The sequence below is a fragment of the Ovis canadensis genome, chromosome 25 (assembly GCF_042477335.2).
Source record: "Ovis canadensis isolate MfBH-ARS-UI-01 breed Bighorn chromosome 25, ARS-UI_OviCan_v2, whole genome shotgun sequence".
NCBI lineage: Eukaryota > Metazoa > Chordata > Mammalia > Artiodactyla > Bovidae > Ovis > Ovis canadensis.
The window spans coordinates 63165534-63236271 of record NC_091269.1 but is presented as its reverse complement, the minus strand read 5'-3'; the positions used below and the strand labels follow the sequence as shown (position 1 = coordinate 63236271).

General features: G+C 49.9%; 2 long non-coding RNA genes across 4 annotated transcripts in view; both read left to right on the top strand.

The window, feature by feature from the left end:
- The first annotated feature begins 30512 nt into the window (after positions 1-30512).
- On the top strand, positions 30513-59913 carry LOC138430365 (uncharacterized). 3 transcript variants are annotated; one of them, XR_011253130.1, is made up of 8 exons: positions 35879-37652; positions 37990-38081; positions 38485-38688; positions 38844-38938; positions 39682-39813; positions 53836-54013; positions 55774-55889; positions 57474-59900. It is a non-coding gene; the product is annotated as an uncharacterized lncRNA (long non-coding RNA). The 3 variants fall into 3 exon arrangements; XR_011253129.1 differs by lacking the exons at positions 35879-37652; positions 37990-38081 and adding an exon at positions 30513-30816 and having other exon boundaries at positions 57474-59913; XR_011253128.1 differs by lacking the exons at positions 35879-37652; positions 37990-38081; positions 57474-59900 and adding exons at positions 30513-30816; positions 56015-57467.
- An 8428-nt stretch (positions 59914-68341) lies between these two features.
- LOC138430364 (uncharacterized) overlaps positions 68342-70738 on the top strand; it is a 3971-nt gene continuing 1574 nt past the window's right edge. The window contains exons 1-2 of the long non-coding RNA XR_011253127.1: positions 68342-68591; positions 68746-69027. This is a non-coding gene — a long non-coding RNA (uncharacterized lncRNA). The remainder of the gene's footprint in view (positions 68592-68745; positions 69028-70738) is intronic.

The following is a 70738-nucleotide window of genomic DNA, read 5'->3' as shown; positions in this document are numbered from 1 at the left end:
TAATGGTAACAACTGAGAGTGTTAGCAGCCTCAGTAGGGAGGCCAGGGGCCCCAAAGCAGCAGGAAGAAATAAGCTGCAAGTGACACCTGGTTCTGTGAACCTAACTTTTCTCAGACCTTGAGCTAAACAATGCGTTTTTCTTAGGAATGTTTTTCTTCAGCTATGCTAATGAAACTATGTATTTGCTTTGGGATCCCATTTTCTTCAGATTGGTTCTGCCTAAGACTAACTTTTGTCTCAAACCTTGGGCTGATAATGGCTCAACAAATCAGTATTCATGTCAATTGTTTTATGGCTGGGGATGACACACCTTGTGCCATTCTATCTCAAAAATGCTTATTGTGGGAGAGGGGCCTGATGAAACTCCCTCAGCCTTGAAGTGTCTCTCTGCCTGAGATGAAGTCTGCCCAAACCCATGTCCATTGAGTCAATGATGCCATCCAACCATCACATCCTCTGTCGTCCCCTCCTGCCCTCAATCTATCTTTCCCAGCATCAGGGTCTTTGCAAATGACTCAGCTCTTTGCATCAGGTGGCCAAAGTATTGCAGTTTCAGCTTCAGCATCAGTCCTTCCAGTGGATATTCAGGACTGATTTCCTTAAGGATGGACTGGTTGGATCTCCTTGCAGTCCAAGGGACTCTCAAGAGTCTTCTCTCTCAGGACTATGTACCTAGTAGCCATGGGGATAAGATGTCTTTGACCGAACTGGCCTCCCAGACTGACAAACATGAGATTCCATATCAAGATTTCCCATTGCCAAAAAGATTGTAATACTCCCCTATACAGTCAGTCACCTTTGTAAGCTTTACGGCACCCACTGGTGTAGGCTGCAGTGTCTCACCAGCTGGCTTCTGGTTATGAATCATGGCTGTAACGTGACTGTATCTCCCTTTAACACTTTCCAGGCTAGGTTTAAGGAATTTGGGGATGAGTACACTTAAGGTATATAAGGTTTCCTCAGAAGTCGGTCAGGGTCCTTGGCTAAGAGGAGACTCTGCCTTGGGCCTGCCAGTGTAATAAACTGCACTCCACTATCTGCATGCCAAAGCCTTTGACTGTGTGGATCACAATAAACTGTGGAAAATTCTGAAGGAGATGGGAATACCAGACCACCTGCCGTGCCCTTGAGAAACCTGTATGCAGGTCAGGAAGCAACAGTTAGAACTGGACATGGAACAACAGACTGGTTCCAAATAGGAAAAGAAGTATGTCAAGGCTGTATATTGTCACCCTGCTTATTTAACTTATATGCAGAGTACATCATGAGAAACGCTGAGCTGGAAGAAGCACAAGCTCGAATCAAGATTGCTGGGAGAAATATCAATCACCTCAGATATGCAGATGACATCACCCTCATGGCAGAAATTGAAGAACTAAAGAGCCTTTTGATGAAACTGAAAGAGGAGAGTGAAAAAAGTTGGCTTAAAGCTCAACATTCAGAAAATGAAGATCATGGCCTCCAGTCCCATCACTTCATGGGAAATAGATGGGGAAACAGTGGAAACAGTGTCAGATTTTATTTTGGGGGGCTCCAAAATCACTGCAGATGGTGACTGCAGCCATGAAATTAAAACATGCTTACTCCTGGAAGGAAAGTTATGACCAACCTAGACAGTATTATTAAAAAGCAGAGACATTACTTTGTCAACAAAGGTCCATCTAATCAAGGCTATGGTTTTTCCAGTGGTCATGTATGGAGGTGAGAGTTGGGCTATAAAGAAAGCTGAGTGCCGAAGAATTGATGCTTTTGAACTGTGGTGTTGTAGAAGGCTCTTGAGAGTCCCTTGGACGGCAAGGAGATCCAACCAGTCCATCCTAAATGAGATCAGTCCTGGGTGCTCATTGGAAGGACTGATGTTCATGCTGAAACGCCAATACTTTGGCCACCTGATGCAAAGAGGTGAGTCATTTGAAAAGACCCTGATGCGGGGAATGATTGAGGGCATCAGAAAAAGGGGACGACAGAGGATGTGATGGTTGGATGGCATCACCAACTCAATGGATATGGGTTTCGGTAGACTCGGGTGCTGGTTATGGACAGGGAGGCCTGATATGCTGCGATTCATGGGGTCACAAAGAGTCAGACACGACTGAGCGACTGAACTGAAATGACTATCTGCATTGTCCTTCTGAGTGAGTTTGTTTCCCAGAACGCGTGGCTACAGCTGATTCGCTAAATGAGGGAAAAGCACAGTTTGATTCCCTACCTGACAAGCTCCAAGGTATGCCGGCTGTATCCCATTGCTTCAGATGGCTATTGATCCCTTGGAATTGACTCTGGCCTCCTACTCTCGAATGGCGGAAAGTCCACAGGTTCTCCACTTCCACCTTCTGTTTCAGTTGCTTGTGACTGTGATCAAGGCTGTAGAGTGGTTTGGAAAAGTCTATTCCAAGCACAGCAGCTGTCCTCTGTGTCTAATGGGTTAAACATCCAGTGGAGAATCTGATGGTGGATGTTGGGGGCTCTTTTCTAGGAATTGAAATGATATGGTCACTGTGGCACAGAATAGAGGCATCTCCCCCCCGCGCCCAGAAGACCTAAAAGCCAGATGACCCTCTTATTCTTCAAGCATGGCTCCAAGGAGTCGAGCACACCCTAGGCATGTGAGCAGGCACGGCTGGATCAGAGCATCACAAGTGCCATCTGCAGATAGGCTGAGCACTGAGATTTTCCATGACTTAGCATTCATGAGCAGTATGAAAAAGCAAAAAGATATGACACTGAAAACCCGCTCAGGTCAGTGGGAGTCCAGTGTGCTGCTGGAGAAGAGTGGAGAAATAGCTCCAGAATGAATGAAGAGGCTGAGCCAAAGTGGAACCGGCTCCCAGTTGTGGAGGTGTCTCGTGGTGAAAGTAAAGTTGGATGCTGTAAAGAACGATATTGCATAGGAACCTGTAATGTTAGGTCTTTGAATCAAGGTACATTGGAAGTGGTCAAACAGGAGACAGCAACGGTGAACATCGACATTTCAATCAGTGAACTAAAATGGATGGGAATGGACGAATTTAATTCAGATGACCATTATGTTTATTACCGTGGGCAAGAATCCCTTAGAAGAAATGGAGTAGTCTCAAGGTCAACAAAAGAGTTTGAAATGCAGTACTTGGGTGCAGTCTCAAAAATGACAGAATGATCTCGTTCATTTCCAAAGCACACCATTCAGCATCAAAATAATTCAAGTCTGTGCCCCAACCACTAATGCCGGAGAAGAACAACACCTTCTAGAATTAACAACAAAAAAATGTTCTTTTCATCATAGGGGTTGTTGTTCAGTTGCTCAGTCATGTCTGACTCTTTTATGACCCGATGGACTGAAGTACAGACTTTCTGTCCTTCAACATTGCCCAGAGTTTGCTCAAACTCATGTCCATTGAGTCAGTGATGCCATCCAACTGTCTCATCCTCCGCCATCCCCTCCTCCTCCTGCCCTCAGTCCGTCCCAGCATCAGGGTCTTTTCTAGTGAGCCAGCTCTCTGCCTCAGGTGCCCTCAGCCTGTCCCAGCATCAGGGCCTTCTCTAGTGAGCCAGCTCTCTGCCTCAGGTGCCCTCAGCCTGTCCCAGCATCAGGGCCTTCTCTAATGAGCCAGCTCTCCACATCAGGTGCCCTCAGTCCTTCCCAGCATCAGGGCCTTCTCTAATGAGCCAGCTCTCCACATCAGGTGCCCTCAGTCCGTCCCAGCATCAGGGTCTTTTCTAGTGAGCCAGCTCTCTGCCTCAGGTGCCCTCAGCCTGTCCCAGCATCAGGGCCTTCTCTAATGAGCCAGCTCTCCACATCAGGTGCCCTCAGTCCTGTCCCAGCATCAGGGCCTTCTCTAATGAGCCAGCTCTCCACATCAGGTGCCCTCAGTCCTTCCCAGCATCAGGGCCTTCTCTAATGAGCCAGCTCTCCACATCAGGTGCCCTCAGTCCTTCCCAGCATCAGGGCCTTCTCTAATGAGCCAGCTCTCCACATCAGGTGCCCTCAGTCCTTCCCAGCATCAGGGCCTTCTCTAGTGAGCCAGCTCTCTGCCTCAGGTGCCCTCAGCCTGTCCCAGCATCAGGGCCTTCTCTAGTGAGCCAGCTCTCCACATCAGGTGCCCTCAGTCCTTCCCAGCATCAGGGCCTTCTCTAGTGAGCCAGCTCTCCACATCAGGTGCCCTCAGTCCTTCCCAGCATCAGGGTCTTCTCTAGTGAGCCAGCTCTCCACATCAGGTGCCCTCAGTCCTTCCCAGCATCAGGGCCTTCTCTAATGAGCCAGCTCTCCACATCAGGTGCCCTCAGTCCTTCCCAGCATCAGGGTCTTCTCTAATGAGCCAGCTCTCCACATCAGGTGCCCTCAGTCCTTCCCAGCATCAGGGTCTTCTCTAATGAGCCAGCTCTCTGCCTCAGGTGCCCTCAGCCTGTCCCAGCATCAGGGCCTTCTCTAATGAGCCAGCTCTCCACATCAGGTGCCCTCAGTCCTTCCCAGCATCAGGGCCTTCTCTAGTGAGCCAGCTCTCCACATCAGGTGCCCTCAGTCCTTCCCAGCATCAGGGTCTTCTCTAATGAGCCAGCTCTCCACATCAGGTGCCCTCAGTCCTTCCCAGCATCAGGGTCTTCTCTAATGAGCCAGCTCTCCACATCAGGTGCCCTCAGTCCTTCCCAGCATCAGGGCCTTCTCTAATGAGCCAGCTCTCCACATCAGGTGCCCTCAGTCCTTCCCAGCATCAGGGCCTTCTCTAATGAGCCAGCTCTCCACATCAGGTGCCCTCAGTCCTTCCCAGCATCAGGGCCTTCTCTAGTGAGCCAGCTCTCCACATCAGGTGCCCTCAGTCCTTCCCAGCATCAGGGCCTTCTCTAATGAGCCAGCTCTCCACATCAGGTGCCCTCAGCCTGTCCCAGCATCAGGGCCTTCTCTAATGAGCCAGCTCTCTGCCTCAGGTGCCCTCAGTCCTTCCCAGCATCAGGGCCTTCTCTAATGAGCCAGCTCTCCACATCAGGTGCCCTCAGTCCTTCCCAGCATCAGGGCCTTCTCTAATGAGCCAGCTCTCCACATCAGGTGCCCTCAGCCTGTCCCAGCATCAGGGCCTTCTCTAATGAGCCAGCTCTCCACATCAGGTGCCCTCAGTCCTTCCCAGCATCAGGGCCTTCTCTAATGAGCCAGCTCTCCACATCAGGTGCCCTCAGTCCTTCCCAGCATCAGGGCCTTCTCTAATGAGCCAGCTCTCTGCCTCAGGTGCCCTCAGCCTGTCCCAGCATCAGGGCCTTCTCTAATGAGCCAGCTCTCCACATCAGGTGCCCTCAGTCCTTCCCAGCATCAGGGCCTTCTCTAATGAGCCAGCTCTCCACATCAGGTGCCCTCAGTCCGTCCCAGCATCAGGGTCTTTTCTAGTGAGCCAGCTCTCTGCCTCAGGTGCCCTCAGCCTGTCCCAGCATCAGGGCCTTCTCTAATGAGCCAGCTCTCCACATCAGGTGCCCTCAGTCCTGTCCCAGCATCAGGGCCTTCTCTAATGAGCCAGCTCTCCACATCAGGTGCCCTCAGTCCTTCCCAGCATCAGGGCCTTCTCTAATGAGCCAGCTCTCCACATCAGGTGCCCTCAGTCCTTCCCAGCATCAGGGCCTTCTCTAATGAGCCAGCTCTCCACATCAGGTGCCCTCAGTCCTTCCCAGCATCAGGGCCTTCTCTAGTGAGCCAGCTCTCTGCCTCAGGTGCCCTCAGCCTGTCCCAGCATCAGGGCCTTCTCTAGTGAGCCAGCTCTCCACATCAGGTGCCCTCAGTCCTTCCCAGCATCAGGGCCTTCTCTAGTGAGCCAGCTCTCCACATCAGGTGCCCTCAGTCCTTCCCAGCATCAGGGTCTTCTCTAGTGAGCCAGCTCTCCACATCAGGTGCCCTCAGTCCTTCCCAGCATCAGGGCCTTCTCTAATGAGCCAGCTCTCCACATCAGGTGCCCTCAGTCCTTCCCAGCATCAGGGTCTTCTCTAATGAGCCAGCTCTCCACATCAGGTGCCCTCAGTCCTTCCCAGCATCAGGGTCTTCTCTAATGAGCCAGCTCTCTGCCTCAGGTGCCCTCAGCCTGTCCCAGCATCAGGGCCTTCTCTAATGAGCCAGCTCTCCACATCAGGTGCCCTCAGTCCTTCCCAGCATCAGGGCCTTCTCTAGTGAGCCAGCTCTCCACATCAGGTGCCCTCAGTCCTTCCCAGCATCAGGGTCTTCTCTAATGAGCCAGCTCTCCACATCAGGTGCCCTCAGTCCTTCCCAGCATCAGGGTCTTCTCTAATGAGCCAGCTCTCCACATCAGGTGCCCTCAGTCCTTCCCAGCATCAGGGCCTTCTCTAATGAGCCAGCTCTCCACATCAGGTGCCCTCAGTCCTTCCCAGCATCAGGGCCTTCTCTAATGAGCCAGCTCTCCACATCAGGTGCCCTCAGTCCTTCCCAGCATCAGGGCCTTCTCTAGTGAGCCAGCTCTCCACATCAGGTGCCCTCAGTCCTTCCCAGCATCAGGGCCTTCTCTAATGAGCCAGCTCTCCACATCAGGTGCCCTCAGCCTGTCCCAGCATCAGGGCCTTCTCTAATGAGCCAGCTCTCTGCCTCAGGTGCCCTCAGTCCTTCCCAGCATCAGGGCCTTCTCTAATGAGCCAGCTCTCCACATCAGGTGCCCTCAGTCCTTCCCAGCATCAGGGCCTTCTCTAATGAGCCAGCTCTCCACATCAGGTGCCCTCAGCCTGTCCCAGCATCAGGGCCTTCTCTAATGAGCCAGCTCTCCACATCAGGTGCCCTCAGTCCTTCCCAGCATCAGGGCCTTCTCTAATGAGCCAGCTCTCCACATCAGGTGCCCTCAGTCCTTCCCAGCATCAGGGCCTTCTCTAATGAGCCAGCTCTCCACATCAGGTGCCCTCAGTCCTTCCCAGCATCAGGGCCTTCTCTAATGAGCCAGCTCTCCACATCAGGTGCCCTCAGTCCTTCCCAGCATCAGGGTCTTCTCTAATGAGCCAGCTCTCCACATCAGGTGCCCTCAGCCTGTCCCAGCATCAGGGCCTTCTCTAGTGAGCCAGCTCTCCACATCAGGTGCCCTCAGTCCTTCCCAGCATCAGGGTCTTCTCTAATGAGCCAGCTCTCCACATCAGGTGCCCTCAGCCTGTCCCAGCATCAGGGCCTTCTCTAGTGAGCCAGCTCTCCACATCAGGTGCCCTCAGTCCTTCCCAGCATCAGGGTCTTCTCTAATGAGCCAGCTCTCCACATCAGGTGCCCTCAGTCCTTCCCAGCATCAGGGCCTTCTCTAATGAGCCAGCTCTCCACATCAGGTGCCCTCAGTCCTTCCCAGCATCAGGGCCTTCTCTAATGAGCCAGCTCTCCACATCAGGTGCCCTCAGCCTGTCCCAGCATCAGGGCCTTCTCTAATGAGCCAGCTCTCCACATCAGGTGCCCTCAGCCTGTCCCAGCATCAGGGCCTTCTCTAATGAGCCAGCTCTCCACATCAGGTGCCCTCAGTCCTTCCCAGCATCAGGGCCTTCTCTAATGAGCCAGCTCTCCACATCAGGTGCCCTCAGTCCTTCCCAGCATCAGGGCCTTCTCTAATGAGCCAGCTCTCCACATCAGGTGCCCTCAGTCCTTCCCAGCATCAGGGTCTTCTCTAATGAGCCAGCTCTCCACATCAGGTGCCCTCAGCCTGTCCCAGCATCAGGGCCTTCTCTAGTGAGCCAGCTCTCCACATCAGGTGCCCTCAGTCCTTCCCAGCATCAGGGTCTTCTCTAATGAGCCAGCTCTCCACATCAGGTGCCCTCAGCCTGTCCCAGCATCAGGGCCTTCTCTAGTGAGCCAGCTCTCCACATCAGGTGCCCTCAGTCCTTCCCAGCATCAGGGTCTTCTCTAATGAGCCAGCTCTCCACATCAGGTGCCCTCAGTCCTTCCCAGCATCAGGGCCTTCTCTAATGAGCCAGCTCTCCACATCAGGTGCCCTCAGTCCTTCCCAGCATCAGGGCCTTCTCTAATGAGCCAGCTCTCCACATCAGGTGCCCTCAGCCTGTCCCAGCATCAGGGCCTTCTCTAATGAGCCAGCTCTCCACATCAGGTGCCCTCAGCCTGTCCCAGCATCAGGGCCTTCTCTAATGAGCCAGCTCTCCACATCAGGTGCCCTCAGTCCTTCCCAGCATCAGGGTCTTCTCTAATGAGCCAGCTCTCCACATCAGGGCCAGAGCACTGGAGGTTCAGTTTTAGCACCAGTCCTTCCCATGAACATTCCGGGTTGACTTCCTGTCAGGTTGACTGGTTTCATGTCCTTGCTGTCCAGGGGACTCTCGAAAGTCTCCTCCAGCACAACAGTTCCAAGGCATCAGTTCTTTTGTGCTCAGTCTTTTTCATTGTCCAACTCTCACGTCCATACAGGACTCCTGGAAAACCCACAGATTTGACTCTATGGACCTTTGTAGGCGAAGTCTCTCTGCTTTTTAATATGCTGTCTAGGGTCACCCTAGCTTTTCTTCTGAGGAGCAAGCATCTTTTAGCTTCATGGCTGCCGTCAACAAGCTACAGTGATTTGGGAAACCGAGAAAATAAAGTCTGTTACCGTGTCTGTTTTCCATTCTATTTGCCATGAAGTGATGGGACCGGATGCCATGAGCTTCATGTTTATTTTTACGCTGAGCTTTAAGCCAGCTTTTCACTCTCCTCTTTCACCTTCATCAGGAGACTCTTCTGTTCCTCTTTGCTTTCTGCCATAAGGGTGGTGTCATCTGCATATCTGAGGTGATTGATATTTCTCCCAGAAATCTTGATTCCAGCTTGTGATTCATCCAGCCTGGCATTTCGCATGATGTATTCTGCATATAAGTTAAATAAGCAGGGTGACAATATACAGCCTTGACATACTCCTTTCCCAAGTTTGAACCAGTCAGTTGGTTCCATTTCATGTTCTAACTGTTGCTTCTTGACCTGCATACAGGTTTCTCAGGAGGCAGGTAACGTGATCTGGTATTCCCATCTCTCGAAGAATTTCCACAGTTTGTTGTGATCCACACAGTCGAAGCCTTTAGCATAGTCAAGGAAGCAGAAGTAGATGTCTTTCTGGAACTCTCTTGCTTTCTCTATGATCCAACGGATGTTGGAAATTTGATCTCTGGTTTCTCTGCCTTTTCCAATTCCAGCTTGAACATCTGGAAGTTCTTGGTTCACATACTGTTGAGCCTGGCTTGGAGAATTTTGAGCATTACTTTGCTAGCATGTGAAATAAGTGCCATTGTGCAGTAGTTTGAACATTCTTTGGCATTGCCCTTCTTTGGGATTGGAATGAAAACTGACTTTTTCTAGTCCTGTGGCCACTGCAGAGTTTTCCAAATTTGGGGCGCATATTGAGTGCAGCACTTTCACAGCATCATCTTTTAGGATTTGAAATAGCTCAGTTGGAATTCCATCACCTCCACTAGCTTTGTGTGTAGTGACTGGAATGCAAAAGTAGGAAGTCAAGAGATACCTGGAGTAACAGGCACGTTTGGTCTTGGAATACAAAATGAAGCAAGGCAAAAACTAACAGAGTTTTGCCAAGAGAACATGCTGGTCATAGCAAACACCCTCTTCCAACAACACAAGAGATGGCTACACATGGACATCACCAGATTGTCAGTACCAAAATCAGATTGAAGGGGACGACCGAGGATGAGATGCCTGGATGGCATCACGGACTTGATGGAGGTGAGTCTGAGTGAACTCCGGGAGATGGTAACGGACAGGGAGTGATTCATGGGGTCGCAAAGAGTCGGACACGACTGAGCGACTGAAATGAACTGAACTGAACTGATATTCTTTGCATCCAAAGATGGAAAAGCTCTGTACAGTCAGCAAAAACAAGACCAGGAGTTATCTATGGCTCAGATAATGAGCTCATTATTGCAAAATTCAAACTTAAAGAAAGTAGGGAAAACCATTAGGCCATTCAAGTATGATGTAATCAAATCCCTATGGTTATACAATGGAGGTGACAAATAAATTCAAGGGATTTAGGTCTGATAGATTGTCTGAAGAACTACGGATGGAAGTTCATAAAATTTTACAGGAGGCAGTGACCAAAACCATCCCCCAAAGAAATGGTTGTCAGAGGAGGCCTTACAAAGAGCTGAGAAAAGAAGAGACGTGAAAGGCAAAAGAGAAATGGAAAGATATACCCATCTGAATGCAGAGTTCCAAAGAATATAAAGGAGAGATAAGAAAATCTTCTTAACTGAACAACGCAAAGAAATAGAGAAAAGCAATAGAATGAGAAAGACTAGAGAGCTCATTGAGAAAACTGGAGATATGCACAATGTGATAGTTGCCAAGCTAAATTTTATTCTGGGCAAAATGAGGACTGCAGCCCAGGAGACAGTGCCTCAGATAACTCTGAGAGTCTGCTCCAAAGAGGCAGTGGGGGAAGGTCAATATATAAGGTTTTGGTGAATGGGGAGTTCAGTGCAATCAGGCGCTTATTGTACAAAAGGTTTTCTGCTGGTCACGATGTCACCATGAAGGGATTTAGTGATTTTCTAGATATGAAGAAATGTGAGAATTGGGATCAAGAAATCAGTTCCTGAAAATATTTGACTATCTAACAGGCCTGTTCCACCAGTTTCCCTGGAGCAGGGTGCCTGCTTCTCCACCCTGAATCCCCCTCAGCAGATGCTGAAGGTCGGCAGCCTCAGCAGCACAGGGTTCCGTCTCCGCTGAGGCAGCTGGCAAATCCCCTGCTGCGGGTCAGTCGCTGGCGAGTGCTCTTTACAAGTGCCGATTTGTAGCTGACAGTGATATCATGTGAAAGTAGTTGAGAAAATATTGAAAAGGTAGAACTGAGCTGTATTAAAACGCACTCGGTTAGGTTTGTCAACCGCAAATTGGCACTTGCAATGGCCACGTGCCTTCTGTCTCTACAAGGATTAAATAATGTGCTGCTGCAGCTGCTGATTTTCAACACCCCCTGAAAGGAGTTCAGGGTGGAGAGCAGAAATGAAGCCCTCTCTGCTGTGGGAGAAGCTGGTGGAACAAGTCTTCAGATAGATATTTTCAGGAGTCAAGTTTATAAGACCAATTCTTGTACCTCCTGGTATCTAGGAAAGTGCTAAAATCCTTCATGGTGGTTGAATCAGCAGGTTTTATATTTTAAGGAATCAGAATTTATTATACTTTTGCTTTCCCATTGAGAAATGGAATATTTCCTGCCATAATGAAGAAGGAATTCATAGGGCCTGGACTCCATCTTAGGCCTGTTCATGCTGGTCATGCTTGGCCACCTTTCCAATGGACTCTGAACTCTGGGTTTAGTGCCTATTAAAACAACAGAAGGATAAGACGCCCTCCAGACAGGGGAACCGTGAAGATCGTATCTAGGTTCCTCATCGCCTAAGAGAAAACATACACTATCCCCTTCCTCCAGACAGGCCATAAAATCTTCTGTATTGGAGTGTAACCTCGGGCTTATTGATATTTGGCTTATTGTTTGACTCTTTGAGGACATGAGCACATAGCACGTGAATGATGGGGTTATTGGGATTATATTTTCCTTGGTTTATGTACGTCTCAAGGAATTTGGAGTGGTGGTTCAGACACGTACACATGGGGTATAAAAGATTTTCACAAATGCTGGCCGGGGTCCTTGGCTAAGAGGAGACTGCCTTGGGCCCGCCGGTGTAGTAAACTGCACTCCAGTATCTGCATTGTCCTGAGTGAGTTTGTTTCCCGGAATGAGTGGCTACAACAATATCAGTAACAAATGATTTCACAGTCATCAGTGCTGCAGCCGCCAGCCAAAGCTGAGCTGGTGACGCCCTGAGGGGACTCGGGAGGGAAAGGCTATCTGCCCTTTGGCAGCCTTCAGACTGCAGCTGTGCCCCATGGCGAGCCCCGAGGGAACTCAAGATGGGAAAATGCGGTAGGATAGAGATGGGTCCCAGGCTGGACACCTGGTGATTGTTAAGGGGAGTAAAGTTGAAGCTTTGCTCCCACCCAGACACTCCAAGGACAAAGCTAGTGGCAAACACTGAGCTCTGCTGAAGTAAAGAGATACAGTGCTCACTCCTTAAGAGGACATCTCTGTCCACACATGTGCAGGAAGGCTTGTTGAGGGTCAGAAAGGGAAGGGAGTCCCGCACCATAAGTGTGGACATACACCTACTGGCCTGTGTGGTGGAATCCATATTAGCAAAAATTTGCACAAGCATCTTAGGGTCAAAGGACCAGCCAGGTGTGAGAAAAGAAACAAAATAATTGGCCAAATGTGAACAAAGACCCCATATAAGGGCACTCCTATATAAGTGCTTTAAACCACTCCTGACTGCGCTCCACGTTCAGCACACGCGTGCTCCTCTCCCAGTCTGCGTTACTGTCGTGCTTCTGACATAATTAATTAGTTCTCTGCGTGCTCTCCTGTATGTTGTGCTGCGTTTCTATATAAAAATCTTTGCACCTGTTCTGCAGTTTTTGCTTCCTTGAAACATTTTTGCTTTCAAATGGAGTCAGAATCAAGGAGCTTAGCCTGTAGCCTCTAGCCACTGGTGGACTGGCAGCTAGGTTCATTTCCTAGATGGGGAAATAAGATCCTACTTCAAGACCAAGACTGTGCCCCCCAGTGCAGGGGGCCGGGGTCCCATCCCTGGTCAGGGAATTAGGTCCCACATGCCACAACTAAAATGTCCCACGTGCCACAGCCAAGTCCTGGCACAGCCAAATAAATAAGTAAATAAAGACTGCTATTCCTTCCAGAACAAAACCACAGGATCCTGTCCCCAAACAGCTGAGATGCATATCAAAGGAGTGATTTCAGTGAGCCCAGACTCTTGCATCTTCCCACACATAGAAAAGTGCTAAATTCATTCACTTGAGATATCTGGCTTTCTTTTAATTAACAATAATCGCTGATGTTCTGACTACTTGCCCTTTGTGCGAAACTTCTACATAACCTGGCTCCCCCCTCACCTCAGAGCAGTTCCCTCGGGTTTTCTTGAGGTGCTCTCTCCCTGTTTTGAAATCCTAAAAATTCCTGCTGAATAAAACATAACTCTAAACTTTTAGGTTGTGCATAATTTTTAAGCCAGCACTTTACTGTCTTTAAGGGAATAAAATTATTTGTAACACATGTAGTATACACTTCTTGGGGGCTTCTGTGGGGGTTCAGATGGTAAAAAATCCACCCGCCAATGCAAGAGACTTGGGTTTGATCCCCGGGTCAGGAAGATCCCCTGGAGAAGGAAATGGCAACCCACTCCAGGATTCTTGCCCGGGAAATCTCACGGACAGAGGTCTCAAGGGTCAGACACAGCTGAGTGACGTTGCAACACCTGCAACAACCGCGACGTCTGCTTAGACTTGCTTATGTCCTGTCTGCCACGCTGTCTGTCCTTGGAGAAGGTTTTCTGTAGACCTGAGGAGATGTGTATTCTGGTTCCGTTGGGTGGAATGTTCTCTATATGTCTCTCAGTTTAACTTGGTCTAAAGTTTGGTTTAATCCCAACATGTCATCCCTGATTTTCTGTTTGCATGATCTATGCATTGCTAAGAGCGAGATGTTGAAACCCCCTATATTTTTGCAATGTTGTCTGTTTTTTTTCCTATGGATCTGTTGTTATTTGCTTAAAATGCTTGGGTGATCCAACGTTGTTTTATATGTTTGCATATGTATGAGTGTGTGTATGTGTACTTTTCGATGTATTAACCCTTTGTCATACAATGGCCTCCTTGGTGTTTCTATCGTTTTTTCTTAAAGTCTATTTTGTCTGCTATAAGAATTACCATGCCCCCTTTCTTTCTGATTTCAGTTCTGTGAAGTACCTTTATCTATCCCCTCGCTTTGAGCCTTTGTGTATCCCTAAAGCTGAAGTGAGTTTCTTGTAGACAGCACACAGTCGGGTCTTATTTTTCATAAGCGTCTGTGGCCTTTTGTTGGTGCGCCCACTCTGGTTGCATTTAGACTGGGTGTGGACGTGTGAGCACCGACTCCTGCCGTCTGGGTGATGCTTTCTGGTTGCTGTTTGTCTCCATTGATTCCTCTTCCCTTCGTTTCTGACTTTTGTAAACTGGTGGCTCTTCATTGGGGTATTGTTTCCCCTTTCTATATTTCCGGCATCTACTCTAGATTTTTACTGTGGTTACCGTGAAGCTTACATTAAAATGTATACCTAAGGCCGTTTCTCCTGTGCTGATTGCAGCCGGTCTTTATTCGCCAATTAAGTGGCCCCCATTCACCTCTCCCTCGGTAAGGCTTTGATGGTCCCGTTCTCTCTTTTATGCTGTGTTTGGTAATAAGGCGGATTAGCTGTAGTTACTCTTAGTCATCCTTTCCTTGAGCCTTTATGCTTGAAGCTGTTCATATAGCCCTCTTCTAAGGAATCGGAAGGAACTAAATCTGACTGTATGTTTTCACCTTGCCTAGTGTGTTAGATACTTTTGTGTGTGTTCGTGTGTTACCTTGCATCTTTTTTGTTCTGCTTGAACTTATTCAGCTTCTTTGCAAGGCCGGTCTGGTGGTGATGAACTCCAGCAATAAAGCCTTTATCTCCCTTCATATTTGAAGGATAAGTTTGGTGAATGGAGTTTTCCTGGTTGGCAGTTTTATTGCTCTGCCCTCTGAATACTGCATTTCGCCCTCTCCTGGCCTGTAGGTTTCTCCTGAGACATCCCCTGACAGCCTCGCGGGGCTCCCTGTGCCAGTTACAGTCATCCTGGTAAGCACATCAGACATTCCTATTTTAGACAGGAGAATTTCATCAGTATTTTGTAACAGCAGTAAGGAAAGTTGTCATGCTCTGGACGCTGGTTGGAAAATAATTTCCTGACATGAGACAGCGTGAGAGGGAAATAAAGTTTATTCGAGTGGGAGACGCTATTAGAGGGCCAGCTCAAGAGAGAGCCGTCTGTGAACAGGGGCCCGTAGTCCAATTTTATGCCCAGGGTACAGGGAGCAGGATAGGGGTCTTGCGGGTCATTTGCTGATTGGATGAGAAGGGGAGGGTGGGGAGTAAGGCAAAGACCTTCTCCCTAAGGGCCAGGAGGGGAGACAGGTTATACTGCTCAGGAGGACCTGAAATCCATCAGTAGGCACACCATGGGGGAGGGAAGGACGGTCAGGGCGGGTCCTCCATTCCTGCGTTCCCTTTCCCTTGGTCTTCTCTGCTCTTCCGTCCTTGGGTCTCCACCTTCCTCCCTCTCTCTATTTTTAGGGCCCATTCTTTGGCCCCATCTGATACCCTGTTCACGTCTAACTATCTGCCTATTTCCCTTCTCAGGCATTTGGGGATCTGGCCTCAGGGGGAAAGGGGACGGTGACCGCTCTGGCTTCTTCAGGCTGTAGGGGCGTCTGGGGCTCTAGGTTCCCTTTGCCTGCTCTCTGCCAGGGTGCCTTTACGGAAGGAGATGAGAGTCCATGGAATGATAAGGCGGCTTGTTTCAGCGTTGTCTGGGTGTTGGCCAGGGAATAGTCTTGTCAGACTATCAGTTGGAGATTTGTTGTATTCTAGAAGAAGCAAACTTAACAAGAAAGTTAAAGATACATGGCCCAAAGATTGAGAGAAGCAGAAAAGCTCCCGAGGAGCTGGGGGAGAACCAGGATCAGACATTGGGCTGCGACGTTAGTGTCTTTCTAGGTGCAAGAAGAGGCGAGAAGCTGGGCTCATAATAACCTTTACCTGAAAACACCCGACTCTCTGCAGGCTGGTTCTTCTGGGTTTTTCCCAGAGCACAGAGTGCCTCATTTCTGATCTCCACCTTGAACTCCTTTCAAGGTCAGCAGCTTGCAGTGGTCATGATGTAATCTTTGTTGAGACAGCTGGCAAGTGCCAACTTCCAGTCAGCAGGGTCCCTTCATAGCCACAGATCTGACCATGCTTTGGGGGCATTTCACGGCCCTTGTGTCCCGGGTCTGATGAAGATTCCATTGACAGGCCACTGTGTGCTGTTACTAGACCAGACCTTGCAAGTAGCAAAAGTCTCAGGGCCATACCTGTCTTACTAGCCTCTTGGCCCAGGAGAATACTCCCTCTTGTTGCTTCTTTCCATATCTAGAGTTACATTATTACAGTAATTGATCTCATCAGTTCAGTTCAGTTCAGTCGCTCAGTCGTGTCCGACTCTTTGCGACCCCATGAATTGCAGTTCGCCGGGCCTCCCTATCCATCACCAACTCCCGGAGTTCACCCAGACTCACGTCCATCGAGTTAGTGATGCCATCCAGCAATCTCATCCTCTGTCATCCCTTTCTCCTCCTGCCTCCAATCCCTCCCAGCATCAGAGTCTTTTCCAATGGTCAGCTCTTCACATGAGGTGGCCAAAGTACTGGAGTTTCAGCTTTAGCATCATTCCTTCCAAAGAACACCCAGGACTGATCTCCTTTAGAATGGACTGGTTGGATCTCCTTGCAGCCCAAGGGACTCTCCAGAGTCTTCTCCAACACCACAGTTCAAAAGCATTAGGAACTGCATATCAGCAAGTTATCACGTCAGTCATTCATTTAGTAATGTAAGAAAAAATCTTCTGAAACAAGCAACATGGAAAATAATATAGCTAGCAGGTATTAGTAAGGTCACAATCAAGAATTTAAGTCGAGAACTTTCATTAGGTAGAGCCCAGTATACCCCAGGTCATCTGACACAGTTAAGTGATTATAGCCAGATATAATCTCCTGGTTGTACACCATAGAGGATCTGACCTTTATCCAAAGATGGTTACGAGATAAGCTTTAGAAACAAACTTAGAGTGTCCTTTTCAATAACTTAATTAATTAAACCTTTTAGCAATATAACAAGGAACTACCTCAGAAGTGAGTCGTGGTAAACACAGACCTTAACTAACAAAACTAGAACTTAATGTTAAGTGAAATGTGTATTTTTTGTCATTGTGAGGGCATTAACTCTGTAGCCAGGGAAGGCTTTAACCCATCAGCTGAAAATGAGGTTTGTCAGGGAGCCGGGAAAAGCCAAGCGGCCGCCTTGGACTTCCCATAGCCCCGACGCTTTGATTTACAGCTACTGTTCGTGCATTTTTAATTCTCCATTTTAGGAGTAGACTGTTGCCATGTTTTAAGGACATCAGAATAGCAAAAGTCTAACAGTGAGGGGTTATTAAACAGAATGAGCTTTTACATATTCCATAATCTTAAATAATGCTTATTTACTTTACGAGAGTAACAAAAGATTTTAAAAACAAATGTAAATCACTTAAAGACAAATTCATAATCTGTTTTTGAAAGCTTCATTCTGAGAAAACTTTGTTCCCTTAACATAGAGAGTAGACTAAATCCCAGCCTGGTACCAGCTTACCAGATAACAAACAAATAAAATGTGTTTATTGGTGAATCTTAGAAGTCTTTTCCATACATCTTGAAGTATCAGTATTCTTGCAAAGGCATCAGTATGAGACCATAGAAGGCATGCTTAAAATCTGATTAAATTGCAATCGACAAAGTAGCCTGGTCATTGCTGTAATATGTAACACTTTAATATGATAACTAGAATTGTAACTGACAACATTTTACCAGGACATATCAGATTTTCATGAATTTCACATACCTTCTAGGATATCTATATTAGTAACATCAACCATACAATATAACCTGACAAGATTCATTACTTCTCCAACAACGCTTCCCATGTAATTTAACATGTCAGATGAACTCAGGTAGTTTAATATCTCTCTTTGGGATGTCTCAGGGACCCTGTGAAGCACCCCAAAGTTAGCTAGAAGTTAATGATTTAGGAAATGTTTTCAATAAATATCAAACGGGTTTATAACACTCAGTCGGATTGGATCATATAGGTCACTATGAAACAATAGTTACTCACTTAGCCAAAGTTAACAAAAGATTTCAAAGGTAAACATAGATCACTTCAGAGATAAAGAAACTTAAAATCCATTATCAAAGGCAGTTAAACGTCTCAAGAAAACTTGTAATTATGCACAAAACATCTGATGCCCAGGGTCTCTCCTAAGCCCACCGTCTCCTCCTCCAGGTCAGAGGAGAACACGGGGGACCACGGCAGGCCTCTCAGGGTCTGTTACCCTCGTGAGGCATGTCTGAGGGTCTGGGTGTCAGACAGAGCCTGTATCAGAGGGGCTGAGGGGCCGGCTCCTCTCCTGCCGCCCAGCTGTGAATTCTGCGGGCTCACTTTCTACTCCTCGCGGTGACCAAGAATCTATAGCTTCCCAGGGAGGACCTTCCATATTTTAACAAGTGTAGTAAAGGGTCCTTCCTGTCGTTGTATATTTTATTTGCCATCAGAGATTTGAACAAGCAGTGACACACTCCGTTAAGCCCTCATGTAATGTAGACACTTCTAAGAAGGGTTCAAGATAAAACTTAAAAAAAAAAAAAAGGTCCTAGGCAATTGAACCACTTGAGCTGTGACATAAAATCATGTCCTTTAATCTAGTTTATTCTTTGTGGATAGCACTCCAAAATAATACTTTAAAAGTCATAGTGGTCTTTTTGCCCTTATTTCTGAAGGTCTTTGCTGGTGGGCCCCATTTTTCTGAGGAGATCCGTATGTGAACATGAAACAGCATCATTTCCAGTCTGGTGAAAGTTGCCATTCTCCTCTTCTCTGCAAGGGAAACACCACCTCGGCTCACCCCCAGCTATTTTACACTGTCAGGAATAGAGACCAAAAAAGCCCCTGTGCTGTACTCATAAGTGTAACTGGATCCCTTAGAAACCAGCCCAGCTAATCTCCACCCTCAGGAGCTTTGACACCTTGCTACTCAAAGTGCAGCCAGGGATCCGCAGGAACTGGCATTTCCTGGGAGCGTGTGAAAAATGCAGAGCCCCGGGCCTGTCCCATCCGCTGCCTCCAAGGCCGTAAGTATCCTTTACTTTACTGAGAGGAAGGGGAGCCTGCAGACCCTGATGCAAAGCTTAAAGCTTTATCTTTCTCAGCAATTGTGAGAGCACATGTCATCCTTCCACCATTTTCTTTTTTTTTAAATTGATGCATAGCTGACATATCCCTTCATGTTCATTTTGGGTGTGCAACATAATGATTCACTATTTGTATATATTGTGACACTATCACCATGGTAAGTCCATCTCACGTCCATCATATTACACTGTGACATCTTTTGTGTGTGGTGTGATGAGGACTTTTTAGATCCACTCTTTTAGCAACTTTCAAATACACAAAATAATTTTTTAATAGTATTATTGGCTATAGTTGCCATGCTGCGCATGATGACCCCAGGAGTCACTTTCCTGTAACTGGAAGTTTGTGCCTTTTGAGCACCTTCACCTCTTCTCACACCCACGGCCCACCTTCTGCAGACACCGATCTGTGCCCTGGATTGAGGACCTTGGTGCTTTGCTTTTCATTTATTTATTTTTTAAGATGCCACATGTAAGTGAGCTCACCCTTTTCCTGTGCACCTGTAAGACTAGTGCAGGTCTTAGTAGGTCCTGGATCTGTTACCCTCTCAACATTCCATGCAGAGTCTTGGCTGCTGTGTGAGAATGATCATTCAGTGGATGGTGAACTCGGTAGGATGGGAATGTGATCTCCTCCCACCGCCTGTCATGGTGCAGATTCTCCCAGGCCTGGTGTGTGGCTCTGGGGCGCTTCCCCTCCACATCAGTAAAGTGTGTGGTCATTCAGTAATGACTCTTTCCAACAATCGTGATAATGGACATCACCCTTGATAAACATTTCATTAATTAGAGCAACTGTTGTTTGGAAACACAAGTCCAGACTAGAATCTCTCCCTTTGAAATGTCAGACATCTGGCAGGAAAACAACTCCCTAGGAGACTTTCCCCTAGTTTTTAGTCACAGAGTCAGCAAACCCTGAAAACTTCACATGCCCTATAGGCCTTTACAGAAGGTTGCTTTTACATTAATCAAACCACAGGAGCGGGTTTGAACCTGCCCTAAACTTAGGTGATGCAGAACTGACTTCTGTAACTCCGGGAACATTAATTGTGCTCTTGGAATCTATGGACAGATAGGAATGAGAATTCACTCATATGAAAAGCCACAAGCAAAGATCTTAACCCTTTCTCAAAGTTTAATTGCAGGTATGGCTGGGAGAGTTTTGCCCTGTATAGTTCCCATTTCAGAGATTGTTGAAAGCTTTGAATAAAGTGAGATTCCCGTGGGGAGGACCCCTTGTGTTTCTAGAGTACACGTTTCAACCTGATTGATTAGTCCCTCCAGAGGGCCCTGGGGTGAGGGAATTAAAGCCAGGTGATCATCAGTCACTTTCCAGTGTCAGCATTTACCGGAAGATAAAGGCTGCCGTAAGTCAGCTTCTCCATTGTGCAAGCATGGCTAGTTCTAGACCTTCAGAGACAACACTTGGTTCTTTGGCTACAGTGCTTTAGTGCCCGGGAAACTATGTGGCCAAGTGCATGACTATGTGGTTTTGGTGGCTATTCTCTGAGCTCTGTAGCTGGAGAAAGATCTCAAAAATTATGCAGATTATTTTATGTGTGTACCAAGCAGCTGTCACTTTTAACTCTTTTATCCACAGCCTAATCTTGAATCTCAAGTTCAGTACAAGGAATATTCAACCAAACATCTTGGAGCAAATGGAACAGGCTGGGGGTAAGCCTAAAGCTTAATAGATGTCTGAGCTGATGAACGTTAGCAATTACCTCGTCCAGTCTCCAAATCCTCCGAAGATGTGTGGCATCTCCAGATCATCGCAGAGCCAGGCCCCTCCCAGCACACCCCCGTCACTCATCCTTCAACCATCCATTCAACAGTGACCGAGAATCAATGTGTCAGGAGCCAGGAAAGAACCACGAGCAAGACACAGCCCTGCTCTCCCAGAGTTTTCCGTCCAGCAGGAGATTACATAAGAACTGGCAATCTGATGAATGTGACAGAAGGGGAATGCAGGTGCTCGGGGAGCTGGTGGAAAGGTTAGGGAAGACGCCCCTGAACAAGGAGTACTGAACATGAAGATGAAATGGTGGGGAGCTGGTGGAACAAGGGGTAGGGAGAAGAGCTCCCCAGGCAGGAGGAGCGGCATATATAAAGCCTTGACTCAGGGGGAAACGTACGGTGCCGGGCACTCAAAGAAGCCCAGGATGGCAGGGAGATTAGCATGAGGAGAAACACAGGGGTCATTCATGGAAGGTCTGGAATCGTGGGTCTGGTGGTAGTGAGAAATTACTGAAATTTTTAAGGAGGATTTGGGTGTTTTTTTTTTGTTTGTTTTTTTAAGTTACATTTTCTACTGTAGGAAGGATAGGTTGGAAGGAATGCAGAGAGACCCTTTGGGGGCAGGGGGGCAGGCAGAGATGGAAAATTTGACAAATCAAGGCAGAAAAGGGTGGGAGATTCAACTAAGGGGTGGCATTTGAGACAGAAAGTAGAGTAAACATCACTCTGAGAACTCGATTCAGCTTGACCATTCTCCTGAGAGGTTTTCCTGGTGGCTCAGATGGTAAAGAATCCACCTGCAATGAGGGAGACCCAGGTTCGATCCCTGGGTTGGGAAGATCTCCTGGAGGAGGGCCTGGCAACCCACTCCAGTATTATTCTTGCCAGGAGAATCCCCAGGAACAGAAGAGCCTGCAGGGCTGCAGTCCATGGGGTCACAAAGAGACACAACTTAGCAGCTGAGTAGCAACTGAGTACACAGGCGCAGTGTTCATGCTGGTGAGATTTCTGAGAGCGATGTGACCAGCTGGACATCTACCCACAGGAGGTTTGTTCCAAAGGATAAAATGCACAATGTAATGTGAACTAAATTCACAGTAATTTGTAATGTGAACAAAATTCACAATGTTTCTAAGTATAGTTCTCAGCAAATGTGTTAAAACAAACAATCAAACAAAAAGCCTTAACATATTTCTACAGTGGAGATGGGAAAACTTCTATAAAGATCCAGAGAGTAGATATTTTAGCTTTTCCACATGACATCTGTTGGATCCACTCAGTTCACTCCTTGTATCCAAGAAGCACCACAGATAAGAAGTACATGAAGAGCCCGTTTCAAGAAGACACTCCTTATAGGCAATGAAATCTGGATGAATGTGAGTATAATGAATAGAATTTTCATGCTGCAAATACTATCTGTAACAATTATTTTCAACCATTTAAAGATATAAAAACCATTTTTAGCTTTCAGGCCCTACCAGCACAATCTGGGAGTGGAATTTGGTCCATGGGATGTAAGATGCAATGGCCTATTCTATCCATTTATAGTGGACGCTCCCACCCATAGGGACCACCATTCCAAAACAGAGTGATTGAGCTATGGGCTGTAACTATGAAACCCTATTCAAAAAACAAAATCCAAATTACCAAAAGCTGCCTGAGGTGTGAGGGGTTCAAGTCCTCCCTTGCCCCAGGATACTCCACCCCCCGCCCCGCCTCCCACTCATCCATGGCCGCCTTGTTACTGCCAAAATCTCGCCTTTCTCTGCCCACCAATGCTCAATGAAAAAATACGGAGACGGAATTTTGGAGGAAGTAGACGGCTTTACTCCTCAGCTGGCCAAGGGGAGCACAGAGCAGGCTAGCCCCCCAGGAACAGGGCCCTGTCCCCTCCTGGGGGACCCGAGAGACTGTGTACAGCCTGGGTCTCCTGGGTCCGCCAGCCTGCCACCTGCCTCCCGAAATGCAAACGGCTCTAAGGGGTGACTTGCTACAAGAGGGTGCAGGGAGAGCACAAACGTGGTGCAGGATGGAAAGTACGCAGGATCAGGGACTCCTGGTTACAGACACACAGGTTAGAAACACCTCAAGTAAAACTAGGAGTGATTAACTCTTTGGCGACCGGCCACGTTTCTTGTCTAGTCTTCGCTGTTTACTTTCCTTGCTCTCAGGAGAGGAAACACTGCATTTCTCTTTTTGCTGCAACAAGCTCATCTGTGCATCCCAGCCTCCAGCAGGAGGGAAGCTGTCCTGTTCGGTACCCCTTTCCTGCTGCGCGCTGGCGCCCATCGAGTTTTGAGCAGCAGTTACTTGCTGGGCACAGTTCCTCACCCATCAAGCCGTCAGTACCTACTGAGGCTCCCAGCGGGACAGAAGCCGCCTTTCCAGCCCCAGCCCTGGAGCTGGAGTCCAGCCCTGAGGGTCTGACTCTCCGATTGCTGAGGAACAGCCGAGGCGGGCACTGCTCTGTGCTCCGCGCACCCACAGCGGGTCGGGCTCAGACCTGCCCTTCAGGCGCACCGCCAACAGCGTGGGTGACGGTGGCGTTTCAAGTCACCAACCGTCTTATTTTGGCCGGGGAAAGAACGCCTTCTACAAAACCTTTATAGAGAACCTTTCTTCCGCCCAGGGTGGGAACTCTGGGTTCTTTCACACCGGAGACGTGGATCAAAGAAGCGGCGCGCGTGCAGTTGACCCCAAGTCGTAGTTTAGGGCCGCCCCTGCGCTCGGCGGGCAGACGGCGAAGCTGCCTGGCTTGGTGTCCCCCGGCCCTCGGGCTGCAGCCGGGGCGGCCGGCGGAGCCAGAAGCCCAGGCGGCCCCGTGTTCCGGTCCGACGGCGCCTCCAGCGGCCGCATCTCCCTGGCTGGGGCTGCCGCTCGGTCGGCCTCTCCGGGAAGCAGCGCCCGCGGGGCAGGCGACGCGCACGGAGGGCCCGGGGCCGGGCGGGATCTGCGGTCCCGTCTCCGCAGGAGCTCCGGGCCCCTGGCCGCCGCTGGAACCCGGGAGCCCGGTGCGCCTCGAGAAGCCGGGAGGCGGCGAGGAGAGAGCGGGGCGGTCTCCGGGCCCCGGAGATGGTTCCGATCCCCCGCGGGCAGGAGATGCGGAGGACCCGGGGATCCCGCCGGCGGCACAGCGGCCCCTTCGCCGGGCTAAGGGCTTCCGACCGGCCGGGCTCGACCCGCGGGGAGAAACTGCACCCACTCCCCGCACGCGGCCACCGACGGAGCCGCACGTCCCCGCCCGCTCGCCTCCCCGGGCCCGACCCCGGGCCTCCGGCCGCTGAAGGAACCGGGAGCGAAGGACCGGGAGAAGGGGCGCGCGGCACACCCGAGCTCGGTCGCGAGGCCCAGGGCTCAGACGTGCGGGCGCCCGGGCCCCTCTCCGGCAGAGGACCCGAGCGGGAAGCTCCGGGGCTGGGGATCGCCGACGGGCCGGGGCGGAAGGAGTCTCCCGGGGCTCCGGGCTCAGCATCGGTGCTGCTTCCCAAGTGCTTCTTGATCTCGGCGGGCCGAACCGCCCTCTGCAGTCCTGCCACGCTGCTGTTAATACGCTGCGCTTTTGTGTTGAATGGACGCTGTAGACCAGGACATCACGGGGTAACTAGGAGTTAAAGAGGGTGGGGCCTTTGCACAAATCGGTGGTGAGAAGACTCGGCGTCTCAGGGACCCCTACACCCGCAGCCACATCCTGCCCACCCAGCTCCCACCCTGACGTCCGGGGCTCCTCCTGCCTGAGCCTGCAGAGGCCTCACTGTCCCTTGGATTCCGTACCTGTGTTCACCGGGACCTCTCCCGCCTCAGCCCTGTCTCTGCAGACCGCACCCACCCTCCCCGACCTCATGCTTCCGGAAACCACGGCGACAGGTGTCACCCAAATGCAACCTGATCGTCGTTTCTCGCTGGTGAAAAATTAGGAAAGCATTCTTCTAGGCCTGTTTATTGAGACCCACATTATGGTCCAACTGTTGTGTTATCTGTATGTCATATTTTAGCAGGTGATGCTACTCTGAAGCTGTTGCTACTCTGATGCTGTTGTGAAAGTACCTTGCAATTGTTTAAAGTAATTTTCTCTCAAGTTGTGCAGAAAGAGTAGTGTGATCAACAGTTTCCCTCCCCCTAAAGATGTCCGGGTCCTAATCCCCAGAACCTGTGACTGTTAACTCACAGGGCAAAAGGGACGTGTGTGGGTGTGTTTAAAGAAAAGCTCTACACCCGGAGGCCCTCGGGTCACTGGTGAGGGTGCACTGTGGTCCCAAGCGTCCTCAGAAGGCAGAGAGGGAGTCAGGAGGGTCACAGCTGGTGCAGGAGCCGTGAGGACGTGAGCCACCGCGGGGCTGAAGTGGCTGCTGCGCCCGCAGGCGAGCAGTGCGGCGACCCCTAGGAAGAACACCCCCAGTCCTCCAGAAGGAAAAGAGCCCGCCGACACCTCGACCCCTAGGAAGAGCACCCCCAGGTCCTCCAGAAGGAACGCAGCCCGCCGACACCTCGACCCCTAGGAAGAGCACCCCCAGGTCCTCCAGAAGGAACGCAGCCCGCCGACACCTCGACCCCTAAGAAGAGAACCCCTAGGTCCTCCAGAAGGAATGCAGCCTGCCGACACCTCGACCCTTAGGAAGAGCACCCCTAGGTCCTCCAGAAGGAGCACAGCCCACTGACACCTCGATGTCCACACAGCAAGATCCACATCGGACTTCTCCAGACGGATGAGAAAGTGAACTTGTGCTCATTTGTTATACCAGCAGTAAGAAATGAATACAGATAGGGAAATGTATCTTTTTTAAAGATACATGGGTCCTTACTGGTGGGAAGAATTTCTTTAAAATTTAAAATGTTTCCTTGAAAAAATGTATCTTTTTAAAAGATACATGGCCCCCCTACTAGTAGGAAGAATTTCTTTGTATCAGGGAGTTAGAATGAGGAGAGGTAATTCGATAATATGTATCCTCTGAAAAGCAATTCAGAAGGCACTCTCTGAGAAAGAGGGAAGGGAAGATGTGAGTAGATAAGAAAGGCCCTCCCTGGGGGCAGGAAGGGACTGCAGGCAGAGGAGCCTCAGGGAAACAGCTGGGAGGGCTGTGTGCTCGTGATCTTACTTAGATCTGGAGATGCTTTGGAGACAGCTGAGCTGAGAGAGGGTGATGCACAAGGGGGGTCCTGGGGCCTTGCGCCTGCATCTTCACCACCAGATGAGCTCCAGCCCTCAAAAATGAGCATCCAGAACCAGGGGGGGTCACCACTGGAGGAAAAGTAACCAGGAAAAAAAAGTGACCTTATATCACAATGCGCCCCATGTAGACTTGGCTCTGCATCTTTCTCTTTCTTCTGATGCCTAGCTGAGTGTGACAGCAATGTGTCATCAGATGCGGAGGTAAGAAGCCAGTCGTTCTCAGTGCACAAGCCTGAAGCAAACTGTGCTTGTGTGAGCAGGGTGAACACGAGCTGGCTCTGAGTCACACAAACATCCACATCCTATCGCTACCCCTGTCTACTTGTGTGATTTTGGACAGGACACCTAATGTCTTTAATCATCTGTTTCTTTACTTCCAGAGTAGAAATGACAATCCTATTGCTCATAGAGCTGCGTGGGAAATCACATTAGATAAGACATGTGTTGGCACTTCTATGAGGGGAGCTCAGTTCAGTTCAGTCATGCAGTCAGGTCCAACTCTCTGTGACCCCACGGACACCAGGCCTCCCTCTCCATCACCCACTCCCGGAGTTCACGTAAACTCATGTCCATCCAGTCGGTGATGCCATCCAGCCATCGCATCCTCTGTCGTCCCCTTCTCCTTCTGCCTTCAATCTTTCCCAGCATCGGGGTCTTTTCCAGTGAGTCAGTTCTTCACATCTGTGAGGGCAGCTAGTATAGTGAGGGTAGCTAGCAATCCCCCCAAACCCCAGGGAATGACTCGTGATACTGAGCACAGGGTGACCATGCTTAGCGTCCTCTGGATTCTGGTCCTGCTTTGGATTCTTTCCAGCCGTCTGGCCTGTTTCTGCTTTGCATCCCCCTTGGTTCAAAAAGACCTCATTACTCTCAACTTTAAAAATCTACTTTTCACTGTACAAGGTTGGAGGATTTGGTGAGCAGCAGCCTTTCTCTGTGCCCACTCTGAGCCCTTTGAGTTCAGGAAACAAGGTTCTGAGGCAGCTGACAAAGCTCAGACTTTGCTACTTTTAGAAACCCAGCCAAGATTACAGAGCAAGTGAGAGTGACCAAGACTCAAATGCAGATGAGTCCTGTCCCTGGGTCTCAGGCCCACGGGGGCCGCTTCCCACTCTGCTCAGGTCGCCTAGGCGGTCCGCTTCCCACTCTGCTCAGACCCATGGGGGTCCACTTCCCACTCCGCACAGGTCACCTCTGGGGTCTGCTTCCCACTCTGCTCAGATCCCTCAGCAGTTGCTTTCATGTCTCTTTGAAGTGACTTTATAGATTTCCTGCGCTTCCCTGGAGGCTCAGCTGTAATAAATCTGCCTGCAGTGCTGGAAATATGGGTTCCATCCCTGAGTCGGAAAGATCCCCTGGAGAAGGAAATGGCAGCCCACTCCACTATTCTTGCCTGGGAAACTCATGGACAGAGGAGCCTGGTGCGCTATAGTCCATGGGTTCACAAAGAGTCAGACACAACTGAGTGATGAAACCACCACCACAGTATTATCAAAGCCATCTGTATTTTATCTTAGCAAACTTTGAAAAATATTGATAACTAGGAAAGAAGACATTTAAATTTACTTGTATACAATTCAGAAAGTCTACCTATCAGAGACGATCTCGCTTCATATTTTGGTTTATTTCCTTTCCAATTTAAACATTTCCATGGTGTGAAAGTTGCTATACTTTCTTAACCAAATCTTTATGCTGAGAGTAAAGATTATTTCTCATTTTAGAGTACATATTCTAATGTCAAAATATTTACCTAATTACTTGGTATAAATTCCCAGGAGTGAGACTTAAAATTTCCATGCCAAGCATAAATCATTTTTACTGCTCTTTGATCTGTATGTACCGTCGAAGGACAAACAAGAAGGAATGCTGAATACTTAGCTCTGCCAAGGATGATGGCTACAATCTTTGTTAAATGTGTATGGTATTGTTTTATGAGGCACTTGTCTCTTAATAGAAGACAAAATAATATCTCAGCCTTAATTTGTTGAGGGAAGTTGACTTTTTCTTCTGTCTTCTAATAAGCATTTGTATTTCTTTATATGAACATTTCAGTTTACGGATCTTGCCAAACTTTCTGCTAGATTGCTTGTTTTATTACACACTTCTAGGAGCTATGTGTTGGCAATGTCAGACTTTTGTCAAGTGTATTATAGTTTTGAGTTTGTAACTTTCCGCTTCCTCTTTGACATGTAAGTGTTTGGCGATGTTGTAGTAAAGCCCACGAAGCCTTTCCTGTGTGCTCTGGCTTTCAATGGAACGCGTATTTATTAGTGTGCTGGGGCTGCCATGACAAAATAGCGCATCCCCAGAAGCTTGAAGGGCAGACATCTGTTTTCTTGCAGCTCCAGAGGCTGGACATCCAAGGCCACAGTGTGCTTGGGGTGGATTCTCCCAAGGACTTGCTCACTTGCAGACAATGCCTTTCTCTGGGTCTCACTTGCCCCTCCTCTGTGTGCACCCATTCCTGGGGTTTCTTTCTGTGTTCAGTTTCCTTTTCCTACATGGACAAGAGTCATACTCGATTAGGGCACAACTCAAAGGCCTCCATTTATTTATCTCTTTAGAAACTCTGTCTGCAGATACAGTCACATTCTGAGTCCCTGCAGGTTAGAAAGTCAACACATCTACCTGGGGGGACACAACCCAGTCCATCAGAGTTTATCAAGGTCTTCCCCATCTCAAGATTGCATACATATTTACACGTTATTCTTAAGGTTTATGGTACCAAATTTTATATTAAATGCCACTTGGAATTTATTTTGATATGTGACACAAATCTTACTGAGAAGTAGATTATACCAAGAAAAGCTTGTAGGTAATATAAGGGCATAATTTTCAGAACATTAAAAGCAAATTCTCAGGTTCTCAGCACCCACTCTCATTTTAACAGATTCTAATTTTTCTGTATATCTCAATTCCATGTCATTCCCTGCCTTTTATTTGAGATTCGCACATGCATATGAGTTCCTAAAGAGTACACAGGCTTTCCCTCTTTTGTCCCTTTATGTAAGCAGAATCACAGTGATTATCCTTTTGTGACAAAGTATTTATTTTGTGTGTGGTATCGGTTTCTGAGGTTCATTCATTCGTATGCATCCATTGAATTACTTTTCTGCTATATAGTAGTCCATACTTTAAACGTACCAAATCCATCCAGTCTATTGTTGCTGGATGCTGAAGCTGTTTGCAGCTCTTTGCTGTTAAGAATGTCATTCACATGTATCTACTTCATGAGCTGGATGGGAATTAATGAAACCTAGGCTGTGCACTCGTCCAGCTGTGCTATGTTACAACAGTTGCCATTCCGATTAACAAGGAATGACAGCTTCTTCTGCTCCACATCTGGGCCAGCCTTTCATAGTCACTCACGAATGTTTGCTCAACCGTGAGCTGTGAGATGGTCTTTTGTTGCCATTTTAACTAGTATTTAATTTATCACAAGTGAAATTGATCACATTTTAAATGTTCATTGGACTTCCATGTTTCACCATCCATGCAATGCCTGTTAACGTGTTTTTGACATCTACTTAAAAAAATACTGATTGGTGAGACACCTTCACACTTGTTGAACATTCACTCCCACTCCCCGGCTTCTGCTTTCCTCAATTTGTGATGTCCTTTGATGAGCAGCAGTTGTTCCTTGTAACATGATCATATTTATCCATCTTTTGCTTACCCATCTGTTTGGCTTTTTAAAGTTCTTCATCCCCCCAGACATCATAATAGCATTCTGTTAGGTATGCTCCAAAAGGTTTCATGTCTTTCACAGTTAATGTTCAATTTATTAACACCTTCAATTTAAGTTTCAATTTCCCTGCAATTTATATTCATGCCTTGTCTGAAGAAAAACAGTTACTTTTCCAGCAAAGCCTGTGGAGAGAAGATACCACCCTACCCTCTCCTCGCTTCTCACTTCACCCACAGCCCCATCCCTAGAGGCTGTCAGAGATGCAAGAAATAAGAGAGAGCGAGAGGGCAGGACAAGTGGAAGAGAAGGATGGAGCTGATGCCTTCCATGTGTGGTGTGGGATCTCTCCCCCAGGAGGGAGCATTTCAGTAAAGGCCTGAAGCCAGTGGAGCAATGAGCTGTCTGTTGCTGGAAGAGAAGTGTGTTTCAGGGAAATCAGAGAGAAGGGAAATGCTCTGTGACTGGGGAGCGGGGGATGGGGGGAGGGCATGGGGATTTCAAAGAACAGCCCAGGGTGCCATGTGGTCTGAGCACCTGAGAGGAGAAGGGGGGAATGAGGTTCATTTTCACAAACGTTCCTGTTCTTCACACTAGCTGCCTCCACCTCCAGGTTAAAAAAAGTCTCACTTTTAAAGACTCACCTGAACCTCCTCTCCCCATGGGACTGTCAGGACTTCTAGACTCCTGGGCGGAGTGAGTGGACTCTCCACTGCCCTGTGATTTGGGTTGCTTTCTGTATTACCAGCAGAGAATGAGCTTTTCAAAGAGAGATTTTGTTCTTTATCATAGTGATAAAAATGTCTGGTAAATATTGGATGAATTTACAACTGAATCCAAGAAGGAAGGATGCTAACGTTTTCCTCCATCTTCACCTTGGCCCGTTAGAAACTGGGTACAGTAGGAACCCTGGGCTTCTGTTAAAAAGAATCTAGCAATGGTCAGGTCAGTCTTTACCCTTGTAGGTAGGTCCCAGGAATGAGACTCAGGCCAAAGCTTCCCGCCCTCCCCCTCACTGAGAGTTGGTGACCGGTGAGCCCTTCTCTCTGTGCTCCGCCCAGTAGGTGTCAAGGTCCGCAGGCTCCGTGGGCTGATCTTGCACCTGACTTGGCTCTCCTTGGCCATCCCAGATTCACAAGTGCCCGCCTGGTTCAGGGACCGAGGAGCTGGTGTGATTACCTGCTGTGAGTCACAGCCCTGGGACCCCGGCTGAACCGCGTTTGCTTCTGGTGACAAGGGCGCCCGCCTGTCCCTGAGCAGAGGGGCTGGCCGTGCTGCCCTGGGCAGCTTCCCGCACGGACAGCCTCCTGTAGTTTCTCCTTGACTCGGCCTGTGCCTTTGCCTTATCGGGACGCCCTGCCTGTCACAGCCACTGCTGTTCCTCACCTGAATGGGGAAATAGGTAAGTCCTTACAACCCTGAGAATCCCCGGGTGGTGAGTTATGTGGCCAGCCCTGGCCTTAGCACCCCAGGACGATCAGCGGCCTAGCCCACACTGCATTCATGCTGCCTGAGAGAGAGGAGGAGAGGGTGGACTTGGGGTGGGTCCTGAAGGTATTTACTGAGTCAGAGATGCTGAGATCTGGCCTGGTTTTCCTGATGGGGAGCCTGAATCATCACTGAAAGATGGCAGCCTTCCCCAGCAGTCTGGGGGATCAGGAAGCACAGCCACCCTCTGGGTCCTCTGCTGCCCCGAGTGAGCCCAGCAGACAACAGCTCCGGGATGCATGGGCTGCTCTCCTCCTGGGGTTTTCTGGTGGTTTTGGTTCATTGTTACACTCACATCTCCTTGGACTATTCAGCAGAAGTGATGTGTGCCTGTTCCCTGAGACGCTGAACACACTGGGAATTCCTCCTTTTCTGTGACCTGGAGTTTTGTAAGCATCCTAAGTATCTAACAGAATCAGGTGCAAAGTGTCAGAAGAAACATGAAAATAAAGAGAAGTGAAATGTCATTGGTTTTTTTTTTTTTTTTTCTGGACTCAGTCTTTTAAAAATTCAACTAGCCAATTAATTTCTTCTGGCTGCACTGGGCTGTCGCTGCTGCACGCCCGCTTTCTGTGGTTCTGGCCTTCATGGCCTGAGAGGCTGCTCTTCACCGCGGTACTTGGGCTTCTCACTGTGGCGGCTTCCCTTGCTGTGGAGCACCTGCTCCGGCTGTGCACGCTTCAGGAGTCAGGTGCACAGGCTTCCTTGCTGTGGAGCGCCTGCTTCCAGCTGTGTGGGCTTCAGGAGTCGGAGCGCACAGCTTCCTTGCTCTGTGGCATGTGGGATCTTCCTAGACCAGAGGTCAAACCTGTGTCCCCTCCACTGCACCTCCAGGGAAGTCGCTGGACTCAATCTTTTTGAAAGAACTGAATTTCGTTTCAGAAGGGAAGTACAGAAGTGGCAGATGGGGCCAATGGTGGTTGGGGAATCTTTCAGGAACTGCTCTAAAGGAAGCCCTAGGATGGCTGAAAAGAGCACTCGTGCTAAAAGACACAAACAAAAAAAGAAGCCAGACCCAGAATTAGGGCTGCTGGGGAGAGGGTGGGGCGGTGCTGGGCCTCTGGAGACCCTCTTCTCTCTCACATCAGCTGCTGCCCACAGACATCTTTAGGATAATAACCCAGAGGGGAGGGAGGCTTGGCAGAAGATTAGTTGGGAGGAAACCCAAGGTTTCTTACCACATTAGGGACAGCTTCTCATTCTCCTGAGGCCACTAGGTCATCTGAGGTATTTATGTCAAAGTCTGAATTTATGGTTGAAGCCTGAGCTCTCTTCTGAAGGTAAGAGAGTAGGTGGGACTTGTACTCAGAGGAAGCACACCCTTCTGGGTAAATGGGACACCTGGAGATGAGCAGGCTGAAAGGAAACAAATGACTATATTTCTTATCTTTTTGGAAGATGGGGAGCATCAACTAATGTCAGAATATGCTTTGAGTGGGCACACAAATTTGTTCAATGAAGAATATAATTAGTTTAATTTTTCTTCCTTAAAGACAAATACTTTCCTAAACAAAAATTATGAAATGATGACTGTTTCTGCCAATAATATTTAGAAGGGCAGAAATCCATGGAGCATTTCACCATGTCTCTGAAGGTGTCAACTAGATTTCACCCCAAAGTGAACTTCCTCTGCATTTGATGAGCGTGTCTGCCCTGTGGGGCTGTGACACCCGCCGGGGGACTCATGATGTGCCTGCTCCTGCTTCTTTCCTGTGCAGGGGGGTTTAAGAGCTTATCTGTGCGACCAGAGTGCCTGACCTTCCACCAAGACATGACCCCTTAGGTTGTTTCACCCACCATTGAGAAGATTCAGGGTCTCTTGGCCACATACCTGAGGCCATGGATGATGGAACTAAGGTTAAGGCTCCAAAGCTGCCTGATTCCTACATGGGGGGCAATCAAGAAGACAGAAGGCAGTTGCATCCAGAGGGTCAGGGGAGGGCACAGCAGGAAGGATGGGAAACTGTAAACCACTTCGGTGGGTATTGGAGAACAAAGCCTGAGGCATTTGATCAAGAATTGGTTATTGAAATGTTTGAGAGTGGTGTTTGTTCTGTGGAGTCAAGATTCCCCACGTGATCATTGTGAGGGTTTCTTGGGATTTGATGTAAATCATAGGAATGGAATATTAATTAAGTAACTGAACAAGTAGGTCTAATCCGAGTATAACAGCTCATGACTTTTGTTTTTTTCTGTGTAAAGTGGGGATATTACTACCTTGTTTATGTGGGGAGTAGCCCATAGTGTTTTCAGAGAAGGCAATGGCAACCCACTCCAGTACTCTTGCCTGGAAAATCCCATGGACGGAGAAGCCTGGTAGGCTGCAGTCCATGGGGTTGCACAGAGTTGGACATGACTGAAGTGACTTACCAGCAGCAGCAGCAGCAGCAGCCCATAGTGTTTTCCCCTTGACCCCAGAGAGAGCAGGGTTCCCCTTATCTCTGCATGCCTGTGGTTTGGTGGGAGGGGTCACCCCCAGGTGAGTGTTGGGGACTCAGTCTGGAGTATCCAGCAGGGCTTTAGAGGCTTGGCTCTCATGACGGCTCTCCGTCTCCTCAGCTTTATCTGGTCAGTTTCAACTGTCCTGCGTGAGGATGCAGAGGAGGACAGTGGGGGCTGAGTTCTTGACCTTGAAACAATGAGAGGGACTTGCTCTCATTCCTGGTTTGATCTGTGTCTTGCCAAATTGTCCGGTTTCTCCTTTCGGCCTGGATCTTCTAACACCGCCCAGGAAATATTGATGCCAGTGACACCCACCACTCTGTTAGGCACATGGCAGCTCAGGGACTGATATGGAAACAGCCTCTTTCTGTCACTCACACCCGCTCGCTACAGCATCTGTAAAGGTTGTGAGTTTACAGGACAGATGGGAGAGGTTTCTATTAAAAGAAAACACCAGCACCCCTCAGGCTCACTGGAGAAAACCCCCTGATTCACCATGGGAATGGCCCCCATGGCCGCAGGTGTGCAGCGGGCACAGATGACAGTGATGGGTGTGAAAAAGGTCCCCAACCAGGAGAACAGGTGTGTTGTCAGGCGAGCCCAGTGTGATGGACGCTGGGGCAGAGGTGGTGATGGGCAAGGAGGAGTAATGAGGGCTTATTTAATTTTCCTAATTTTGAAAAACATTAAGCTTTTATAGACTATATTTGAACATTTTGGCAGCTACAGAACGGATAAATACAATTTTCTCACTACCTTCTTCACAAGAACTCAGTTTCTCTCTGCTCTTAAACTTTGTTCGGATTTGAAGCCTGAACGCAATGTGTGTCGATTCTCATTTCTTAGTGCTGACTGTGCATTGAGGAGAAAGGGTAGAGTGGACCCAATAGAGCGCAGGGCGCTGGAGAGCAAACTACAGACCAGGGCGCTAAAGCCCGCACTCTCCACAGTGAAATCAGTAAAGCCACCAGGGTCTGTCAGCGCAGGGGACCCGAGAAGTAGCAACAGTGATCTCTTTTCTTCTCCCACCATTGCCAGCCCTAGCAGGGGTCCAGAGTGGCTCCTGGGGTATGTGTGTGCTTCTATGTTTGTGCATGTGTGTGTGTGCTCGTGTGCATATGTGTGTGTGTGCGTGCGTGTGTGTGTGCGTGTGTGTGTGTGCGCGCGCCTCGTATTTCTCCCTGCCACAGACGTGAGTCTGGATGCTTCAACTAAGCAGTGGCCATGCCACGCAAACAGCGCGGTGAACAGGGTAGTGTCTTTGGGAGCTGAGTGTGCACAGAGTTTGTATAATGGGTCCAGGGGCAAACTTCCGGTTTTTCCCATGGTCCACACCTGTTTCGTGAGGGGAATGGTCTTCCCCTGGGATATCAGCTCAAAGCTTATGGAGGGAAGGACTACACAGGTGTGTGTTAGAGCCAGCAGCTCTGGGCACGCATGATTGGGCAAGCCAAGGGAATGGCTCGAGGCTCCTGACCTGGAGGAAGAGACTGTGGACATAGGGATCCCAGGCCTGCAGAGTCAGAGCTCTGATTGCCCGCAGGGGCTCTGGGTGTTAGTGGAGCAGAGAGGTGGAGGGGCTGAGATGCCAGCTGCCTGTCCCAAGACCAGAGTAGGAGGGAGCAGAAAAGCATGTCGTGTGGCCCATCTTTGTTTCTGCACGTCTTTCTGTCCAGGCACCAGGCTATAGGGAAGACTTGATTCTTGCTTTTTAAAACCTCTTTAGCTACTCTCTCTACTTTTCCACTGCATTTTTAAAAGATGGTAAATGCATGTATATATATGCACCGCTGGAAGTGCTAGAACTTTCTGTTTTCATTTAACAGTTTGCCATAGATATCTTTCCAATGCTTATAGATCTAACTCATTTAAATAACAGCAATAAACCAAAAAGCAAATTGATAGTTGTGTTATGTAAAAGCACTGGTCCCTTGCCACGTTTTCTAAACATTCTGATTAAGTAATGCTGACGTCAACATCGCTGTTATACGTGTAGTTGCACACGTGTTCCGGTACACCCGTTTCTTGTCATCTGACTCTGCTTGCTAAAGACTCAAAGACCAATCACGTAGTCGAATTTTCAGTCCTTTCCTTTATGGCTTTCGAGCCTTGGGTTTTATTCTTCAGCAGCATCTGGACTCTGAAATTACAGAATGCAGTGTCTCCCGCGCTCTCTCTTTGTGTTGCCGTCACTGTTTCAGCCTGCAGTGCACACAGCCCAGCCCCCTGCAGAATCTCCCTTGCTCAGGTTCGCCTGGGCCTTGCAATCTCGCGGGGAGGGCCTCTCCGCCGCGGCCTCCCGCTCTCCGCCCGCCCTGGGCCGCTCCGCGCCGTGCTGTCCCGAGCGGGGAGCCCCCTCCGAGGCAGAGGCCCCCGGCGAGCTCGGGCTTTCGGGCGGTAGGCGCCACTGCGGCCTGCCGGCGACGGCGCCTCGTCCCGGGGACGCTCGAACCGGTTGTCGTGCGCCCCCGGCGGCCGCTTGCAGAGCGTTTCTTTCCTTCGGCGACCTTCACAAGGGCTGCGATTCAGCCGGCATACGCGGGAGGGAGCTCCAGAGGCCGGCAGCACTGGCGGCGATATCCCCGGTGCTGCGGAGGCCTGGGCAGGCCTGCTCCTGCTGAAGATTGGATCTGAAGGGTGTTGGTAGGCTGCCTGGGGCCGGCATAGGTGGGAAGGTTTGGCTGCTCGCTCGGGTCGACCAGCATCTCCCCGCGCCCAGCCATCCGCGGGGCCTCGGAACGGGGAGAGAGAGGATCTTCCCCGCCGGAGCGCTGGTGGCTCGCCGTCCAGACTCGTGGGTCACCTTTTAGTGCGTTTGTTTCCCTTCCCCGGTACTCCCGCTCCAGACTCCGAGGTTTGGCCAGCCCGCGCGAATCCTGCTCGTAGAGTTCGTTGGCGGGCTTCGACGCGTCCTGCTCCCGCTTGACTGGAACGGGCAGGCTTGCGTGACGAGGCGGGCCAGTGTCTCTAGGAGCTGGAGAGCGGTCGAGACGTTTTTTCGAGCCCCGGGTACGGCCTGGGTTATAGTTCGCGGCTGAGACTGAGCATGCCCCACGCGGTGTTCTGGGCCACATTAGTCAGTTTTTCTGTCTCAGCTGAGCGTTGCCGTGTCTCCGTCGGCCGTCCCTGGATCAAGGACCCCCCGGAGTGGAACAGGTCGAAAGCGCGGAACAAGGCTGCGCGTACGGCTCTCCCCGCAGCACCGCGGGTTCTCGCCGCCTGGGGCTCAGGCCCGCAGCAGAGATGGGAGGCGGGGAAGCTGCTCCCCGGCGCCCACTGTCGTTTCTCCAGACTGCGGTCGTACGAGGCCGGGCTGTGTCTACACGGGGACCGCCTATTATCCTTTTTCCCCTTGCGGCCCTCGACCCCACACTCACGAGTCCCTCACCGCGAGTGTTAACAGGGAACATAGCGAATAAGAAAGGAGCCCCATGCGCGGCTCCAGTCCTGCCTGGGTTCGGCGGTCAGAAGTGCCAAACATTTGAGACAGAAAGCGTCCGCGGCCGTCTCGTGGATGGTTCTAAGGAAACGCGAGCCTGGCGCCCCTTTAGTCTCAGAAGAGCCTCTGAACACGCGTGAACGGGAGGATGCGGGAGAGAGAAATGCAACCTCCGGCGCACTCGGAGGAAACGCGTGCGGAGTGGTGATGCTGTGCCTTCTGCGCCCTACGATCCGGATTTGTCCCGGTGGCGTTCATGCTGGGTGATCACCGACGACAGGTCGACGAGATAGCCAGACCACTTTGGTGCTTTGAAATTTGCTACAATGTAGGTTAGTAGGGAGAAGGTAAGGGCAACCCACTCCAATACTCTTTCCTGGAAAAATCCCAGGGGCGGAGGAGCCTGGTAGGCTGCAGTCCATACGGTCGGACAGGACTGACTTCACTTTCACTTTCATGCATTGAAGAAGGAAATGGCAACCCATTCCACTGTCCTTGCCTGGAGAATCCCACGGACGGGGAAGCCTGGTGGGATGCCGTCTATCGGGTCACGCAGAGTCGGACACGACTGAAGCGACTTAGGAGCAGCAGTAGCAGGTTTTAGTAGATGAAAGAAATCTATAATGAAAATTACTATTATCGTTGTTACTTGACGATACTGTAATTACTGTTGTCTGTAATTATGAAGTTTATCTACAGAACAGCTGCTCAGTTAAAGATGACCGAAGAGGAGTTTCAGTATGTCTAAGTACTTTAAAACCACAGAAAACTACAACCCGGGAGGCCTGGCCCCATTCCCCGCAGCAGCCATTCGGGAAATCCAGACCCCCCCCCAAAAAAGCTGCAATAGGCCTCATGGTCCAGTTTCGGTTAGTGACTTTGCTTCTGTATCCTTTCCAATTAGAAACATCGGGGGGAACATGATCCTCTAAGCAATCCCATGGGCGCCTCTCTTCCCCGCAGCCGCCCTCCAGCTTCCCTAGTCACTAGCTCTGAGCAGGACGTGCCTTCCTGGTTTGCTATCACTCCTATGCGTACCTCTAGTCTCAGCCTAATGCAAGTGGTGCCGGCTGACCCCTTGCAACCCAAATAGTAGCTGGGAAATGCACTTACTGATGTGTATTCTAAGGTCTTTTATAAACATGACAATGGAAGCGTAATATTGAGTGAGGAACACGTGTAACATTGTTGATTTCCTGTTTATAGGGCTCTTTGTAACTTTTCCATGCTAAAACTAAAGCTATTCAAGGAGGGGAGAGGCTCAAGAAGCAAGTGATACACAAATATAAAATACATATGTAAGTAATTACGGCTAATGGGGATTGTTGTATGGCAGAAACCAACAGAAAATGGGAAAACAATTTTTCACCGATGAAAAAATTTTTGAAAGAAATACTAAAGCTATTCGAATGCCTTTTTGTATGCAAAGACCTAGTTCCACATTACTCTTTTCACTTTTTCAGCAGAATTCGAAGGCTGGCATGACAAGAGGTTTTGACATCTTTTAAAAACTGCTTTCTAGAAACATATCCATTTACGTATGTGTGTACTGCTCACTAGTCTTCATTTGTCATACTTAGAAAAAAATTTAATGTGGAAGGAATTGTTTTATTTTTTGCTTTGAGACCAATATTTTATGTTTTTGTTTTTTATTCATTACGGAATCTGACCTCTGTGTCCGCCGATTGATATTCGATAAAGACTCAAAGGGACCATTCAGCAGCTGTGGAACTTTCTCTGAGTAGCTCCCTCATTTGTGAAGCCCTGCCACACAGATCAGAGCCTCGGTGGCCTCCCAGCTCAGCCGTGTTCTCAGTTCTGATTCTGCCAGAATGTTCATGGGCTCCTCTGCCTGCAGTTGCAGCGTGAAAACCGCCTGAAGGCAGAGAGCGGCGGAGTCATCAGGTTGGTGTGTGTGCTCACCTTCACGCGAGGAACCTAGCCCCGGAACCCCCACACTGCCTGTGGTTCAGGGTCTGAGAACAGTTTCCTGTTTTGTTCAGCTTTCTAATTCCCAATGGTAGGTGAGCAAGTAGACACTGTTCCTCTTACCGTTGCAGGAAGGGGAACCCTCTGCAGGGCCCTAGAGTGGGCTCACACGTGCTGACAAAGCAAGAGACTTGGCTGGAGGGGCGCCCAGGAGGACAGCAGCAGGGTGAGGAAGCCCAGGGGCCCTCTCCAACACGTGACCTGCGGTCTCAGGTTTTATGGTGATGGGGTTGGTTTCCAGGCTGTCTCTGGCCAAGCATTCTGACTCAGGGTTCGTTTCATGCATTTTGTTCAGCTTTCTAATTACCAGTTACTACTGGTGAGGAAGTCCAGACACTCTTTGTATTTATTTGGAAGCAGAAATCCCATTTTATTTTAGGAGAAAATTATACTTTTGATCAATAATTTAAAATCACCTAACCACACGTGCTTGAAGGTGTCTTTTGTTTCATATTCTTTGTTTTGCTCATGAACATGTTAAAACGAAATATCAGGAGACACACTTAGATGGCTTTCCTTACCCCCTAGAAGAACATTATGCCAATAAATTGGGGGTAAGGTCTTAGGAGTCTCTGAATTTGAGTCCTTCAGGTACTATCAAGTCACTAAGGCAGTTTTTGCTCCTGTTTTCATAAGATCTGTTGGTGTAATAAGTCACACTAAATTTTCCCACAGCTTATACTGTGGAGAAATTTTTTTTCCTGAATCCCAGTGTCCGTCTTCTTGCATATCAGTGTTCATCCCAATGTGGATGGGCAAAAAGCATTATAATACTACATCATCCACCCAGTGGCCTGCTGTGTAGGAAAGTATGTCCTGAGGGAAGACAGTTCCCCCGGCATTGTCAAATAAAATCAACATGTAACAAAACAGCATGCTTAATAGACCACTATTTGTGTTTTTAATTAGGGCATGGAGGAGAAATATACTTCCATGTTTTCTTACAAGGAACTCTAGAAGGATCTGTAAAAACAAAATACTACCTGTGGAGGGCAGATGGCCCTGGACACACAGGCTAAACGATAGGAGGCACAAATTAAGGCAAGTATATAATATATCTCTCTACTATAACCTCTTTGGAATTTTCAGTAAGTTGAATTTTTTTAAACCTCCAAAGAATACAATGCATTTTACTGTTTTTATTTTACGATATTATTTTACTGTTTTTACCAACTGAATGAATTTCTGGTTTGTTTTACCATGGCTGCTGTTGGGCTTCTCTAAAATGTCTATTCATGAGATTTTTCTGGTGGTTTTGATGTTTTTAACTTTGATAAGAAACAAAGATTTTTCTCAACACCCTAGGTAGTTCATCCTTTTCTTTTTTCCTCCTTTCGGATACTTTGTATACTTTGTGGGTTTGGGCACTGTTTTCATAACTTTTGTTTGCAAGAAAGAGGATAAAGCTTCGCTAGTTTGCTAGGGTCGCCAGAATAAAACACCGCAGCCTGAGGCTTAAATAACAGCACTGCATCCAGGTTATCCAGCCTCATAGCATCCGGCTGTGCAGAGTTCTCCTGCAGTGCTCTGCTTTGTCAAATCAGCAGTTATGTTTCCCCTTTGTTACTGATTTTACTTGTCTTTTTCTTAGTCAATATAGCTAAAGATTTGTTACTTATGTCAACCTGGTTGAAGTAACTTTTGTCTACAATTGATTTCTTTGGTTTTCCTCTTCTGTGTATGTATCTGAGAGCTAATCTTTACTATTTTCCTTCCTCCTTCTAGCTTTGAGTTTGGTTTGGTCTCCCTTTTCTGCCTAGGTGTAAAGATAGGTTGCTTATTTGAGCTTTCTTTTAAACGTATGCATTACCAGCTTTACATTTCATTGTTGGTGATGTTTTTGCAGAATCTCATACTGCTGGGGTCCAGCCCCCGTAGGATCCAGGGGAACCTGAAGGAAAAACGGTGTCGGTGATTGATTTAGAGAGAGATAAGGAAAGAATATTATAGATGAGAAAATAGAGGAGAGAAAGAGGCTGATATTTTTTGGTTTACATAGAAAGCCCATAAAACTTCGTACAAGAAGTTTGCCCCGTTCACGGAGGCCACAGGTGCCTTCCTGGTCTCCCAAGGGAATGAAGATGCAGAACGTCTTCCCGTTCAGGTCTTAGAAACCCGGGCAGATAAGTGAACGCAGGGAGCCTCTTTGCTCCAGGGATCAGCTGAAAAAGAGTGTAAGAGAGAAAAAAAGAGAAAAAAAGAAAAACACGGGGTGACCAAGCTTCTTCAAGCGAGGCCCATTGTTTTTATTTTTTAAAGGGCCTTTTATACCTTTACTTGTACATAGAGGGAAATGAAAGATGCAAAGTCATACAGAGTCAGCCCAAACATTACATCTGTTTTGTCTTTATCAAAACCAGGATTTTTTCTGCAAACCTTTCCCATAAACAATATTGTGTACATTATCTTCTGGCCTTGGAGGCCTGTGAACATTTTATGACCCTCTTTTGATAAAGGCTGTTCAACCAGAAAACTTATTTTCCCTTGAAATGTTTTTTCTTATATTTCTAATCTATGTCAGCCTCAAAAAGTATTAAACAGAGTTACATTCTCACGAAGCAAAGGTGCAGTGAGTTACAAGAAAGAACCAATTAGCTCAAAAGTCCCATGTGGTTAATTTCAGGCTACACTTGTTTTTCTTACTTTCCAACTCTGTTAACTAATGCACTCCCAGGTGCACAGTGGATTAGAGACATGGGAACTCAGCAGCAAGCACTGGCCCAATAATGACATCCTACATTAGCACTAGTCTAATAACTTTTAACTCTTAGAAAGGCTCTATGTTTTAGGCTTTCCATGCCTCTCACAGTTTGGAAGATGTAAATAATCATATGCATAGCTGCAAGAGTCTGGATATATCTGCCAAGCAAGCTAAAATGCTAACAGAGGGGGTTTGATTTGAAATATTTCTCTCATGTCCAGGAGACTGATTAGCTATAGCCCTGAGTTGATTTTCTCCAGTGAAAGGTGATCAGGGTTAGCCCCCTGTTAATGTCAGAGGAGTTGGTGAAAGTCATGAAGTAGTAAAATAGACAGATTCTGTTTTGGGGTAGATGCTCGAGAAAGCCTAGGGAGCCCGTTGAGTTCTGAAGCCTTGCTTAACAGTTCTCTTCCACATGACCTTGTCGTGGGTGGGATCTCCCGCGGTGGCTCCCGGCACTATACATTTTGGTATGTTTATATTTCGGTTTGTCTCCAGGTATTCTCTAAGCTCCTTTCTTATTGCTCTTGCTTTTAGCCTGCTGGTTACGCAAGAGTCTGTTTAATCTTCACATGTTGTGGATCTTCCCACCTTTCCTTCTGCTATTAACTTTCCGCTTCGTTGCATTGTGACAGGAAACAGTGCCTTTGCAGGATTTGAGTCTATTTATAGTGGACTTATTTTCTGACCTAACATATGGTCAATTTTGGAGAATGTTCCCCGTGCACTTGTGAAAAGTATGGCGTTGTGACAGGAAACAGTTCCTTTGCAGGATTTGAGTCTATTTATAGTAGACTTATTTTCTGGCCTAACATATGGTCAATTTTGGAGAATGTTCCCCGTGCACTTGTGAAAAGTATGGAATATGTCTCTGCCCAGGTCACATGGTGCCCTAGCTGCACGGTTCTCAGGGGTCACCTCTCACTGTCGGGCGTGGCTGTTGGGTCGGGCGGCCATTTTCATGCATTACTCACAGGGGGAGATCACTGGGACAAAAGGGACGCCTTTCTGTCAGCCGGTGACTCTGAGTACCCCATTCTATGGCAGATAGGCCAAGAGTGCGCTCTGGTACGTCCCGGGAGTCTCTCTCAGACTCACCCCTTGGCTACATTCTCAGAAACTGGAAAATTTAGCCCTGCAAAAGGTCTGGCCCAGATACAAACTCAGTTCAGTTCAGTCGTTCAGTCGTCTCCAACTCTCTGTGACCCCATGGACTGCAGCACGCCAGGCCTCCCTGTCCATCACCAACTCCGGAGCTCACTCAAACTCATGTCCATCCAGTTGGTGATGCCATCCAACCATCTCATCCTCTGTCGTCCCCTTCTCCTCCTGCTCTCAATCTCTCCCAGCATCAGTGTCTTTTCCAATGAGTCAGCTCTTCGCATCAGGTGCCCAAAATATTGGAATTTCAGTTTCAACATCAGTCCTTCCAATGAACACGCAGGACTGATCTCCTTTAGAATGAACTGGTTGGATCTCCTTGCAGTCCAAGGGACTCTCAGGAGTCTTCTCCAACACCACAGTTCAAAAGCATCAATTCTTCTGCGCTCAGCCTTCTTCACAGTCCAACTCTCACATCCATACATGACCACTGGAAAAACCATAGCCTTGACTAGACGGACCTTAGTCGGCAAATTAATGTCTCTGCTTTTGAGTATGCTATCTAGGTTGGTCATAACTTTTCTTCCAAGGAGTAAGTGTCTTTTAATTTCATAACTACAGTCACCATCTGCAGTGATTTTGGAGCCCCCCAAAAATAAAGGCTAACAGTTTCCACTGTTTCCCCATCTATTTCCCATGAAGTGATGGGACTGGATGCCATGATCTTAGTATTCTGAATGTTGAGCTTTAAGCCAACTTTTTCACTCTCCACTTTCACTTTCATCAAAAGGCTTTTTAGTTCCTCTTCACTTTCTGCCATAAGGGTGGTGTCATCTGCATATCTGAGGTGATTGATATTTCTCCCGGCAATCTTGATTCCAGCTTGTTTCTTCCAGTCCAGCGTTTCTCATGATGTACTCTGCATAGAAGTTAAATAAGCAGGGTGACAATATACACCCTTGACGTACTCCTTTCTTATTTGAAACCAGTCTGTTGTTCCATGTCCAGTTCTAACTGTTGCTTCCTGACCTGCATACAGATTGCTCAAGAGGCAGGTTAGGTGGTCTGGGATTCCCATCTCTCGCAGAATTTTCCACAGTTTATTGTGATCCACACAGTCAAAGGCTTTGACATAGTCAATAAAGCAGAAATAGATGTTTTTCTGGAACTCTCTTGCTTTTTCGATGATCCATCGGATGTTGGCAATTTGATCTCTGGTTCCTCTGCCTTTTCTAAAACCAGCTTGAACATCAGGAAGTTCACGGTTCATGTATTGCTGAAGCCTGGCTTGGAGAATTTTGAGCATTACTAGCATGTGAGATGAGTGCAGCTGTGTGGTAGTTTGAGCATTCTTTGGCATTGCCTTTCTTTGGGATTGGAGTGAAGACTGACCTTTTCCAGTCCTGTGGCCACTGCTGAGTTTTCCACATTTGCTGGCATATTGAGTGCAGCACTTTCACAGCATCATCTTTCAGGATTTGAAATAGCTCAACTGGAATTCCATCACCTCCACTAGCTTTGTTCATAGTCATGCTTTCTAAGGCCCACTTGACTTCACATTCCAGGATGTCTGGCTCTAGATGAGTGATCACACCATCGTGATTATCCGGGTCGTGAAGATCTTTTTTGTACAGTTCTTCTGTGTATTCTTGCCACCTCTTCTTAATATCTTCTGCTTCTGTTAGGTCCATAACATTTCTGTCCTTTATCGAGCCCATCTTTGCATGAAATGTTCCCTTGGTATCTCTAATTTTCTTGAAGAGATCTCTCGTCTTCCCCCATTCTGTTCCTTTTCTCTATTTCTTTGCATTGATCACTGAAGAAGTCTTTCTTATCTCTTCTTGCTATTCTTTGGAATCCTGCATTCAAATGGAAATATCTTTCCTTTTCTCCTGTGCTTTTCGCCTCTCTTCTTTTCACAGCTACTTGTAAGGCCTCCCCAGACAGCCATTTTGCTTTTTTGCATTTCTTTTCCCATGGGGATGGTCTTGATCCCTGTCTCGTGTACAATGTCACGAACCTCATTCCATAGTTCATCAGACACTCTATCTATCAGATCTAGGCCCTTAAATCTATTTCTCGCTTCCACTGTATAATCATAAGGGATTTGATTTAGGTCATACCTGAATGGTCTAGCAGTTTTCCCTACTTTCTTCAACTTAAGTCTGAATTTGGTAATAAAGAGTTCATGATCTGAGCCACAGTCAGCTCCTGGTCTTGTTTTTGTTGCCTGTGTAGAGCTTCTCCATCTTTGGCTGCAAAGAATATAATCAATCTGATTTTGGTGTTGACCATCTGGTGATGTTCATGTGTAGAGTCTTCTCTTGTGTCGTTGGAAGAGGATGTTTGCTATATCCAGTGCATTCTCTTGGCAAAACTCTATTACTCTTTGCCCTGCTTCAGTCCACATTCCAAGGCCAAATTTGCCTGTTACTCCAGGTGTTTCATGACTTCCTACTTTTGCATTCCAATCCCCTATAATGAAAAGGACATCTTTCTTGGGTGTTAGTTCTAAAAGGTCTTGTAAGTCTTCATAGAAACATTCAACTTCAGCTTCTTCAGCATTACTGGTTGGGGCATAGACTTGGATTACGGTGATATTGAATGGTTTGCCTTGGAAACAAACAGATCATTCTGTCGTTTTTGAGATTGCATCCAAGTACTGCATTTCGGACTCTTTTGTTGACCATGATGGCTACCCCATTTCTTCTGAGGGATTCCTGCCCGCAGTAGTAGATATAATGGTCATCTGAGTTAAATTCACCCATTCCAGCCCATTTTAGTTCGCTGATTCCTAGAATGTTGACGTTCACTCTTGCCATCTCCTGTTTGACCACTTCCAATTTGCCTTGATTCATGGACCTGACATTCCAGGTTCCTGTGCAATATTGCTTTTTACAGCATCACACCTTGCTTCTATCACCAGTCACATCCACAACTGGGTATTGTTTTTGCTTTGGCTCCATCCCTTCATTCTTTCTGGAGTTATTTCTCCACTGGTATCCAGTAATGTGTTGGGCACCTACTGACCTGGGGAGTTCCTCTTTCAGTATCCTATCATTTTGCCTTTTCATACTGTTCATGGGGTTCAGGTATGACCTAAATCAAATCCCTTATGATTATACAGTGGAAGTGAGAAATAGATTTAAGGGCCTAGATCTGATAGATAGAGTGCCTGATGAACTATGGACGGAGGTTCATGACACTGTACAGGAGACTGGGATCAAGACCATCCCCATGGGAAAAGAAATGCAAAAAAGCAAAATGGCTGTCTGGGGAGGCCTTACAAATAGCTGTGAAAAGAAAAGAAATGAAAAGCAAAGGTAAGTGCTTAGTACAGAACAAAACTCAAATAAAAACTACATATTATATGTCACTAGTTATCCAGGAATGTTGTCATTAAAAACTGGGGTCTTGATGCAATATCCACAACTCTGCACTACTGAAGGTTTATACTAAACTTGGGGTCAGGAGGCGGTGCCTGCATCATCTCCACTGTGATCAGGTGTCTTCATCAGATGTGAGGAGAGAGTGCATACCCTGTGTCCAGGAGCCAAGTTCTGTTGTCCCCTTGGTTGGCACCTGCTGTGGGAAAGAATGTCCTTCCACTGGGAAAACTGCTCAAGTCTCACGGAGAGAAGGCTGCACCCACGTGGGGTGGGGCCGGCAGCCCCTGGGGGGAACGATCTGTGGCGGGGGGCGGGGGGACTGATTGAATGGCTGGGGTGGGGACACCCAGGACGAGGAAGCAGGCCCTGGGGGGAATGATGGGGGGTGGGGGACTGAGTGAATGGTTGCAGGGGGAGCACCCGGGACGAGGAACGAGGCCTGAGCCGAGGTCTGTAGGGTCCGGGTTGCCTCCCACCCCACTTGGCTCTGGGTGTGGAGCACAGACACTGAGGGGCTGGGATGCCAGTTGCCAGCCTGGAGGCTGTAGTTGGAGGGGGCAGAAAAGCAGGAGGTGTGGCCCATCTTTATTTCTAGAGACGTTCACCTTTCTGACTCCAGAGACTAGGTTACAAGGAAGACTTGATTTCTGTGGTTTTTTAAAATTGGTTAAGCAATTCTAATTCCTTGGCCTTTCCATCCAGATTTCCTTAAATGATGGATGTTCTACTTTTTGAACGATAACACCACGGGGAGTTCTACAGCTTATTTGCGTTGAATAGTTCATCTCCAGCTTCCTTCCAAGTACCTGCAGATTTATCTCATTTCAAAAACATCAATAACCAAAACACAAGTTGCCGATTGCCTTGTGTGATTGTACTAGAATTTACCTACCTACTTCCTCTTAATGGCTATAATTCCAAATGCCCTGCTTTTATATTAAGCAATACTGTTCTCAATTTTTTTTTATTACACATGAATTTGCACACGTGTTCCCCAGATACCCGTTTGTTATCATGGGTCTTTGTGAAATATGTAAAGATCAGTTTGTAGTCAACTTTATGGTTCATTTCTTTGATGATTTCTAGACTTAAAAAGTGCTTTACAAGGACTCCGTTCTGAAGTCAGAGTATGAATGATTCATAGACTTCTCCGATTACTCTCATGGTTGCAGTTTTACAGTCCACGCAGTTCAAGTCCGCCTTGTTGCACCCGCCGCAACGGGAGTCTCGGGGGGCGGGGGGGGGGCCCGTCTCCGCAGAAGCGCCCAGGGAGCTCTTTCCCACTCCCCGGCGTCCCCTCCTGCTCCAGGGTTCCGGGGCGTCCCCGAGGCGCCTTGTGCGGAGCCGGGAGCCGCTCCAGGGCAGACGGCCCGGGACGAGCTAGGGCGTTTGCCGGCTCAGCTGCGTCCTCCGCGTCCTGCCGGTGACAGGGATCCACCCTGGGGCCTTCCAGCAGGCTGTCCGGAGCCACCCGACTGCCGCTCTGAGATCGTCCGTTCCCTCTGGTGGCGCTCGTGGGAAACAGCCTGCCTGCCAGTGCAGGAGATGGAAGAGACGCGAGTTCGATCCCTGGGTTGGGCAGATCCCCAGGAGGAGGGCATGGCAACCCGCTCCAGGATTCTTGCCTGGAGAATCCCACGGACAGAGGAGCCTGGTGGGCTACAGTCCGTGCGGTCGCAAAGAGTCTGATGCGTCTGAGCACTCAAGCGTCTCACACTTCCCTTTGGAGCGTCTGCGACCTCTGCAAGGGCTATGACTTGGCAGGCAGGCACTAGGAAGCGTTCCAGGAGCCGGCAACACTGGCGGCGAAAGTGCCAGCATCCCTGAGGCCTAGGCGTCTCCTGCTATCGCGGAACATTGGGCTTCCAGAGTTTTTAGAGAGGGCCCGTTGCGGCGCCGTGAGTCGTGGCTGGGTGCTCGGCTGGGTCGACCAGCACTCCTGGGTGCTCTTCTGCCGACCTGCCTGTGGCTATTGGCCCCTGATACTGTCTCCAGTGTGTCGTTTACCAGTGGCCTGGAGATGAAACAACCACGCCGGGTGTCCGCATCGCTGACCCGTGGATCCCGTTCACCCTAATCCCAGTCGCTGACATCTCTCCCGGCATAGGGACGGGCACGAATGCGCAACTAGGACTCGGAAATGGAGCCCGGACCTCCCTGTTCTCCATCCCGTGGGACCGCGACAGCCCTGCCCGCGGCCGCCCAGGGTGCGGCCTCCCGCCTTGGGGCCTCCCGCCCTGGGGCGCGGCTGCTCACTGGCGCCCACGTTCGCTTCTCAGGTCCGGCGGGAACCGGGCTCCGGACCCTGCCGCCGGGGACCCCTACGCAGGTCGTGTGGGCCCTGACTCGGGAAGCGCCCGCGCCCCTTGTCCGGGGGGCTCCGCGGGCACGTCAGTCACAGCCCGCAGTCCCCTCCCTGCGGTGGCCGCGGGGACCCCGCAGGCTGGCGGGGGGCGCTCACGTCCGATCCCGCTCGGGGGTCGGAGGCGCCTAACCTGCCTCCGCCACACACTGACGGTGCAGAGAACCCGGAGCCCGACCGAGCTGCTGCGGGGCCGATCGTCAGCGGCTTCTCACAGTCTGGCCTCCGTGCGCGCGGACACTGAGTGCTCTGGGCCGGGCCACGCGATGCCTAGAGGCCGGGTTTGAAGCTGGGTGCTCCCCGGCACCTTCGCCCGTGTGCGACCCAGGTGCCCCCGGTGAAGAGTGTAAACATTGGCACCTCACTTGGTGGGTTTTGCGGCGAGGTCGACCAGAAGACCGCAGGATGGTGTTTCGGGTAACAAAAATGAGTGAAGAGTTTGTTTTTTTCTATTGAGATCGAGATTCACTACGATATAATCGAATTCTAAAATTTATAGCGAAAATCGCCATTGTTCCCACTCTGATCACTTTGCAGTTAATTTTTATTTTATTTATGTATTTATTTTTTTTGCAGTTAATTTTTAAAACATTGAATACAGTTTCTTTGTCCACACTATTTGAAGAGGAAAGACGTGGTCCACGATGCAGAATTTTCTAAATCCTCCTTGGGAGCCGATGATCCTTTCCCTCCAAACAGGCCCACGCCTTAGAGCAACCAACCCAGGAAGCCAGACCCCAGCCTCTACAGCAACACGCCCCAACATCAGCGCTGGATCAGTGACTCACACCTTCCTCCTTTCCAGCCTTTCCATTTACAGCGGGAATGTGACGCCAAATCTGTTCCCCTAGGCAATCACATGGGACACCCCTCTTTGTGTCAGCCTGCCTCCAGCTCCTCATCACAATTTCAGAGCTGGAAAGCCTGCCTGTTTTTTTCACCAGAAATCGTCCCCACTCCCACATGAGCCCAGTGTTTCAGCCTCAGGTGAGTGGCGACTGACTCCTCTGCTGTGCAGACGAGTTCTGGATAAACTTGCCTGTTCTCATTTGGAAACTCTGGGGGTGGCCTCAGTGGTGAAGAATTCACCTGTCAGTGTGGATGTGAGTTCAATCCCGGGGTTGGGAAGAGTGCCAGGGGAAGAAAACGGCAACTGAATCCAGGATCCTTGCCTGGAGAATTCTGTGGACAAAGGAGTCTGCAGGTTTACAGTCCATAGGTCGCAGAGTCTAACATGACCCCCTCGATCGCAGAGTCTAACATGACTGAGCGCCCGCCCACACACATTCTCCTTTGAGGAGGCGGTCTTTGCTCATGCCTACAGAAATGATTAGCGTGAGAACCAAGTTTAGGATGTCACGCATTCATGTTCTGAAAAGTTGCATGCTAATATTTAAAGTGAAATACACATCATGAAATCCACCCTTCCAGGAGACGGCAGTGCAGTGATTCAGTTCACACAGAAATTTGCTCAACTGTCACCACCGTGACTTCAGAACACTTCGTTACCTCAGAAAGAAATCAAAAACTCGTTAGACAGCCAGTCTCCCTTCCCCTTTCCCCAGCCCTCAGCCATCCCCTGGGCGCTGTCTGCCTGTGGGCTGGCCTGTTCTGTGTGTTTCAGATAACTGGAGTTGTGCAACTGTGGACATTTCCGGCTGGCTTCTCACACTTGGGGTCATCTTTTGAGGCTCATCCATGTTAGCCAAGGGTTGGTTCCTCTCTTTTGCTGAAGAATTGCCTATTCTAAGTCAGTTAAGATGGTTAGAGGCACAATCTTTTTTACTGTGAACGATGCTCAGAACATAACAATCACCATCATTTTGTACATTCCGGTCCAGGCCGCCGCGTCTTGCTATCCTGCAGATCCCCAACTCGCCCCACCAGCCCGGAGCCACCATCAAGCTCAGTGGACAGAAGCCCAGCCCTGCTGTCTTTTCTCAAAACCCCACACGCCACCCCCCCCCCCCCCACCCTGAGCAGGACTCCACCAATGGACGCCTCAGGACGGTGGCTAAAGGAAAGGGCTCCTGTGCCAGGCGTTGAGGGTAGTGGTGGCAAATGAGAGAGCAGAAGAGGAAGGGGGCAAAATCCTGACCCTCCAGAATATGAAGTCTCCCAACCGAGTACTGACCAGGCTCCTCAGGGAGGTGTGGCCACTGATGCCCCTAGGCTGGGCACCCTGCCAGCCAGGCTCCAGTCCCAAGCACACTCTGAGCCCTGGGCTCCCCAGGTTCCTGTGTGTGGGCTGCTCCTGACACACCCTTCAGCCCTCTTGGGGCCGTCCCCTCAAGCTGAGACGTTTTACATGGGAGCTTGTGTTGCTGACTTAAAATGCATAATGTTGTGAGTTGTCTTATTTGGGGCAAAACGCCAGCCTGGGGGGCGGTGTCTCAGACCACATTGAGAAACTGCTGCAGAGGTTGGGGGAAGGTCTGTGAATGTGTGACTTTGCTGGAGATGTAATCAAGCCCATAATTTTTTCCAGAAAGTTTGCTAGTCTCGTGAAGATTCCTGCTTAGTCAAAGAGCAGAAGTCACCATGAAGGATTTTAGCGCTTTTCTAAATAAGGGGCGACACAAGGCTGGGCTCATGAAACCGTCCTCTGAGAATGTCGATCTGAAGACTTGTCCTGCAGTCTTCCCCGCAGCACAGGCGGCTCCTCTCTGCTCTCCACCCTGAGCTCCTGTGGGGGGCTGGAAGGCAGCCAGGGCAGCAGCTCTTTCTGTAATGCTGCAGAGGCAGATGGCAAGCGCCGGTTGGTGTGCTGCGCTCGGGGAGTGGGGCCCGTGGCGTTACCGCGGGACCAGCGGGCAGGGGCCACAGGCCGCTCACCTCTGTTTTGGTGCCATCCTGACCGTGTCCGCCCTGCCCCTGCTCGCTCCCGCATTCCCCCATATTCCTCCAGGAGACTTCCGCCCCCACGCTGCAGGCTGGGGCTTTAGGGACAGCAAGGGCGCTAGCATCTCACAGTCGGCAGGAACCCAGCCAGGCCTGACCTATGGAAGGCTGTCTGGCAGAGGAAAGCAAATTTGCTTGGCGTTAGGAACAGAAAATCCAAGGGGAAGAGTGACTTGTCCTAGGTCATAGAGAGAGCTTAGAACTGAGGTCTGCTGCTGCTGCTGCTGCTAAGTTGCTTCAGTCGTGTCCAACTCTGTGAGACCCCATAGATGGCAGCCCACCAGGCTCCCCTGTTCCCGGGATTCTTCAGGCAAGAACACTGGAGTGGGCTGCCATTTCCTTCAATGCCTAAAAGTGAAAAGTGAAAGTGAAGTCGCTCAGTTGTTTCCGACTCTTAGCGACACCATGGACTGCAGCCTACCAGGGTCCTCCGCCTATGTGATTTCCCAGGCAAGAGTACTGCAGTGGGGTGCCATTGCCTTCTCCGACAGGTGAGGTCTGGCAGCCTCTAAATCTGTCTCCAAAAGACAGACCATCCAAGGAGAGACCTTGAATTACAGCTGTAATCAGCTAATTATAATGAGGTATGTTGGTTAAGTCCAAAGAGGGAGCAAGTGTGTCCCGGTGGCAGAGGGTGAAGACTGCCCCCATCTGTTTCCCCACTTCCTGCTGCCCAGGGGCCCAGACAACTTATGTTCCCAGAATGTCTTCTTTTGGCTCGGGTATCTGGAAGGAGTTCTGCCATTTGTTTCTCAATGAGGTTTCTCAAGGAGGGTACAGTCATGAAATTTCTTTATTCAATTGAAAATAAAAATCCTGCCAACTACTGAAGTGGCAGATGAGGTGAGGGTGAGACAAGGCCCCTCAGCTCCTGGTCCCAGAAAGAGGGGAGAGGAGAAGACAGAGACCTGTGATGAGCTCGCGTGCACGGTGTTCCTTTCTCTGCTCACTGAGGCATCATCACAGTTTGAGTTCCTTCCTCAGTCTGGTCCAGTGTCCTCACAGATCTCACAGGCTGGAGAGGTAATCAAGCATGGTCAGAGCCCTGGGGAGTTTCAGATGAGCCCAGATGCACCACGAAGCAGCGGTGGCCATCAGCAGGTCTTCATGGAGTGGGCAACTTCTGAGCTGGGCCTAAGGGTGAGTTAGTTATCTAGGCAAAGATTGGCATGGGTGCCAAAACAAAACACAAGGTGAGTGAATGAACAGGGGGCCCTGTAACACAAGGAGGCAGCAAACCAGGACGGGAGCCTGAGGTCACAGGCCCCCCTGGGAGACCTGTGGGCAGGGGCTGCAGTGTGCAGCCTGCCTCACCTGCCGTGTGAATGAACGGGGCGTCCCTCTAACACAGGGAGGCAGCCCACCAGGATGGGAGCCTGAGGTCACAGGCCCCCCTGGGAGACCTGCGGGCAGGGGCTGCAGTGTGCCGCCTGCCTCACCTGCCGTGTGAACTTTGCTGCCCCACTGGCCTGTGCTCCACCCGCTCAGCGAGGCCTCTCTGCCCTCTGCTCGGGCATAGGTCCTCTTTACTGGCAATCCGCACGTGGTGTTCTGTGTGCGATTGCCCTCCGCTTGAGGGGAGTGGCTTGGTGCAGAGGTGAGTCAGTGTGCAGTCTGAGGCTGGAGAGGACGCTGGGGAGTTCTGCAGTGGTGGGATCACGGTGGGAGGTGTTGGGTGCGATGAGGCAGACGCCACTCCTGAGACTTGAGGGCGGGGAGATTAGTGGCTGCCCTTAAAGGGTGGACTCATTTGGGGCCGCATTGCCTTTGAGAAGTTTGGTGGATCTTGGGTCAGAAACATCTGGAAGGAATTACATACCGAGGATGAAGATATGAAAGCATTTGGACCAGAATTCATGACCCAGGTGAGGTGGGGAGAAAGTGGAGTGGAAAGGGCCTCAGGACATGGTGGAAATTCATTGACCACGGTCGTCAAGGGGGAGACCGTCACTTCCATTCCACAGCCTCCTGGTTACTCCCAGAGTGCCGGGTCCAGAGAGACCACTCAATAAACAGGTGCTCACTTGATCCAAAACCACTGAAGCTTTCACTTTGATTCACCATGATATAATACGCTGAATTCAAGAGACTGGTGCCCAGGTTTATATTACTGAGCTAGAAACGAGAAAGAAAAAGACTCAAGAAAAATGAAAGAATCCACACTATTAAACTCTGACCATGCTTTCCACGGTGGCCTCAGGGTCTTGGCACTTGCTGGTCTCCCAGCTCAGAACACTCTCCCCATTGATTACTCTCGAAACACACTCTGAAACTTACCTAAACTTCCTGAGTTTATTTTTCTCCCAGGTGCATATTACCACTGGACTTGGCATACATTTTACTTTTTCTGTCTCTGAGCCTGTCAGTTTCGTATAAGGATTGGGGTCTCCAGCCTCCTGCTTGACCTACAGCTGAGCCCCGCTGTCTGGAATGGGCCAGGAACAAAGTGGGGCCTCCATGAATGTGCTCTGGGGAGGGAGCCCTGAGCGTGTAGTGGGGACAGGAGGTGTCACGAAGCACTGTCCCGGGCTGTGAATGAAGGGGTCGGAGGACGACAGCCTGCCGTAGGTCTTAACTCTTTTGTTTTGCATCTGTCTTACGTAATCAAGATTGAACATCAGGCCCGGAGGAGGTGGCCACTCTGACCTGGGGACAGCTGTACGCAGAGTAACCCGCAGCTCCTGTGCTGAGATCAAGAAGGATGGATGTCAGGTCCAGGCTCTCACCGGGAGCTCCCCTCCTTCACCACTTCCTCGTTTCTCTCTGAGAAACCTACGCCCAGGACTGGTGAGTCCTGCCCTTGGCCACAGAAGCCGAGCCCAGAACCAATGACACTTCTGGAGGTAACTCCGCCCTTTGTAACCATTGCCAAAACACCCAGTCATCACTAACAAGCTTCCTGACTCCCAATTAGGCAAAGATGCCCACTCCAGTAAACACTCGTAGCTCCCTAATCAATCACCTGATGCCAGCCCTACAGCAGGAATTTTCTTTGTCTTGAGGCTATAAAAATTGGTTATTAAACCCACAAAAACTGCCAAATCTCCCTGGTCTGCCCGGAGTTCAGCCCACTGTGATGGCAGTGCCCACATTATCTCTGCTTTGTGGGTAATCAACCCACTGCCTTCTGAAATGCTGTGCCTGGAGATTCCTTTCCAGCCCACACTCAGACTGCCTCAACAAGCATGCCAACCAATCCCTCCAGTTGGTGGGGCAGGTTCTGAGCGGTCCATATTTCCAGCTCAGAAAAGACTTGGCCTGTGCTTTGCAACTTAGAAGCCCCTCTCCGCCACAATGAACCCACTTGCGTCTCACCTATCCTACAGTCACCCCACTTCCAGAGGTATTTGCAGTCTCTGTTCAGTGGGTGAGAACCCACAGGGCAGGCGCTGAGGCTCCTGCAGCCACCACGACGATCCCCCGCACCTCTGTGAGGAGTCCTGAGCCTCTGAGGGGATGGGGCCCCCTCCGTGGGTCTCCCTGGGGCTGTGATGGAACCTCCTTCCTCCTGGACCGGCACAAAGATGACTTGTCCATACCCGTGAGGGGGCGGGTAGGAGTGCACAGCGGCCCCGAGGGCCCAGCGCCCTGGGATCCTGGGGGTGGGAGCGGTGAGGGAAGGGGCCTGCAGGGTGGCTCGCCCGGGGTGGGGGCCGGGACGCCAGGCTGCTTCCAAGTGGCCACACCAGCCACAGACGCTGATGGGGACAAAGTGCTCCGGGTCTATGCGAGCCAGTCACGCAGCGAGTGCTCTCAGAACCAGCGCTTATGGTAAAACACCTGTGCTGATTGGCAACAGGGGAAGGGATGCCTGTGACCCAGGAAACTCTCCCCTAACCTTCAGGAAACACTCTGACAGGGTCTCTGAAGGTGCAAAAAAAAAAAGTCTGCCTTGGTTAAGAAGACAGGGGAGGAATTGAACATTGGCTGCAAAGGTACATTTTTGAAGAAGTAGAAAACAGCACTATTTCTAAATTAAAAGCCTGTGTTTAGAACAAGCTTACTTAGATGACTAACTGTATACTGCAGGCGCTGGTGAAAGCAAAAGCTGTGTTGCAGGCTGTAGTAACTCCCACTTGCACTTTCCTGACTTCCGCGTTGGTCTAAGGCTGGGCGCCGCGGGGAGGTGCTAGTTCTGCGCCCGTGCGCTTCACTCTTTGGAAGTGATCACACCTGTTTACACCGGTGTGAGGCGTGGGGCACAGGGGGCTGGGGCCCCTGGGCTGTGGGGACAGAGGGAAGGGGGTTGGCCAGGGAGGGGGGGTCCTGCCCTCGGGCTTCTGCTTTGCCCAGGCACTCAGGGGCCCCTGGTTCGCTCTTGACCTGCTAATGGGGGAGACAGACAAGAAGAGCCAAAGGGGGAGCTGCAGTCTGCGCCTTCCGTATACCCTCCATTTACCTCTTGGGCATCGAGCGCTCCCGAAGCTCTTCAGAGGCCTCGGTTCTTTGGGTGTCTTTGGTCTTCACTAGTCTTCTTGCTCAGGTGTGTATGTGCGCACGCATGCTGTAGCTGCAGTCAGGTCTGACTGTGCCGCTCTGTACTATAGGTCCACCATGCTCCTCTGTCCACGGGGTTCTCCAGGCAAGAATACTGCAGTGGGGAGCCGCTCCCCTCTCCAGACATCTCCACCCGGGGCTCGAGCCTGGGTCTCCTGCACTGCAGGTAGGCTCTTTACCGTCTGAACCATCAGGGAAGTACTTACTTAATTGTAGTTATTTTCCAGCAACACTATTTGGGGGTTGACCTCAAGAGTATCCCCGTGTTTTCCTTTCCCCTGTGATTTGAAGCTGCTGCTGACACCCTGGTGCTCCCACTGGGTACCTTATTATTCTTCGCCCACACGGCCTGCCCCAGTGCCGCCCCTGGCCAGAGAAACTCTGTGAGCTAGCAATGGAGTTCAGTCAATGACCTACCAGCAAATCTAATGAAAACCGCCCATGAACTCATGGTTTTCAACCCATTCCTGAAATGTGAATTGATGCAACTTGAGGGACAAACTCTCATACAGCAAGAACTCTGGGAAGGGTGTGGGTAGGGGGAACATGGCAGAGACACCCACTGGGCTCCTAGGAGGCTGGCCCCTTCTCTCCTGGGGGGACTGCACACACAGCTTTGAACTGAGCACATGGCTGCCCGAGACTACAGACATTCCCAGCATCCTCTGAAGCGGGGATGCCGGTGAGACCAGCTCTCTCTCCCTCCAGGATGGAGGGAAACCACGTGTGCTCTCCCTTCTCCTGCTGTCTTGCTGTGGGAACGTCAGCCGAGAAGGGGAAGCTCCATTCTGCTCCAGGTCCACCCTGGAGGGGGCAAACGCCCCTGGGATGACAGAACAGTATTCCTAGGACGAGAGTGGAGCTTTCTGGAACAGCCCTGCCAGACCAACCCTGAGCTGCCTCCCTCCACATCTAAACGGGAAACAGAGGCACACTTCTCCTGGCTGTAATTTGGTGGGGACTTTTTTTTTTGTCCACAACCTTGACTGGCACATCAGGCTCTGAGGGGGTTTCTGTGCAGCAGCCTTGTCAGGCTGCCCAAACATGCAGAAGTCTGGTGTTTTCAGCTCTCCTTTCTGTGGGAGGACAGCCAAGCTCAGCTCCATCTGCTGTCCTCTCCAGCTGCGTCTCTGAAAACCTACGTGGAAAATAGATGCTCCTGACTCCGTGAATCAGGAGGTGATCCCTCTACCTTCCAGGGAGATGGACTTGTTCCTTCCCCCGCACCGCGCACCCCCCACTCTCCCCTAAACACATAACTGGCTTTGAGATGTGTGCTCTTTTCCTGATAATAAGGGCAGTTTCTAACTGCACAGCCTCGAGGCACAGGCATCTCGTGTGTGGTGTAACTGGATTATCACAAGGAAGATGAGTTTCACTCTGGTAGGTCCCCTGCTAAACTGATGTATTGAAAACTTTCAGTGGAAATATCACTAAAACCCATTTTCAGTATTAAGCTAAAATGTGGGAAGTTGCTAAGTTTTGCCCTAAGTTCTCAGGTCAAGGAGACAGATATTTAGGATTTCCCAGGGGTCTGATCTTGTTTATGTAATTTCTTAGATATCCTTCGCCCTTATGGAACCTGCTAGTTTATAGAGAAAAAAAAAAACGCATATAGTGAAATACTAAACTGCCTGAGAACATGGTAATAAGTTTGATAATTCATTTATTCATTTGTGCTTGTCTGAAAAGTGTCTTCTCTTTCAGGGCTAGCTTAAAATAAAATTTATTATTTAAAAATGTCCTTCAGGTCCATGTGAGCCTTAGAAGAGACATGGGGGGATGAGAGTTGACTCAGGCCAAGCTGCTCTGGATGATTCTCTATGAAATACTGACAGTCTCACCCACAGATGGCTGATGTCTCCAGCATCACAAGACAGGGCTGGTCTTTCTGGAGGAAGCTCACAACCACATCCTCACAGGTCACCGACTCCTGAAAACACAGTGGGTGTTCCACATCAGGGGGTACTGTTGCAGGAAGGAGGCCCGTTCCAGGGCCCGAAACTGGGCTCCTGTCCAACACTCGGAAGTGAATTGTCCAAGGAGACACATGTGCTGACAAAGCGAGAGAGTTTATTGGGAAAGGGCACCAGCATGGAGAGCAGGAGGGTAAGGGAACCCAAGAGAGCAGCTCTGCCACACGGCTCGCAGTCTCGGGTTTTATGGTGATGGGATTGGTTTCCGGGTTGTCTTTAGCCAATCATTCTGACTCAGAGTCCTTCCTGGTGGTGCACACTTGGTTCAGCCAAGATGGATGCCAGAGACGAGGGTTCTGGGAGGTGGTCAAACATGTGTGGTGTCTCCTTTTGAGCTTTCCCAACCTCTTCTGGTTGGTGGTGGCTTATTAGTTCCGTGTTCCTTACCAGGACCTCCTGTCATAAAACAGCTCATGCAAATGGTTACCGTGGTGCCTGGCCAGGCTGGGCGGTTTCAGTCAGCATGCTTCCCCTAACGGTCCTACTGTGGTTTTATAGATCAGGCCACAGCATCCTGCATCCCCTGGGTCAAATTCTACCACAACCTGTGCTGGTTGGACCCACAAGCTAAGAATGATCTTTATTATTTTAAATGTTATAAAGTTGTGAGACATATGAATTGTATGGCTGCCAAATTTCAGCATCTGTAAAGATACCTGGGGCTGCTTTCCTGCTGCAATAACGGAGCTGCGCAGATGCAGCAGAGGCTGTAGGACCGTCTATGATACTCACTATCTGCCGCTTAGGAAGACTTGCCAACTCTGGCTCAGGAAAGTGGTATTTTAAATACGGTATGCCAGAGTTTTGCTTGAAGAAATGTAAAGTGTTAGTAAATTTTGCCCCATGAAATAAATCTTTTTTAAGTAATGTAAAACTGGCCACCTTACTCAGTAACCTCAGAATAAACACAAGGACAGCAAATATTTATTAATAATTGAAAATTTGTTAAAGAATCAGGTCATTTAGGTGATCTTACTTCTGCATGACACATGGACATGGTTGATTCCAGAGTTACATTTTCCCTTAGGATCAGGTGGATTCTATAGCTTCTCCTGTGTGTGTGTGTGTGTGTGTGTGTGGCCTGAATGATCGCATGCTGCTTCTTTATTCTTGCCACCCTGGCATTGCTTAGAGACCCTGGGTGTTTCATGAAAGCAATGGCCAACCATGCTAAGAGGCCTAACCCTGCCTCTGTCTCGTGTCTTCAGGAGCTAAGTGCATGCCAAATGCGTATGAAAGGTCCAGATGTAAAAGTTCAGGTGCCCATTGATCCACACCTCGTGTGTAAAGGGAGTGTCCTTCTTTTACCCTCATGGGGGTAATTGGGGCCAGACGTGAGGACAAAGCGCACGATCAGTCCAGGTGCAAAAAGGCAGTTGTCCGCTTGCTTCACAGCTGCTGTGCGAAGGGACAAGCCTTCCTTTGGGAAAACAGCTCGGATCTCATAGAGACAAGGGCTGCCCCCTGCAGAGTGGGGCCAGTAGCCTCTGGTGGGGAAGACTGGGGTGATGACTGACTGGCTGGGGGCTCCCAGGATGAGGCAAGAGGCTGAGGAGCCCAAGTCTGCAGAGCCAAGGTCATACCAACCCCTCCTTGGATCTGCGTCAGTCTGAGTGGAGCCCTGACTTTAAGGGGCTAGGATGCCAGCTGCCTGCCTGGAGGCCACAGGAGGAGGGGGCCCGAAAAGCAGGCGGTGTGGCTCATCTTGGTTTCTGAAGACACTTCTTTCTGGCACCAGGTGCCAAGCTATGGCAAAGACTGTATTCTTTTTATAAAACTGCTTTAGCTGTTCTAATTCATTTGCCTTTCCATCTTAGTTCATGTAAAAGATAAATGTACAAATGTGTATATTCATTCTCTTAGCACCAGTGGAAATCCTATGACTTGGCTATTTTTATCCAACAATTCATCACACAGATCTTTCAAGTCAGTACCGATAAAAATTCCCTTACCAGATCCCTCTTAATGGCTGTTTCCTGAATGTTCTGTTTTTATACTGATACTAATATCAATAATCTCATTACACAAGTATTTGCACAAATGTTCCTCCCGGGCTGATGTGTTATCATGGGACCTTCCGTGTGGAATATGAAAAGGTGGGTTTATGGCTGTTTATCATTCATTCTTTGATGGCTTCTGGACTTAAAAAAATGTATCATGAGTCCATTCTTTTATTCCACAGAATAAAAGTCATTCATGCATGTTTTTACCGAATCCTTTCACGGTTTCAGCTTTACAGTCCACACAGTCTAAGTCTCACTAAATTCCCAAGTCCGCCCGGGAGCAGGGACCTGCCCTTGGGCCGCCTGGGTCCGACCCTCGGGGATCGCGGAGGAGCGCGCCTTCTCCCGCAGCTGCCCGGGGAGGTCTCCCCAGCTGCCGCCCTCCCGTCTGTTGTCTGGGTCTCCGCGCCCTGCGGGGCCGGGAGCCGGCTCCCAGGCGGACGCCCGGGACAAGCGGGGCGTCAGGGCGGCCCGGCGGTCGGGGTGCGCCCGGGGCCGTGTGCGCCGCTCGTCGGGAGCCACCCAGCGGCCGCCGCCAGCCGGTCCCTTCCTGGGGAACGCTGGCGACTCCCGCGAAGGCTTCAGCCTGTGACTTGTGACACCAGGCTGTGACTTGGAGTTCCCAGGAGGTGATTATCACTCAGGTTATGTGGCCAGTGGCAATAGGGCCTGACCCTCTGGAAGCGAGTGGAGAGAAGCCCAGTGCTCTCCTTCAGTGCGGTCCTGGCACCAGCTGCGTGTCTCTCGCTGACACCCTCACTGCTTCACCCAGACATTCCACTTACCACTCGTGTTCCAGGCTGGGATTCTAGCGGCAGCCTTCCCGGGGTTGCAGCCTTTCCCAGTGACCAATCCCAAGTACCTATGCCTCAACCTCTGCACCCTCACATAGGTAGTACCGCTATCAATGCTTCCTTCGGGTTAAAAGCAGCAGATCTCAGACGCTGAAGACTTGTCCTAGGTCTTGCAAACAGCTCAGAACTGAGGTCTGGGTCCTTTAATGCTGTGACCTGAGACCACGCCATCTACCAGCAGACACGTCAATCTCCAGATAATCAGAATCAGAGTGACTAAGTGCAAAGAGGGACAAATGTGCCATGTTGGGAGGAGGGGGGTGGGAACAACACCCTCTGCCTTTGTCCCCCTGCTCCCAGCTGCCCAGGGCCCCAGCCGTCTCCTCAGCATCCTGTGTTCACATGCGGTTCTCTTTTGACTCAGACAACATGGAGGGTCCCTGCCCCTCAAGTAGTAATTTTCTCAGTTTTGAGGGGTACACTCATGAAATGTCTTCCAGTGTAAAAATAAATGAAAAGCTAAAAATCGCCCCGACCACTGGAGTTCCATATGAGGTGAGGGTGATATAAGGTCCCTGGAACTTCTGTTCTGGAAAGAGGGAGGGAGGAGGAAGAAAAAGCTAATCTTCAGTGAATGTAACCTTCACCTGGACTCTGTTTAGTCATTTTATCTCTACAGTTATTCAGCCATCATAACATTTACTCAAGGTCTTTTCTCTTCCGGGCCTGATGTTCTCATGGAGCTCACAGGCTGAAGAGATACTCAAAGTGAGCGAGTCACTTCCTAGGCTGGTTGATAAGAAGTCCAGGGGTACCCGAGGAGAGAGGGGTCTGGGGTTCTCAAGGAGGAGGAAAGGACAAGCACCTTTTTTCCTCTTTTTTCTTAGTCTTAGTCACTTAAAACGTTTGTTTGTTTGTTTGTTTTTCTTTCTTTGGGCCCGGAACTGATGATTACACAACTCAGTTTAAACTCTGTGAAAGAAAGTGAACTTGCTCAGTCGTGTCCGACTCTTTGCGACCCCATGGACTGTAGCCCACCAGGCTCCTCTGTCCATGGGATTCTCCAGGCAAGAGCACTGGAGTGGGTGCCATTGCCTTCTCCAGGGGATCTTCCCAACCCAGGGATCCAGCCTGGGCTTCCCACATTGTAGGCAGATGCTTTACCATCTGAGCCACTTAAACTCCGTACTAGGGATTGTATACCAACAGTGTATCTGCTTGGGGACAGTTTCTCCTTCCTGAAAACCTTCTGATTAGTCCTGATATCTCAGAATGTATATTATGGGAATGGGTCTGGCAGGATCCTTCTGTTAAACTCTGATCCTGTTCGTCCTAAAGTGTTACTTGTGAGAGTGGCTCTGGTAAAACTTTCACAACCCTGAGACCTTCTTTTGATTTAAAGTGAAGTCGCTCAGTCGTGTCTGACTCTTTGCGACCCCATGGACTGTAGCCCTCCAGGCTCCTCCCTCCATGGGATTCTTCAGGCAAGAGTACTGGAGTGGGTTGCCATTTCCTTCTCCAGGGGATCTTCCCGACCCAGGGATTGAACCCTGGTCTCCTGCATTCCAGGCAGACGCTTTAACCTCTGAGCCACCAGGGAAGTCCCGTAACTAATTTAAAAAGTATATACGTCCCTTGCTAACACTAGCAAGGGGGGGCACCCCTTCTGATATCTATGTCAGAAGCTTCCTCTGACCTTTTTCCACTGTAATAAAACTCTGCTACACAAACGCTCTTGAGTGATCAACCCTGGCCCTTGGTCCTGAAGCTAAATCTTCTTCAGAGATCATGAATCTGACATCGTTCACAGTGAGCTCGACTGAATCTATAACAATCTCTTAAAAGCCAAGTATAATCTTAAAATAAGCTATGCTGCTACTAAGTCACTTCAGTCATGTCCGACTCTGTGTGACCCCATAGACATCAGCCCACCAGGCTCCCCCATCCCTGGGATTCTCCAGGCAAAAACACTGGAGTGGGTTGCCATTTCCTTCTCCAATGCAGGAAAGTGAAAAGTGAAAGTGAAGTTACTCAGTCATGTGCGACTCTGAGCAACCCCATGGACCACACCCTCCAGGCTCCTCTGTCCATGGGATTTTCCAGGCAAGAGTACTGGAGTCGGGTGCTTTCTCCAAAAGAAGCTATAAGCCCTATTAAAATAAAATAAAATTCAACTGAGTAAAAGTTTAAAATCTTAGTGCCTCTATTTAAAGATTTATGAATCAGGCAGCATCCAATTCAGCAGTTAGAAACTGAGGAGTTGCACACAATAAAAGACGTGTATAGGCTGAGGGATCAGGAACAAGGACCTTGTGCTGGGCAAAGAATCCAAGTGGCTACTGCGAGGTTACTTTCCATTAGAGGCTGGAAAGCTTTCTCAGGCAGATGGCTTAACTAGTGATAGTCAGAAGATTCCTGGCTGACTGGTTCAAGAGTTCATTTCTGGAAGAGCCAAAACTGCATTTCCGGCTATTCTGCTGGCATGGCTCCTAACTAAGCAACTCCTCTGGGGCTGTCATCTGGTTTCTAACAGCCCCCTGGGGGCAGCAACAAGGCTTACCGCTGCTGGTTCCCTGCTAAGCACGGTGGCGGGTGTGTCCGTCCCCAAATGCTGAGAGCGCATGTGCTCTGTGCCAGGCCGGGGCTGGGGGCAGGGGCCCAGCCACCACACCTCACAGCCCTTGACACGGGGCTGGTGCCCTGGGATGACCCAGACAGATGGCATAGGGAGGGAGGTGCGAGGGGCGTTCAGGGTTGGGAGCTCGTGGACACCCGTGGCGGACTCCTGTCGATGTGTGGCTAAACCGATACAGTATTGTAAAGTGAAATAAAGTAAAAGAAAAAATAATAAATAAATAAATAAAAGAGGAGAGTAAGACAGAAAACCCCCACACTTTAAAAAGAAGCGACCCTGCTGCTCCCGCAGAGCTGGCGCTGTGGAGGGAGACGAGGAATGAACAGAACCGCCTGTAGAAGAGGCAGCTCCAGGGAGCGAACGGCGGACGCGGCGCAGCGGGAAGGGGCTGGGGCGGGGGGCGGCGGGGAGGAGAGGAGAGGAGTCCCGGCCGAGGACGGATGGCTGACGAGCCCCAGCGGCGCTGACAGGGCCGGCCCTGGGCCGCGAAGGACCGAGGCGCGGAGGGCAGGAGACGCGGGGGAGCCGCCACTGCAGATGCACGTGGGGACGTGTCTCCGAGGAGGTGACATTTACGCTGCGCTCCGGGCCACCATCCCCTTCCCTCGTCACCCAGAGCCAGACGCCGAGGATGGCTGCTAACATCACGCGCACTGGCCGGTCCTGAACCTGCACACCCAGCTCGCTGTTCCCTCCTGAGGAGTCACAGGAAAGGCCCCTGTACTGAATTCCCCTCCCTCCCTCTCCGGACAAGTCCAGTCCCTTCCCGTGTGGCCCAATGGCGTGGCCTGTCCCTCCTCTTGGGAACTCTATGTCATCAACTCTCTTCGATGACAGTTGTCTCCTGATCTGTTTGCCTCATTGTGCCTCCAGTTTCCCATTAATACACTGTATTTCAATTTCCCGTTAATACACTGTATTTTAAATAAGCGAAGAATGACAGCGCGCTCTGTAGACACAGAGCATCTTAACTGAGCACACTCAATTAGCTGTGGACAAAGGGAGAATGAATTATGACACTTCTTGCAATGTCCTCAATCAATTTAATGTCTTGTTGTGTGTTAAGTGTGTGTTTTGGAGAAGGGAATGGCAACCCACTCCAGTATTCTTGCCTGGAGAATCCCATGGACAGAGGAGCTTGGTGGGCTACAGTCCACGGGTCGCAGAGTCAGACATGACTGAGCGACTTCACTTTCACTTTCACTTTGAATCAGTAATTCTAAATCCGTTAACCATATGTTTGAAAGTATCTTCTGCTTCATTTTCTCTGTTTTGCTCTTGCAAATGTAAAAACAAAACCAAATATCAAGAGACACACTAAAACAGGTTTTGTTTTGTTTTTCCTGGTTGAACTTTATGCCAACAAGTCCTAGGTAAGGACTTAGGAAGCTGCAGTAAGTCAAGGCACCAGCAAGGTCACAGGATCTGCGATCAGCAGGGGTCTTAATGGCGCCAGAGAGCCTTTTTTTTTTTTTGCCTTGCTGTAGGAGGTGGATGCAGTGGCTGAGGGGCCAGAGAGACCCTGGGGCCTTAATGACACCAGTGAGCTGGCTAAGATGCAGGAAGCTGGGCCAGGTACAGTCGTTAGGCCAACGCGAGCTGAAACATATTTAATTCTGAACTTCCAGAACCGTTACCCCAAAGAAAATGTTCACCTTCTTCTGATACTCACATAGAAAGATTGCATAGACTCTTTTGCCTAGAAGTTCTGCTTCCATGGAAGAAAGCCACAGGGAAGATTGCTTGGAGAATTTAAGAGAGTGTGTTTTTTAGGTGGAGAAAGAGGAAGTGAGTAAATGGCAAGTGCGGTTCAGAAACGGAAAGGGGTCTGTGCGGACCCAGCAGGCTCCCTGCGGTGGAAGGCAGGCCGTGCGCTCACTCTCCTTCCCCCTTTTGCTGAGGTCACGTTTACCAGGACTTAGGTAGCTCCAATGAAAACTTCAAGTACAGGGGCTGCCCTGGCGGTCCAGTGGTTAAGAATCTACCTTGCAGTGCAGGGGAGACTGGTTCGATCTCTGGTCCCCAGAAGATCCCACATGCCACAGAAAAATGAAACCGTAAATACTGAGCCCAGGCATTCTAGAGCCCAGCGCTCCACAGCAAGAAACGCCACCAAAGTGGGAAGCCCAGCCACCGCAACTAGAGCACAGGCCCTGCTCGCTGCAGTAGGGAGAGCCTGCAAGCAGCAAGGAGGGCCCAGTGTGGCCAGAAAGAAATGGAACTATATTTAAGCAAACACCCTCCAAGTACAGTGACTCTCAGTGGCGCAGGTAACTCCTGGCCAATGTTCTCAGCACACCGGCGTACGGGATCTGCAGGAAGCCCTCCTCCCGTGAAGGCCCAGAGTCTCCATCGACCAGTGTCTCCCCACTGTGCTGAGCCATCTCCCCGCTCACCTCGGCGCAGAGCTGCTTCTGGTGGCGCCACTCTCTAGGCAGGGCAGTCATCCTTGTGAATCCTCATCTAAGAATTAATGTCATCTCACCTGCACTTATTTCCATATTCCTTAAAAGGAGTTCCTTAAAATCCCAATTGTATTCCTTACAAGAGCGTTTTAACACAATCTTGATTTGAACACCTGTGTTTTTATTTATCAGCTTCCATGTCTCCTTCGTTGTGTCCTGCGCTCTGGTGCAGCCTCTCTCTTGGCCTCTGCTCTTGCCTCTCATGAAACAACATACAGGATGTATTGATTGCGCCCACGCTCCCCTCTCGCTGGCTCTTTCCACTCTCCCTCGTCTCTCTGTGACATGTATAATTATATGCACATATCTGTTACCGTGACGCCCTCCCCTTCCCTTGGGAAGCCTGTCATTACTTTCCTGCTTCTTTCTCTGCTGCCCCGTGTGTGCCCTGCCCAACATACAGTGGCTTCACAGCAGGCTCTCCCCCTCACTCTTCTCTTCAGAGTTCCTGCTGGAATTTCTGGGCACCACCTCCCAAGTATTTACTCTGACTCTGACTCCTCTTCCCTGGTGTGGGCCCTGTAGCTTCTTCCCCTGAATGAAGACTACAGATAAAACCTAAATTCTCCTTCTTCCCCCACTACCTTGAGCTCCCCTGTGGATGTCTCCTTCTCATCCAGGCTCAGTGATTCAGTATCATCCAGGAACCATTTTCCTACACTCAACCACCTATCTGGCCACATGGATACAGTCTCCAGGGCAGCGGGGGCAGCGATGCTGGGCAATGCTGAGACCGCAGGGAGAGACCAGGCCAGGCGATGCGGGCGGCGAGTGAAGGACAGTGCTGAGAAGAGCAGACGATAGGGAAGGCACAAGCGGAGAAGAGGCTGGAGAGTGTTTCTAAAAACAGATCACGGAGAAACCTGGGGGAGGAGAGGTCGAGTCCCAGGGAAAGAGAAGTGATCATCGCATAGCTCCTCCGGGGGCGGGGGGCGGGGGGATCCAGCAACGTGCTAGTTTACCAGCGACATCCTATCACATGCTATATTTCAGTTAGAAATCCTTCAGGCTACAAATCCATTAGATTTGTAGAAATTCCTAAAGCCTTAGAAATTTATACATTTTCCTGCAATGGAATAAATTAGGCTAAGGTTTTGCATTACATTGCTTATTGTGATGTCAAGATGTCATTTTATATTAGTGTTTATTCCAATGTGGACCAGTAAAGCGTATTATCGTACATCATCTATTCAGTGGACTGGTTTGTGGAAAACAGTGTCCCAAGAGAGACTATTCCCCAAGATATTGTCAGCTGAGTATAAGCAAGACACCATAAAGCACTGTGCTCAGTATGCGACCGTTCATGGCTTTAAATGTGGTGTCCTCAGCCACTCAGCCCTGCCCGACACTGTGTGACACCGTGGACTGTGGCCCACCGGGCTCCTCTGCCCACGGCGATTCTCCAGGCAGGGATGCTACGGTGGGTTGCCACGTCCTGCTCCACAGGATCTTCCAGACCCAGGGATTGAACCTGAGTCTCTCATGTCTCCTGCATAGGAATCTAGGCAGGGATGCTACGGTGGGTTGCCACGTCCTGCTCCAGAGGATCTTCCAGACCCAGGGATTGAACCTGAGTCTCTTATGTCTCCTGCACAGGGAGGTGGGTTCTTTACCACTAGCACCACCACGGGGAGTGAAGAAACAGATATTCACAGTTGCTTGTGCTTACACAAAATGACACTCTGGGGCGTCTCTCCTGATCCAGGGGCTAAGACTCTGCACTCTCATTGTAGGGGCTTGAGTTCAACCCCTTGTCAGGAAACCAGGACCCACATGCCACAGCTAAGAGTTCCCATGGAAAAGGTCCCGCAGGCTCAGCCAAATAAATACTTAGGGAAAAAAAAAATAAAGAAATAAACCTCTGGAAGGTATTCCTGAGAACAAAACACGTGGCTGACTGCGGAAGCAGCAGGGCCTTGACAAGAAGGGAGGGGGTAGGAAGAACAATGCAATATGAACTGTTTTATATTTCTAGTTCTTGAACCTTGTACATGTATTATAAGTTTCTCAGAAATGCCAAGACATTACAAAAATTTTTAAACCTCCAAAGAATAAAACTCACAGCTTTATTTCTACAAACTGAATGAAAGTCAGGTTTGTTTTACTATCCGGCTTCTCTAAAACATCTGCTCAGGCTTTTCCCGCGCTGCCCAGGCAGCGGTCCATTCGGCACTGTCTGCATTCTTGCCATAACTTGAAGTGAATCTTCTATGCTCTCCTGGGTCCTTGCTGTCCGGCAAACGAAGGCCGGCATCATCACGTTCCTGCAGCAGGAGCCCACTTAGGCGGCACCGACCTTTACTTCCCAGGGGAGCAGTGCATCTACAGAGGGAACAGTGGCGGCGCCTGCATTAGGATCCCAGAGAGCCTGGGAGAAGCTTCTGTGGGCAGCTCATGCCGCCGTTGCCCCTGAAACCCCAGCTGCTGTCCCTGCTGCGTCCTCCAGGAACCCTTGCCGAGCTGCTTTGCTGCCGCCGCTCCTCTGCTCGGCCGCTTCGCTCCTGGAGCCTCCACTACCCAGACCCAGGCAGCTTCCAGGAGCCAAGACTCCTGCTGGTTCCAATCCCAGGGCTGACCGCCAGCCTCTCCCAGAGGCATGCCTGTGAACTTCTTCGGTCTGTGTGACATGCGCTCTCCTCTGCGCTCTGGAGACCACCCATTCCCGGCAACCAGGGAGCTCAGTCGGTGGGTCTGACTTGGCGGATGACTTGAAGTTCTGCCCGTGCGCGGCACCGTTTCCTGTGAACACTTGGGAGGTCGTGCCTGATCTCCACGTCTGCAGATTCTGAAGAGATTAAAAGGGGAGAGCAGGTGCAGCTGAGCAGGCTCTGAGCAAGGAGGGCTTCACCGTGAATGGGTCCCTTCAGCACCTGAGTGCAAGGCTGCTGGGTCTGAGGGGTGGCCTAGTCCACAGGCGGGCAGGCGAGCTCGCCGCCTGCTCCGCAGTTCCCCCTGAAGGCCGGCCTGCAGCGCCCACTGCTCAGGCCACTGGACGGTAGGCAGAGCACTGCGTGGGCTTCAGCTCTTCTTTCCCAGGCTCTTTTCTTGGGTGGGGGCTGTGCTGGGTCCTTGCTGCTGCACAGGCTTTGCTCTGCTTGTGGTGAGCAGGGCGCATTCTCTGGTTGTGGTGCCTGGCCTTCTCGTTGCAGCAGCTTCTCTTGCTATGGAGCGTCGGCCCCAGGGTCCCCAGGCTTCAGCGGTGGCAGAGCGTGGGCTCAGTGGCTGGACCTCCTGGGAGTCATGTGTCCCAGGGACACATGAGACAGAGGCCTGAGCATCCTGAGTGCCCCACAAGGCGGTCTGAAGCGGCGGCCCCTCTGCGTGTCAGTGGAGATGGCAGCTGTATTGTGCGTCTGTAGGAGTCTGTACAAGGTGACCTTGCATGCAGGAAAGTAAATGTGACGAAATGGCAGATGGCCTCAGCTCTAATGGTAAGATCTTTTCTTACATCAATTTCTTTCTCCTCTCAGCTGCTCCGTCTGAAAGGTGTTACTCTTCATGAGACCCATTCTCTTTTCATTCCCTTCTTCAAAGCCTCAAATTTTGTAGCTTTTGCTCAGCATCTTTCCATGTTTATTCCTCAGACAAGATAAGCAAGAGTAAAATTGTCTTACTGGACTAAAGATAAACAAATACTTTTAAAATCAGACTTTCCAAAAGTTCTAAATTCCCTCATGTTCTCACTTTAGGATCCTCAATGCTAAGCCTGTAATGAGCGTTTTCACCTGATTCAAACACAACTCTGGGGGTGGATTGGTGGCAGGCTCCACAGACCCCTGGAATTTTGAACTTGACAGTTGGATCTCCTTTTACAGAAGTGTTAGCAGCCAGTGGAACAGGAGCATATAGCGCCAGATTACAGGGCTGACAGCAGGGAAGACAGTTTACTGGTGGTAGAAAGATCTGCCTTCTGACAAGCAGCCGCCGCTCACGGAGGCAAGCCGAAAGAGCCTGCAGAGGCGGAGCCACGCGGGCAGGGAGGGACGCTTCAGCCACTCCCTTATCAGCGCGGCCGGCACACAGGGGTCCTTCCCTGACCTGACCCTGCTTCCTGTTCCTTTAACTCCCTGGGCTTCGGGGCTGCTCTGCTGAGAGGGGCGCCCCTTTGCTTTTCCTAGACCTCCATGGGCCTTCTCACCGCGCCGGCAGCAGGCAGGCAGCCGCGGCGCCGCGGGGCAGGCCTGCTCCGGTCACTCCTCTGGGGCCGAGCGGCTGGGAGAGCGCGCTGAGCGGCCACCGGCCCCCTCACGGGCCCAGGGGTCGGAATGTGATGGGACCGGAGGTCGGAATGGGGACGATGGAAGGGCTGCCTTTGCTTCCTTTCACTCCCGGGCCAGGAGCTCTTCACCTGAGGGACTTGGAGAGCCCAGGGAGCCAGTGGCCTCCCTGAAGTGATGCATAAAATGCGTCTGTGCACAGACTTGTTCAGATAAGAGTAAATGCCCTGGACTCACCCCTTCAGAATATTTTGTTCCTAGTCTGTCCAGATCCTGTGCTTTGAAGCACAACACCGCTGCGGTGATTTCTTCACACTTCCACTGCTGCCGGTCCCTAGAAAACCCAGCTCTCAGAATCAAGAGAAGCTGTTGGCTGACAAGGCTTAAAAACACCCTGTGAAGTACCTAGAATCAGGAGCATTTGACTGTACTCCACTGGGACATTTTAAGGTCTAGCAGTTTTGTTAGGGGAAGCGCACAGATTGAGACCGCCCACCCTGGCCAGGCACCATAGTAACCATTTGCATGAGTTGTTTTATGACAGGAGGGCCTGATGAGGAATGCAGAACTAATCAGCCACCACCAACCGGAAGAGTTCGGGAAAGGTCTAAAGGAGACACCGCCTGTCCATCCACTTCCCAGAATCCCTCTCGCTAGCACCCATCTTGGCTGAGGATGCGTGCACCACCAGGAAAGACTCTGAATTAGAGTGATTGGCCAAAGACCACGGAGAAACTAATCCCATCACCATAAAACCCAAGACTGCGCCATGGGCAGAGCAGCTCTCCTGGGTTCCCTCACCCTACTGCTCTCCACCCGGGTGCCCTTTCCCAGTAAAATCTCTTGCTTTGTCAGCACAAGTGTCTCCTCGGACAATTCATTTCCGAGTGTTAGACAAGAGCCCAGTTTCAGGCCCTGGAAGGGG